Source organism: Salmo salar, chromosome 16, assembly GCF_965601325.2.
Source record: "Salmo salar chromosome 16, fSalSal1, whole genome shotgun sequence".
Classification (NCBI taxonomy): domain Eukaryota; kingdom Metazoa; phylum Chordata; class Actinopteri; order Salmoniformes; family Salmonidae; genus Salmo; species Salmo salar.
The window spans coordinates 3,645,983-3,718,071 of NC_138306.1; the positions used below are offsets into that span (position 1 = coordinate 3,645,983).

General features: G+C 42.5%; 1 protein-coding gene across 3 annotated transcripts; it reads left to right on the forward strand.

The window, feature by feature from the left end:
- The first annotated feature begins 3,251 nt into the window (after positions 1–3,251).
- LOC106573033 (zinc finger protein 862) lies at positions 3,252–38,446 on the forward strand. Of its 3 annotated transcripts, none has more exons than XM_014147649.3 (8): positions 3,252–3,451; positions 4,214–4,337; positions 16,228–16,322; positions 16,414–16,670; positions 16,991–17,058; positions 17,339–17,526; positions 34,686–35,249; positions 35,832–38,446. In XM_014147649.3, the coding sequence occupies exons 2-8, from the start codon at positions 4,273–4,275 to the stop codon at positions 37,991–37,993; spliced, it is 3,399 nt and encodes a 1,132-aa protein (XP_014003124.2). In that variant the 5' UTR covers positions 3,252–3,451; positions 4,214–4,272; the 3' UTR covers positions 37,994–38,446. The 3 variants fall into 3 exon arrangements, with proteins under 3 accessions (XP_014003124.2, XP_014003129.2, XP_082818582.1); XM_014147654.3 differs by having other exon boundaries at positions 35,835–38,446; XM_082962456.1 differs by lacking the exon at positions 4,214–4,337.
- Positions 38,447–72,089: the final 33,643 nt, after the last annotated feature.

Here is a 72,089-nt window from a genome sequence, read left to right on the forward strand (position 1 = left end):
AATACATGTTTTGTCATACCTGTGGTATACAGTCTGATATACACTGCTCAAAAAAATAAAGGGAACACTTAAACAACACAATGTAACTCCAAGTCAATCACACTTCTGTGAAATCAAACTGTCCACTTAGGAAGCAACACTGATTGACAATACATTTCACATGCTGTTGTGCAAATGGAATAGACAACAGGTGGAAAGTATAGGCAATTAGCAAAACACCCCCAATAAAGGAGTGGTTCTGCAGGTGGGGACCACAGACCACTTCTCAGTTCCTATGCTTCCTGGCTGATGTTTTGGTCACTTTTGAATGCTGGCGGTGCTTTCACTCTAGTGGTAGCATGAGACGGAGTCTACAACCCACACAAGTGGCTCAGGTAGTGCAGCTCATCCAGGATGGCACATCAATGCGAGCTGTGGCAAGACGGTTTGCTGTGTCTGTCAGCGTAGTGTCCAGAGCATGGAGGCGCTACCAGGAGACAGGCCAGTACATCAGGAGACGTGGAGGAGGCCGTAGGAGGGCAACAACCCAGCAGCAGGACCGCTACCTCTGCCTTTGTGCAAGGAGGAGCAGGAGAAGCACTGCCAGAGCCCTGCAAAATGACCTCCAGCAGGCCACAAATGTGCATGTGTCTGCTCAAACGGTCAGAAACAGACTCCATGAGGGTGGTATGAGGGCCCGACGTCCACAGGTGGGGGTTGTGCTTACAGCCCAACACCGTGCAGGACGTTTGGCATTTGCTTGAGAACACCAAGATTGGCAAATTCGCAACTGGCGCCCTGTGCTCTTCACAGATGAAAGCAGGTTCACACTGAGCACGTGACAGAGTCTGGAGACGCCGTGGAGAACGTTCTGCTGCCTGCAACATCCTCCAGCATGACCAGTTTGGCGGTGGGTCAGTCATGGTGTGGGGTGGCATTTCTTTGGGGGGCCTCCATGTGCTCACCAGAGGTAGCCTGACTGCCGTTAGGTACCGAGATGAGAACCTCAGACCCCTTGTGAGACCATATGCTGGTGCGGTTGGCCCTGGGTTCCTCCTAATGCAAGACAATGCTAGACCTCATGTGGCTGGAGTGTGTCAGCAGTTCCTGCAAGAGGAAGGCATTGATGCTATGGACTGGCCCGCCCGTTCCCCAGACCTGAATCCAATTGAGCACATCTGGGACATCATGTCTCGCTCCATCCACCAATACCACGTTGCACCACAGACTGTCCAGGAGTTGGCGGATGCTTTAGTCCAGGTCTGGGAGGAGATCCCTCAGGAGACCAACCGCCACCTCATCAGGAGCATGCCCAGGCGTTTTAGGGAGGTCATACAGGCACGTGGAGGCCACACATACTTCTGAGCCTCATTTTGACTTGTTTTAAGGACATTATATCAAAGTTGGATCAGCCTGTAGTGTGGTTTTCCACTTTAATTTTGAGTGTGACTCCAAATCCAGACCTCCATGGGTTGATAAATTGGATTTCCATTGATTATTTTTGTGTGATTTTGTTGTCAGCACATTCAACTATGTAAAGAAAAAAGTATTTAATAAGATTATTTCTTTCATTCAGATCTAGGATGTGTTGTTTAAGTGTTCCCTTTATTTTTTTGAGCAGTATACTACGGCTTTCAGACAATCAGCATTCAGGGCTCAAACCACCCAGTTCATAATTGGAATTATCTAATGGCAGAGGATTTTAATGCTGTGAACTATGAAGTCTCTGTGCAATTGGACCATTCTTTTGATTCAATTTCTGCCTTCACTAATGCACCATGCCTAATGTTATTGTTACTTTGGGACAGTGAGTGCAAAATTCAGTGCATTGTCCTGTTTAAAAATATATATAAATAATAATTAACACATTCATGTAAAGTCCTAAGCTCCAAAACCAATATACCAAAAGAATATAGCAAATGTGCATTTATATTTGGAAGCCCTTATGCATTTCATAAATATCAGCCTCAAAAACGGTTAATTTCTGCTTCAGTACAGTGTATAAGTTCACAGATGTGAAAGAAAAAGCAGTTGGCAACTAAGACTCACTCAGATGTGCGTTATTGGGCTTGTGGGTTTTACAGTGAAAGTAGTATATTTTATGCATAACAATGGCATTTCCAGTTCATTCCAGAGTGAATCTAGAGTAGCTCACTTATACATTCTCACCAGTGCATTATATATTCTGTCAATGGCTTTTTAATATAGTCTAGATTTTTTGTTCTTATGCTATACCAAGTCATGATTGTGGCCTTCTAGTATTGTTTATGCATTTCATCATCCATAATACTTATAATTCATCTGTTGTGACTTCCCTATTGTTGCAACACCTTGAGAGTCTTACCTCATCCACTGTAAATTCAATTGGAGGAGTTTCTTCTTTAAGAGTACAAAAAAGTATCATTAAAAAAACTACATTTGGTGAAAGATTATGCATTGTAGCGATACGAATAAAAGGTTCACCTGGTGTGCTGAATTGTGTAAATTGTTAATTACACAAAACTGAATATTTGTAAAATGTTTGTATTTTTCATCATTTTAAAAGGAGTGTTTATTTTTTGACTTCGCTTGTTACAGATCTCTCATTTGTTTGTACACCTGACATTGTGAGTGATCCGGTGTGTTTCTTACCTCTCTCCTGTACTGAGCCTCTTCTGTGATTAGTTATTTGTATGCATTGTTTAGAAAATACTGTAGGGAATATGGGAAGAAGTTGATATTAGGAGCATTTGATCAATTTGTATTTATTTATTTTATCATTTTGTTAATAAATTGTCAAAAGCAACCTGCCTTGTCATTGAAGTGTGTGTTTAAGTTTGGTGGGAGGGGGAGTTGTCAATATAATATTTTCTTCAGAATTGCATTTCAATTTTGTTCTATCATTTAACTATTTACTTTTAACTAAATAGTTTAAATATAACTCCGCTTAGATTATGCCACTGTCCATGAGAACTGATGAGGTCTGTTTTGATTGTGTACCGTTTTCAAATTATTTCAGCCATAAATTGATTTCAGCAATATTTTTTGGAGGACATAATTGAGGACAGTTTCTCAATCTACCCAGGCTAAATTTAAAACTTTCTTTACTTTTTCCGTGTAATAATTCCATAGGTTCGTTTCTGAGCATTCTGTCTCAAGGTTGTTTCTCTCGCGCCCACACAGCACATCTAGTAATGCGCGTTGCACGAAAGGTGACAATTTAACTCATATGTTTGTACTGCGTCTTTTATCTCTGAACTAAAGTAGCTTTCTTCCGTTTTCCATGTCATTTCCTGTAATAAAAAGATGGTGGTCAAAGCCGAGAGAATCGGCTGACTCATAGTAATTACTTCTAATAGGAAAAACTTTGCATTGCCGTGGACTAGTGAAATCAAAGAGTGGCGGTGCGTCAACGAAGGGGATCACGGAGTCTTGGGTCGGTAGATAAAGTGCTCAACGCAGACCCTCTGGAGCCCTGCAGATTCTATAGGTGGTGAGTCGTATTACTAGCCAATGTGGCCAATGAAAATGGCTTCCGAAAGCGTTAGGCAAATTGCCAATTGCCTGCAAACGAGAATCCAGGAAATATCTGGAAATAGCGCAGTGCACGACATATCTGGAATCTATCACATAGTATGACTATGCTGCTGTGTTTTTCCTTGTTGTTGTGTAGGAACAGCAAACTTCGCCGATAAATGTAAGTTTGTTTTTTGAGTATCATTATTTGTAGACCCGTCTCTACTGAATACTCGAGCGTCCTCCGAAAGCGGCAGCCTTGACGACCAATCAGCACTGTCGATTCGCTGCCGCAATATTTTGGAATTCGGGATTTGTGGCCATCGTCCTCAACAACAGTTTGGTTGAACAGGGGTTTCTCGTGGTCACTTCGAACGTTTGATGTCCAGAGATTGACCACATGTTACATTGTAACATCTCAGAATGCAAACCCTGCATGAGACATATGCTTGGTCTGTAACGCTTTTTGCCTTTTGTGAGTGCAGCTTGCCTTATGTAAATATGTTTGAAAATAACATCACATTTTTTTGACAGAATTAGCAGAGACGGGATGCTAATTAGAGTTACCCCCATTATAGTGAGTGCATTTAGAGTTCGGCTTTTGTGAAAATAGTCCAAATATTTTCATTTTGAGGATTTCAGATTATTTTCAAATGTGCCCTTTGTATCTGTGCAACTCGTCATAATAACCAGCCTACTTTGTGTTGTAGATCACCTTGTTTTTCCGTGTTATTTGCAGATTAATGATGTGGGACTGAACTTGCAAACAGTACGCTCACTCCCCTCCTTCCGTCCACAATGGCAGCATCATCTGCCTATCAAACCGAGCCTTCCTCAGAAGTCGGGCCCAACAGCAGCCCCAGGTAGACTGATGCTGGGCGATTCCAGTGTTGTGGACACTACATTTGCATGCAAAATCATAACTTTAATATCTCACAAAATGGACGAACAAAATATAAATGAAACTTTGGATGTATGTGTCCCCCTTGGAATTACAAGAAAGCGGACTTCTACATGTTAGCATGTTGGAGAAATAAAGTAAATAAGAATCATTATGGATGTTACATGAACAAGCTTTTTTGGATAGCTATTTGGAAGGAAAGGCTTGGCTGAACACCAAAACGATCATTTTGAAAACATGGTAATTTCCATGATTACTTTAGAGAGGAAAAATAACCTTTATAGTTGCTACAACCTCCGTTATGGATGTTACAGAGTCTGAAATAGACATTCAAATCATGATAAAAATCTATAATAACACATTTGTTATCATTTGTATTTTTTTAATAAGGTCAGCAGAAGGCATAACACTTCAAGATTGCATAATTACAGGTAGCCTGAATAGTATAAAAGGCCAGTCACCAGACCCTTACATTAAAAAAATTCCCTTCACTTTTATATACACTACCGTTCAAAAGTTTGGGGTCACTTAGAAATGTCCTTGTTTTTGAAAGAAAAGCAAATTTTTTTGTCCATTAAAATAACATCAAATTGGTCAGAAATACAGTGTAGACATTGTTAATGTTGTAAATGACTATTGTAGCTGGAAACGGCAGATTTGTTATGGAATATCTACATAGGCGTACAGAGGCCCATTATCAGCAACCATCACTCCTGTGTTCCAATGACACGTTGTGTTAGCTGATCCAAGTTTATAATTTTAAAAGGCTAATTGATCATTAAAAAAACCTTTTGCAATTATGTTAGCATAGCTTAAAACTGTTGTCCTGATTTAAAGAAGCAATAAAACTGGCCTTTAGACTAGTTGAGTATCTGGAGCATCAGCATTTGTGGGTTCGATTACAGGCTCGAAATGGTCAGAAACAAAGACTTTTCTTCTGAAACTCATCAGTCTATTCTTGTTCTGAGAAATGTAGGCTATTCCATGCGATAAATTGCCAATTAACTGAAGATCTTGTACAACGCTGTGTACTACTCCCTTCACAGAACAGCGCAACTGGCTCTAACCAGAATAGAAAGAGGAGTGGGAGGCCCCGGTGCACAGCTGAGCAAGAGGACAAGTACATTAGTGTCTAGTTTGAGAAACAGAAGCCTCACAAGTCCTCAACTGAACCAGAGTTGCAAAGAAAGGCCATATCTCAGACTAGCCAATGAAAAAATGTATATGGGCAAAAGCACACAGACACTGGACAGAGGAACTCTGCCTAGAAGGCCAGCATCCCGGAGGGGGTCAAACGTTTTGGGTAGCCTTCCACAAGCTTCCCACAATAATTTGGGTGAATTTTGGCCTATTCCTCCTGACAGAGCTGGTGTAACTGAGTCAGGTTTGTAGGCCTCCTCGCTCGCACACACATTTTCTGTAGGAATGAGGTCAGGGCTTTGTGATGGCCACTCTAATACCTTGACTTTGTTGTCCTTAAGCCATTTTGGAAGTATGCTTGGGGTCATTGTCCATTTGGAAGACCCATTTGCGACCAAGCTTTAACTTCCTGACTGACGTCTTGAGATGTCACTTGAATATATCCACATAATTTTCCTCCCTCATGATGCCATCTATTTTGTGAAGTGCACCTGTCCCTCCTGCAGCAAAGCAATCCTGCAACATGATGCTGCCACCCCCTTGCTTCATAGTTGGGATGGTGTTCTTCGGCTTGCAAGCGTCTCCCTTTTTCCTCCAAACATAACGATGGTCATAAAGGCCAAACAGTTCTATTTTTGTTTCATCAGACCAGAGGACATTTCTCTAAAAAGTACAATCTTTGTCCCCATGTGCAGTTGCAAACCGTAGTCTGGCTTTTTTATGGTGGTTTTGGAGCAGTGGCTTCTTCCTTGCTGAGCGGCTTTTCAGGTTATGTCGATATAGGACTCGTTTTACTGTGGATATAGATACTTTTGTACCCGTTTCCTCCAGGATCTTCACGAGGTCCTTTGCTGTTGTTCTGGGATTGATTTGCACTTTTTGCACCAAAGTACGTTATTCTGTAGGAGACAGAACGCGTCTTCTTCCTGAGCGGTACGAGGGCTGCGTGGTGCCATGGTGTTTATACTTGCGTACTATTGTTTGTACAAAATAATGTGGTACCTTTTAATGGCACAGTCAACTTAGTGTATGTAAACTTCTGAACTACTGGAATTGTAATATTATGAATTTTAAGTGAAGTCATTTGTCTGTAAACAATTGTTGGAAAAATCACTTGTGTCATGCACAAAGTAGATATCCTAACTGACTTGCCAAAACTATAGTTTGTTTACAAGAAATTTGTGGAGTGGTTGAAAAACGAGTTTTAATGACTCCAACCTCAGTGTATGTAAACTTCCGACTTCAACTGTAGATATTCCATAAAAAATCTGCTGTTTCCATCTACAATAGTCGTTTACAACATTAACAATGTCGACACTGTATTTCTGATCAAAATGTTATTTTAGTGGACCAAAAATATTTTTCTTTCAAAAACAAGGACATTTCTAGGTGACCCCAAACTTTTGAACGGTAGTGTATATCAAAATGAAACTTTACCAGTTGAATCTAAACAACAATATATTTGTTTGTATTACAACTTCTCTGAAATGTGCAAATGAGACAATATACCTTTGGGATACCATTCAGCAACAGGTGGGGCTGCATCCCCAACAACCCAGTGTGTGGATTATTCTTCTACGTTGGGGTACCAGGGAGTTGCAGCGCCGTAGACATCATTGCTTACGTCATATGGAGTACAGGAAGCATGTTTTGCCTGTATTGAGCAGAATATACAGTCTTCTTCACATTATGCAACAGAAGACCAGATCCCGGTCTTCCTCCTGTCAGGGGAGCCCTCTCCAACAGGTTGCAGTGGAGAACATGCGGTGGTCATATGGAGGACAGCCGCAATAAGTTGTTTCTTCGGAACCGTTGCCAGGTGTGTCTGTGACCATCGGGCGTGACTATACTGCCTCTCCAGCCTGTGCACCATTGTCAGGCAAGGCTGCGACTGAGACCGGGCAGGGACACGTCATGTCCTCGGCTCCTGCTGGTCCTCGGGAGTTGCCTGCTACAGAGACTGAGCCCAGACCAGATGTAATTTCCGATTCCCCCTCCGCATCTGTGGAGTATGGGAGAACCCTCTCCCTGGCTCGGGCGGCCTATGTGATTCCAGCATCGTCGCCCTTTCTGCCTCTGACTCTCTGCCAGTCCCTGCACTAGGGGACCCTCCAGCAGCACCGAACCGGTCTGCTGTTACTTCTGATCATCGGCCCTGCCCTGACCTAGGCCCAGCTCCAGTCCTGGTCGTGCTGCCACTGTTCTCAACCCCTGACGTGACTGTGGGGGACAAACCAGACCTCCGTTGGGGAACCGACGCCACCAGGCCTCTCCTCTGCTGAGGCACAGCCCGCCTCTGTGGGGGAACCACTGCCGCACCAGGATTTCTGAAAATTGACCGGCAAGATTTAAATTTTCCGGAGATTTTGCGAAATTTACCGGACATCCATATGCATTGGGTACATAACGCTTTAGGACGTCCACCCACCGTGCTCAAAATCACATTTAGATTATTGTAATTAATCTTAACAGAATATAACTTAGCCTGCAAAGTTGTAATAAAATAAAGTAGAATGTTCTTATACCAACATGACAGGTTTTATTGAAAGCGAAACGTTGCACGTTTCGTCGTCTTTCCTGTTATAAATCATAAATGAATTAAATGTAATATTCAGTGCCTTCAGAAAGTATTCAGACCCCTTGACTTATTCCTCATTTTGTTAGGTTACAGCCTTATTCTAAAATTGATTATAGTTTTTTCCTCTCACCAATCTACACACAATACCTCATAATGACAAAGCAAAAATAGGTTTTTCACATTTTTTACTAATTTATTAAAAATAAAAAACGGAAATATTAAATAAGTATTCAGACACTTTACTCAGTACTTTGTTGAAGCACCTTTGCAGCGATTACAGCATTGATTATTTTTGGGTGAAACGCTACAAGCTTGGCACACCGTTTTTTGGGGAGGTTTTCCCATTCTTCTCTGCAGATCATCTCAAGCTCTGTCAGGTTGGATGGGGAGCGTTGCTGCACAGCTTTTTCAGGTCTCTCCAGTGATGTTCCCGAAGCCACACCTGCGTTGTCTTGGCTGTGTGCTTAGGGTTGTTGTCCTGTTGGAAGGTGAACCTTCACCCCAGTCTGAGGTCCTGACAGCTCTGGAGCAGGTTTTCATCAAGAATCTCTCTGTACTTTGCTCCATTCATCTTTGCCTCGATGCTGACTAGTCTCCCAATCCCTGCCGCAGAAAAACATCCCCACAGCAAGGTTATGCCACCACCGTAGGGATGGTGCAAGGTTTCCTCCAGACGTGACGCTTGGCATTTAGGCCAAAGAGTTTAATCTTGGTTTCATCCGACCATTCTTTGTTTAATCTCAGACCATGTTTCTAATTTCTCTGGGGACTTGGCTCGCCTCTATCAGGGAGCCCCTATTGCCCGGCACCTGACTTGTTACAGTGGGCTGCCCCTACTTCTGTGCTATCCGCATGGACATCTTAAGCCCTCTGTCCCCTGGCTGCACCTGACCTGCAGCTGATGGAGTGGCTGCATGGGGTAACTACACATGGTGGCGGGGACCAGCACTACTGACATTCCAGCAGGGGAATTCTTTATTTTTGTAAATATGCTGCATACATATTTAAGGGTGGCTGTTACATAATTCCCCTGCCGAGGGTGCTGTGGGAATAATTTTCAGCATGTGTGGTGGTGTTTATATCTGGCTAACGCCATGTAGTCTAGCCTCCTCGCGTGAGAGATATCGATCACTCGTGGCTTCAGCCAATCAGACTCTCCCCATGAACCCCACACTCTGTCCATGCACTAATCACGCATTCTGTGATTGGTCAGATGCTCATAGCTAGCCCTGCACTGGTCAGATAGTTCTGTTGCATGCTCCCGCAAGGGTATAAATATTGCCCTGAGTCTGACTGTGTTATCGGGTAGAGGTATGTGCATGGGATGTGTTAACACAAAGTAAGTTGTAGTTGTTTAACTTGGCTCTGTATGCGTCTAAAAGTATTCATGATATAATTAAGCAATAAGGCCCAAGGTGGTGTGGTATATGGCCAATATACCACTGCTAAAGGCTGTTCTTAGGCACAATGCAACGCAAAGTGCTAGGACACTGCCCTTAACCGTGGTATATTGGCCATATATCACAAAACCCCGAGGTGCCTTATTGCTATTATAAACTGGTTACCAACGTAATTAGAGCAGTGAAAATAAATGTTTTGTCATACCCATGGTATACGGTCTGATATACCACGACTTTCAGCCAATCAGCATTCAGGGCTCGAACCACCCAGTTTATAACAGTTATTATACAACGAGTGGGTCTAATCCTGAATGCTGATTAGTTAACTGCATTCCAGATGGTGTCTTTTCTACAAGTTACCACCGGTTAAATCTATTATGTTAAAATGCCTATTTACTCTGTTCCATCTGACTGTGCAATCCACTTTCTCATCAGCCAAGCCAGGCAATTTATAAACTTGATCTCCACTATAAAAAGCATTTAGACATTATCTCACATTTTTTTTAGACTAACATTTATTTTTCAACAGCAGAGATTTGTATAAACATTGCGGTCTGTCTCTCCGACTTTGCAACATTGTTTCAATATTCAAATTTGATCTCCAGCTGTCCCATAAACGTGTCAGGGAATTGGGACGAGACAGACAGGCAGGCAGCATTTCTCAGCCAGTCGAAATCATAAATCAACTGGCATATTTTTTTATGGATGTATACAAAGAAATGTAAATTGAAAAAAAGGTAAAACAAAACGAAGTGCAGTTAGTTTTCAATCTTCTGTTGTGCCTTGCGGTCGGAGGCCGAGCACTTGCCATACCAGGCAGCGATGCAACCCATCAAGATGCTCTCTATGGTGCAGCTGTGGAACCTTTTGAGGATCTGAGGACCCATGCCAAATCTTTTCAGTCTACTGAGGGGGAATAGGTTTTGTCGTGCCCTCTTCACGACTGTCTTGGTGTGCTTAGACCATGTTAGTCTGTTGGTGATGTGGACGCCAAGGAACTAGAAGTTCTCAACCTGCTCCACTGCAGCCCCGTCGATGAGAATGGGGGCGTGCTCGGTCCTTCTTTTTCTGTAGTCTACAATCATTTCCTTTGTCTTGATCACGTTGAGGGAGAGGTTGTTGTCCTTGCACCACAGGGTCAGGACTCTGACCACCTCCCTATAGGCTGTCTCATAATTGTCGGTGATCAGGCCGACCTGTTGTGTCATCGGCAAACTTAAAACCTGTTGAGGACAGATGTTCCGCTAGCCAATATCCAATGGAACAGTGTGGCGCGAAATACAAAAACCTCAAAAATGCAATAATTTCAATTTTTCAAACATACGACTATTTTACACCATTTTAAAGATCAGACTCTCGTTAATCTAACCACATTGTCCGATTTCAAAAAAGCTTTACAGCGAAAGCAAAACATTAGATTATGTTAGGAGAGTACATAGACCAAAATAATCACACAGCCATTTTCCAAGCAAGCATATATGTCACAAAAACCCAAAACACAGCTAAATGAAGCACTAACCTTTGATGATCTTCATCAGATGACACTCCTAGGACATTATGTTATACAATACATGTATGTTTTGTTCAATCAAGTTCATATTTATATCCAAAAACAGCTTTTTACATTGGCGTGTGATGTTCAGAACATGCATTCCCACCAAAAACTTCCGGTGAATTTACAAAATTACTCATCATAAACGTTGACAAAATACATAACAATTATTTTAAGAATTATAGATACAGAACTCCTTTATGCAATCGCGATGTCAGATTTTAAAATAGCTTTTCGGCGAAAGCACATTTTTCAATATTCTGAGTACATAGCTCAGCCATCACGGCTAGTTATTTTGACACCTGCCAAGTTCGGGGCACACTAAACTCAGAATTAGTATTAGAAATATTGTATTACCTTTGCTGATCTTCGTCAGAATGCCCTCCCAGGACTGCTACTTCCACAAGAAATGTTGTTTTTGTTCCAAATAATCCATAGTTATGTCCAAATACCTCCGTTTTGTTTGTGCGTTCAGGTCACTATCCACAAAGGGTAACACTCGAGTGCATTTTGAGACAAAAAAAATCTAAATGTTCCATTACTGTACTTAGAAGCATGTCAAACGCTGTTTAAAATCAATTTTTATGGGGGATTTTTCTCGTAAAATAGCGATAATATTCCAACCGGACAATAGTGTATTCATTCAAAGACGAAAAGAAAAAACAGAGTGCTCGTGTGATTGCGCATATCCAATCTCTTTGTCCCCAGGCAGACCACTGAGAAACTGAGCTACTATACTCTGCCCAGAGACAGGAGATGCCTCAATTCGCTTTCTGGAGGCTTTAGACAGCCAATGGAAGCCTTAGAAAGTGCAATGTAACCCCACAGATGCTGTAGTTTCGATAGAGAATCAAAAGAAGAACTACAAATTCTCAGACAGGCCACTTCCTGCTTGGAATTTTCTCAGGTTTTTGCCTGCCATATGAGTTCTGTTATGAGGTGAATGCACCAATTTGTAAATCACTCTGGATAAGAGCGTCTGCTAAATGACGTAAATGTAATGTAAATGTTATACTCACAGACACCATTCAAACAGTTTTAGAAACTTCAGAGTGTTTCCTATCCAAATCTACTAATAATATGCATATTCTAGTTTCTGGGCCAGAGTAGTAACCTGTTTAAATTGGGTACGTTTTTCATCCGGCCGTGAAAATACTGCCCCCTATCCTAAACAGGTTAATGATGGTGTTGAAGTCATGCCTGGCCGTGCAGTCATGAGTGAACATGGAGTAAAGGAGGGTACTGAGCACACGCCCTTGAGAGGCCCACGTGTTGAGGATCAGCGTGGCAGATGTGATGTTACCTACCCTTACCACCTGGTGGTGGCCCGTCAGGTAGTTCAGGATCCAGTTGCAGAGGGAGGTGTTTAGTCCCAGGGTCGTTAGCTTAGTGATGAGCTTTGAGGGTACTATGGTGTTGAACGCTGTGCTGTAGTCAATGAACAGCATTCTCACATAGGTGTTCCTTTTGTCCAAGTGTGAAAGGGCAGTGTGGAGTGGGTCTAGGGTTTCTGGGATAATGGTGTTGATGTGAGCCATGACCAGCCTTTCAAAGCATTTCATTTCTACAGACGTTAGTGCTACGGGTCGGTAGTCATTTAGGCAAGCTACATAAGTCTTCTTGGGCACAGGGACTATGGTGGTCTCCTTGAAACATGTAGGTATTACAGATTCAGACAGTGAAGACACTTGCCAGTTGGTCAGCGCATGCTCGGAGTACACATCCTGTTAATCCGTCTGGCCCTGCGGCTTTGTGAATGTTGACCTGTTTAAAGGTCTTACTCACATCGGCTGCGGAGAGCGTGATCACACAGTCATCCGGAACAGCTGATGCTCTAATGCATGTTTCAGTGTTAGTTCCCTCGCAGCAAGCATAGAAGTTATTTAGCTCGTCTGGTAGGCTCGTGTCACTGGGCAGCTCTCGGGTGTGCTTCCCTTTGTAATCTGTAATAGTTTGCAAGCCCTGTCACATCCGACAAGCGTCGGAGCCGGTGTAGTACGATTCGATCTTAGTCCTGTATTGACCCTTTGCCTGTTTGATGGTTTGTCGGGGGGCATAGTGGGATTTCTTTTAAGCTTCCGGGTTAGAGTCCCGCTCCTTGAAAGCGGCAGCTCTACCCTTTAGCTCAGTGCGGATGTTGCCTGTAAAACATGGTTTCTGGTTGGGGTATGTACGTACAGTCACTGTGGGGACGACGTTATTGATGCACTTATTGATGAAGCCAGTGACTGATGTGGTGTACTCCTCAATGCCATCGGAAGAATCCCCGAACATTTTCCAGTCTGTGCTAGAAAAACAGTCCCGTAGTTTAGCATCTGCTTCATCTGACCACTTTTTTTATAAACTGAGTCACTTCCTGCTTTAATTTTTGCTTGTAAGCAGGAATCCGGAGGATAGAATTTTATGGTCAGATTTGCCACATGGAGAGAGAGGGAGAGCTTTGTATGCGTCTCTGTGTGTGGAGTAATGGTGGTCTAGAGAATTTTTTTCCTCCTCTGATTGCACATTTAACATGCTGATAGAAATTAGGTAAAACTGATTTAAGTTTCCCTGCATTAAAGTCCCCGGCCACTAGGAGCGCCTGTTTGCTTATGGCTCATTGTATACGGCTCATTGCTGGCACTAAAACCGCACTCATTGGTCTGTGGTGGTATGTAGACAGCTACGAAAAATACAGATGAAAACTATCTAGGTAGATAGTGTGGTCTACAGCTTATCATGACATACTCTACCTCAGGCGAGCAAAACCTCGAGACTTCCTTAGATATCGTGCACCAGCTATTGTTTACAAATATACATAGGCTGCCACCCCGTGTCTTACCAGAGGCTGCGGTGCTATCCTGCCGACAGTGTATAACCCACCAGCTGTGTGTTATTAATGTCATTGTCCAGCCACGACTCGGTGAAACATAAGATATTAAAGTTTTTAATGTCCCGTTGGTAGGATATACGCACTATCAGTTCGTCCCATTTATTTTCCAGTGATTGAATGTTGGCTAACAGTACGGAAGACAGATTAGCCACTCGTCACCTGATCCTCACAAGGCACCTCGATCTCTTTCCGCGAAATCTGTTTCTTTCTCTAGCAAATGACAGGGATAAGGGCCTTTTCGGGTGTTTGGAGTATATCCTTCTGTCTGACTCATTAAAGAACAATTCTTCGTCCAATCACATCCACAACCATTATGGATGTTACAAATATCATCATGCTAAAAAAAGGACACTGACAATGAAAAGAGAGAAACCAATTATTTACCACATGGTCTGTATTGCTTCAATAACATCATCTCACAACTAATACTGGGGGACAGATGTGAGTGAAAATTCAAGGTCTGTGAGCCCATTCTAAAAGCCATGAAATATGATTGACTGCAAAGCCTTTTTGGTCAACATTCATGCAATTTCCTATTTAAACTTTTCAAATAAAGCCTGAACTCCAACATATACAGTTACAAGAAAAGTATGTGAACCCTTTGGAATAGCCTGGATTTCTACATAAATTCCTCTATGTCACAACAATAGACAGACACAGTGTGCTTAAACAAATAACACACCAATTATTGTATTTTTCTTGTCATTATTTAATGCATAATTTAAACATTCACGGTGTAGGTTGGAAAAAGTATGTGAACCGCTAGGCTAATGACTTTTCCAAAAGCTAATTGGAGTCAGGACTCAGCTAACCTGGAGTCCAATCAATGAGATGAGATTGGAGATGTTGGTTAGAGCTGCCCTGCAATATAAAAAACACTTACAAAATCTGAGTTTGCTATTTACATGAAGCATTGCTTGATGTGAACCATGTCTCAAACTAAAGAGATCTCAGAAGACCTAAGTTTAAGAATTGTTGATTTGCATGAAGCTGGAAAGGGTTACAAAAGGATCTCAAAAAGCCTTGATGTTCATCAGTCCACAGTAAGACAAATAGTCTATAAATTGAGAAAGTTCAGCACTGTTGCTACTCTCCCTAGGCGTGGCCATCCTGCAAAGATGACTGCAAGAACACAGCACAGAATGTCATTGAGGTTAAGAAGAATCCTAGAGTGTCAGCTAAAGACTTACAGAAATCTCTGGAACATGCTAACATCTCTGTTGACGAGTCTACGATATGTAAAACACTTAACAAGAATGGTGTTCATGGGAGTACGCCACGGAAGAAGTCACTGCTGTCCAAAAAAAACATTGCTCCACGTGTGAAGTTCGCAAAAGAGCACCTGGATGTTCCACAGCACTACTGGCAAAATATTCTGTGGACTGATTAAACTAAAGCTGAGTTGTTTGGAAGGAACACACAACACTGTGTGGAGAAAAAAAGGCGCAGCATACCTACATCAGAACCTCATCCCAACTGTAAAATATGGTGCATCATGGTTTGGGCTGCTTTGCTGCCTCAGGGCCTGAACAGTTTGATATCATTGACGGAAAAATTAATTCCCATGTTTATCAAGACATTTTGCAGGAGAATGTTAGGCTACCTGTCCGCCAATTGAAGCTCAACAGAAGTTGGGTGATGCAGCAGGACAACGACCCAAAACACAGAAGTAAATCAACAACAGAATGGCTTCAACAGAAGAAAATACGCCTTCTGGAGTGGACCAGTCAGAGTCCCGACCTCAACCCAATTTAAAATGCTGTGGCATGACCTCGAGAGCGGTTCACACCAGACATCCCAAGAATATTGCTGAACTGAAACAGTTTTGTAAAGAGGAATGGTCCTCCTGACCGTTGTGCAGGTCTGATCCGTAACTACAGAAAACGTTTGGTTGAGGTTGTTGCTGCCAAAGGATGGTCAACCAGTTATTAAATCCAAGGGTTCACATATTTTTTCCACCCTGCACTGTGAATGTTTACACAGTGTGTTCAATAAAGACATGAAAACGTATAATTGTTTGTGTGTTATTAGTTTAAGCATACTGTGTTTGTCTATTGTGGTGATTTATAGGAAGATCAGGTCAAATTTTATGACCAATTTATACAGAAATCCAGGTAATTTCAAAGGGTTCACATACTTTTTCTTGCCACTGTAGGCTATTATTAAGGATAATTATGAACTATTTGGGCATGCGCATGTTGACTTCTATGCAGTGTTGCATTGTTCTTTGCATGCTGTATTGAAGATAAGCATTACAAGCCCATGTAGGGTATCAATTGATCATGTATTGTATGTGATTTCTTACCACAGCCTAATCAAAGACGAGTGTGAGTCAGAGGACCCAAGCAATAAACTCAAGGTTGATCACGGTGCCAGTGAGAGTCACCAAAAAGTAGACTTCTGGTGTAAGTATCATCATCTTTCTAACAATTCTCATGCTGAACATTGGTGTGTACTACCATCAAAAACTGACCAATGTCCAAAAAAATTCTACAGTCTGTGAGGAGTGCAAGGAGTATTTCTTGGAGGAATGCCCCACCCATGGTCCTCCAGTCTTTGTGCCAGACACATCAGTGGCACTGGGGGTGCCCAACCGGGCAGCCCTCACGGTGCCCTCTGGAATAGAGATCGTCCAGGAGGAGGAGGTGGATGTGTGCTGCATAGATGCGGGCATCCCCAAGGGGGCGCTCTTTGGCCCATATCAGGGGGAGCTGGTGTCAAAAGACTATTCCGCAGGGTTTTTCTCATGGATAGTGAGTTGAGCATTATCAAGGACTTTTCCTGAACTGTTTATAAATACGTATTTCATTATTTGTCAACATTTATACGCATTTATAATGGCTTATTAATTTAATTCGTGTTTATTTATTAATTATAAATGTTTAACCAATGGTCCTAACCCAACTGTTTGTATGTTATACATTTGTAGCCATATCAGCGTGAAAAAGGCTTAAAAGGGTCAGGGATCTTTCTCCAGGGAACGTATCTCATCCTTGAGCTGTCCTCCATTTTCTAAACACCACACCATTCTGCTATTGCTGGTATTTTTCATCCTTATTCTCAATTCTCTTAGATCGTCGATGAAAACAACACATACAAATCCATTGATGGCAGTGATGAAACTAAAGCTAACTGGATGAGGTACAATTTAGTAATAATGTTGATCATCAATAAGCCTCTCAGTTTTGAGATTAGAATTGAACAGAAACCGATGAACTTCATCAGCCGTGAATCTTTGACATTAGTGTTGAGCATTCAAAGAATGTGAGAGGACATCCTAAATGAAGTGTGTGAAGATCAGGTATAATTTAACCTGTTTACTGTATGTCCATTGCTTTAAACATGTTTATGCTACAACCTATGTTGTATTAAGACCTAATGCGACTGACAGATATTTATGGTTTTTGTTCATATATTACAGGTATATACGGAATTCGTCGGATGAGAATGAGAGGAACCTGACTGCGTTCCAGCATGGAGAGCACATATACTTCCGTGTGTGCCGACAGTTGTCGACAGGAGAGAAGCTCCGTGTTTGGTACAGCGATGACTACATGAGGCGGCTGCACAGTGTCTCGCAGGACAGCATTGACCGTGACCTGGACACAGGTGAGACACCCCCCTGAAATGGATTTCAATTTGCCTCATGTGGCTGCTCAATATGACTGACTTCATTAAATAAATATCCATCACTAGTAAAACTAGTGTTATTTGTGTTCCATTTACTTATTTTGGAGCGATTATGACGGCCAGTGTTGATCGAAGGAGATTTCAATGTTGTGCACAAACTTGTTTACATCGCTGTTAGTGACCATTTCTCCTTTGCCAAGATAATCTATCCAACAGGTGTGCAGCTGATTAAACAGCAGGGTCATTAATTGCACAGTAGCACCTTGTGGTGGGGACAATAAAAGGCCACTAAAATGTGCAGTTTTGTGTCACAACACAATCTCACAGATGTCTCAAGTTTTGAGGGAGTGTACAAATGGCATGCTGACTGCAAGAATGTCCACCAGAGTTGTTGCCAGAGAATATTTGGTTAATTTCTCTACCATAAGCCGACACCAATGTAATTTTCAAGAATTTGGCAGTATGTCCAACTGGACTCACAACCACAGACAACGTGTAACCACACCAGCCCATCACCTCCACAACCGGCTTCTTCACGCCACCCGGACAGCTGATGAAAATATGGGTTTGCACAACTGAAGAATTTCTGCACAAACTGTCAAGACACCATCTCAGGGAAAGTCATCTGCATGTTTGTCATCCTCACCAGGGTCTTGAACGTCGTGACCGACTTCAGAGGGCAAATGCTCACCTTCAATTGCCACTGGCACGCTAGAGAAGTGTGGTCTTCACGGATGAATCCCAGTTTCAACTCTACCGGGCAGATGGCAGACAGCTTGTAGGGTGTTGTATCGGTGAGCTGTTTGCTGATGTCAATGTTGTGAACAGAGTGCCCATGGTGGCGGTGGGGTTATGGTATGGGCAGGCATAAGCTATGGACAATGAACACAATTGCATTTTATCGATGGCAATTTGAATGCACAGAGATACCGTGATGAGATCCTGAGCCCATTGTCGTGCCATTCACCGGGACACCAACACCTCATGTTTCAGCATGATAATGTCTCAAGGATCTATACACAATTACCAGAAGCTGAAAATGTCCCAGTTCTTGCATGGCTTGCATACTCACCAGACATGTCACCCATTGAGAATGTTTGGGATGCTCTGGATCGGTGTACGACAGCGTGTTCCAGTCCTCGCAAATATCCAGCAACTTTGCACAGCCATTGAAGAGGAGTGGGACAACATTCCACAGCCAACAATCAACAGCCTGATAAACTATGCGAAGGATATGTCATACCAGATACTGACTGGTTTTCTGATCCACGCCCCTACCTTCTTTTGTGTGTTTGTATCTTTGACCAACAGATGTATATCTGTATTCCCAGTCATGTGAAATCCATAGATTAGGGCCTAAGACATATCAATTAACTGATTTCCTTATATGAACTGTAACTCAGTAAAATCTTTGAAATTGTTGCATGTTGAGTTTATATTTTTGTTCAGTGTCGATATCCTACTCCCATAATTCAAACAATGAAAATACCAAGACATGTTTTCTTTACTTTCATCTCTTATAAAAACTCACAAATTCCCCTCACCTCAATGTTTTGAGATATGAATTGAGTAGGTGGATGACCTCCTGCAAAGTAGTCATACATTTGAATCAAACAATTATTAGGCTACACAGCACTCTCTAGATTGGGAAGAACAGACTAAGTACTGTGAAAACCAACCTATGAAACACAACCGCCCCGGTCTCCCCGAATCACTGTTTGGTTATTGGCTGTTCAATCCCGCATGTTGTTAGAAGACCAGCGAAAGTAAAAATGTGAAGATTTGGAAACAAGTCAGTCTCCTTGATTATTAGGCTATCATAAATGGATTTAAAGTGTGCATTTTGTGCAATAAACTAATGACGTACATGCTTTTGTTATGGCATTTTAGTTTGACTGACAAAAGTATACTTGGTCTGGTCTTTGGTGTCCCAATGCAAATAGCGTAGCCGGAAATGCACCCCAAACCAATGTTCCCTCTAAACTGTGCGCAGCTCACCTCTCTCAGAATAAATATCAGCCCTCGCAGAGAAGCACGAGATTGAACTTCACTCAACTTTCTAGAGTTTTCCCATTTTAGTTAACTCTATCAATGTTTCACTCTACTGTGGGAATTGCTATCAAATCATTGCATTATAAGCCACTTTCAATGTATCATACCGAAACAAAACTAACTATGTAAGACTCTGTATGTTAAACTAACTGTGCAAGAGATTTTCTTGTAAGCAGAGCGCATTGGAGTAGGATTCGATTGCATTGACAGGCACAACTCAGGCCTGTACTCTACACAGACTGGTGCGCCATAACCAATCAGAGCTGCAGTAGGCCTTTATGCAAATAGCCATTGCCATATATGGATCTGCCATTCACTTTGAACTGGACTGTGTTTACAGCATGAGCGGCTGTGAGTAGATGTGCTTGTTTTGCGTTCAAAGCTAGAGCTGCATGTTGCCACCTGTGCACATGTGTTTCTTTGCTAGTTAGTGAGTTATTAGCCCAGTTATAGCTCATTTCTAGTCAACAATGGGGGAGTGATTGCTTCCTACAAGAGCACAAAACGTTTGCATTTCTGGCCATCTTTGAAAAGCGAGTCACGTAAAAGCACTTTTTATGTCTTAAAGGGGCTGTGTTGTATTTTGAGACAGGCTTGAATAAGCTAATTAGCCAATAGGCAGAGGGTAGCATAATTTATCTGAATGAATTTTATTTCGTAAAGTGGTTTCTTGCATCAAACAGAACATTTTCAGTCACCTTGTCTTAAGGACAAGTGGATAAACAGGTTGTCAAGCCCTGCATTTTTGTTCAAAAGTCTCATGGAATGTAGGCCTACATTGAACACCACACATTTGCTGCTGCTGTAGGCTGAATGATAGAACAGCTATTTCCATGTTAACATTTTATGGGATGTCTTTTTCTTCATTGTTTTTTTATGGTAGGCCACTCTGTTAGGCCTACATTATGATCAAATGTAGGCCTAAAACTGTAACTTAAAGCGTGTACAGCCTCAGTGTTCACAGTAAACGCAAGCCAGAAGTTGCACATAATTTTGACAACGTTCACGTTTGTGCTTAGCAGGCCTGAAATTTGCTCAGTGGCGAATTTTGTATGTACTCGCGACCAGCGAGTACATACAGTGAGGGGAAAAAAGTATTTGATCCCCTGCTGATTTTGTACATTTGCCCACTGACAAAGAAATGATCAGTCTATAATTTTAATGGTAGGTTTATTTGAACAGTGAGAGACAGAATAACAACAACAAAAATCCAGAAAAACGAATGTAAAAAAATGTATAAATAGATTTGCATTTTAATGAGGGAAATAAGTATTTGACCCCCTCTCAATCAGAAAGATTTCTGGCTCCCAGGTGTCTTTTATACAGGTAACGAGCTGAGATTAGGAGCACACTCTTAAAGGGAGTGCTCCTAATCTCAGTTTGTTACCTGTATAAAAGACACCTGTCCACAGAAGCAATCAATCAATCAGATTCCAAACTCTCCACCATGGCCAAGACCAAAGAGCTCTCCAAGGATGTCAGGGACAAGATTGTAGACCTACACAAGGCTGGAATGGGCTACAAGACCAGCACCAAGCAGCTTGGGTGAGAAGGTGACAACAGTTGGTGCGAATATTCGCAAATGGAAGAAACACAAAATAACTGTCAATCTCCCTTGGCCTGGGGCTTCATGCAAGATCTCACCCCGTGGAGTTGCAATGATCATGAGAACGGTGAGGAATCAGCCCAGAACTACACGGGAGGATCTTGTCAATGATCTCAAGGCAGCTGGGACCATAGTCACCAAGAAAACAATTGGTAACACAATACGCCGTGAAGGACTGAAATCCTGCAGCGCCCACAAGGTCCCCCTGCTCAAGAAAGCACATATACATGCCCGTCTGAAGTTTGCCAATGAACATCTGAATGATTCAGAGGACAACTGGGTGAAAGTGTTGTGGTCAGATGAGACCAAAATGGAGCTCTTTGGCATCAACTTAACTCGCTGTGTTTGGAGGAGGAGGAATGCTGTCTATGACCCCAAGAACACCGTCAAAAATGGAGGTGGAAACATTATGCTTTGGGGGTGTTTCTCTGCTAAGGGGACAGGACAACTTCACCGCATCAAAGGGACGATGGACGGGGCCATGTACCGTCAAATCTTGGGTGAGAACCTCCTTCCCTCAGCCAGGGCATTGAAAATGGGTCGTGGATGGGTATTCCAGCATGACAATGACCCAAAACACACGGCCAAGTCAACAAAGGAGTGGCTCAAGAAGAAGCACATTAAGGTCCTGGAGTGGCCTAGCCAGTCTCCAGACCTTAATCCCATAGAAAATCTGTGGAGGGAGCTGAAAGTTCGAGTTGCCAAATGTCGCCTCGAAACCTTAATGACTTGGAGAAGATCTGCAAAGAGGAGTGGGACAAAATCCCTCCTGAGATGTGTGCAAACCTGGTGGCCAACTACAAGAAACGTCTGACCTCTGTGATTGCCAACAAGGGTTTTGCCACAAAGTACTAAGTCATGTTTTGCAGAGGGGTCAAATACTTATTTCCCTCATTAAAATGCTAATCAATTTATAACATTTTTGACATGTGTTTTTCTGGATTTTTTTGTTGTTATTCTGTCTCTCACTGTTCAAATAAACCTACCATTAAAATTATAGACTGATCATTGCTTTGTCAGTGGGCAAATGTAAAAAATCAGCAGGGGACGAAATACTTTTTTCCCTCACTGTATAACATCCTCCATTCGGGCTGCAAAGGCATCGGTTTCCTCCATAACTAGCTTTAATGGCTTGCCCCTGAAAATTGGGAAAATGTACTGTCTTAATAAAACACAATTTTGATGCTTATTTATAAAACCCTCTTAGGCCTCACTCCCTCCTATCTGAGGTATCTATTGCAGCCCTCATCCTCCACATAAAACATCTGTTCTGACAGTCACATTCTGTTAAAGGTCCTCAAAGCACACACATCCCTGGTTCGCTCCTCTTTTCAGTTTCGCTGCAGCTAGCGACTGGAACAAGCTGCAACAAACACGCAAACTGGACAGTTTTAACTCAATCTCTTCATTCAAAGACTTAATCATGGACACTCTTACTGACAGTTGTGGCTGCTTTGTGTGGTGTATTATTGTCTCTACCTTCTTGCCCTTTGTGCTGTTGTCTGCCCAATAATGTTTGTACCATGTTTTGTGCTGCTACCATGTTGTGTTGCTACCGTGCTGTGTTGTCATGTGTTCCTGCCTTGCTATGTTGTTGTTTTAGGTCTCTATTTATCGTGTTGTGTTGTCTCGTCGTGATGTATGTTTTGTCCTATATTTAATTTTTTATGTTTAATCCCAGCCCCTGTCCCTGCAGGAGGCCTTTTGCCTTTTGGTAGGCTGTCATTGTAAATAAAAATGTGTTCTTAACTGACTTGCCTAGTTAAATAAAGGTTAAATAAAAATAATAAAATAATTTAAAAAATGCACAGCGTTCACCCAATCCGGTTCTTACACGAGTCTGTTGTTTACCCCTGCTGTACACAATGTCCAGAAGTAGCTAGACACCATAACATGGTGGTGGGGAATTGTTTTACTAAGACAGTAGGCATATTTTCACCGATTTCTTATATATTTTTTTTATATATCTTTTCCACCGCCCCCCCCCCCCCATTAATTTGAGTTAAGGAGGAAACTGGCATTTTTGCAGCCTGATAGGAGGATGTTAATGTACGGACAAGTCGCTGGGGGACACGAGTGTATTACCAGCTGGGCTGATTGCGTCAACACCTAAAGGTAATACACGACGTCAGGAAGAACTTCACCCTCTAGGGGTCTTGTGTGCCATCTGGACCACCATTCGGTCTGGTCGAAATTGCTAGTTGGGCCATGGGGTGGGGGCTTTCCGATGATTTGGTTCTGTGGGTGTTGGAACAGAACCTGATGGTTGTTGACTGTATATAATTTGAGCTTTAGACTCTTAAGTCCATAACAACATGAACAATTACTACTGGTTTCAGTCTGTTCTTCAAACAGCCTGTATTTAAAAGAATGGATTAGGGCAGGTTCACAAATGAGCAAACACTATCTACTGTCTCAATCAAATCTTATTAGTCACATGCGCCGAATACAACAGCTGTAGACCTTACAGTGAAATGCTTACTTACGAGACCCTACCAGACAATGCAGTTAAAAAAATATGGATAAGAATAAGAAATAGAAGTAACAAGTAATTAAAGAGCAGCAGTAAAATAACAATAGTGAGACTTTATACAGGGGGGTACCGGTTAGTTGAGCTAATATGTACATGTAGGTAGAGTTATTAAAGTGACTATGCATAGATAACAGAGAGTAGCAGCGGTGTAAAAGAGGAGGTGGGGGGTGGACAATGCAAATAGTCTGGGTAGCCATTTGATTAGTTGTTCAGGAGTCTTATGGCTTGGGGTTAGAAGCTGTTTAGAAGCCTCTTGGACCTAGACTTGGCGCTCCGGTAACGCTTGCCGTGCAGTAGCAGAGAGAGCAGCCTATGACTAGGGTGGCTGAAGTCTGACCATTTTTAGGATGAGAATGGGGGTGTGCTCGGTCCTCTTTTTCCTGTAGTCCACAATCATCTCCTTTGTCTTGATCACATTGAGGGAGAGGTTGTTGTGCTGGCACCACACGGCCATGGATGAAATCATCTGCTGTTTGACAAAATAAAAGGTCTAATCCAGCCATGAGGTTTATTGTAGCGTCATATTTATGTTTATTTGAACATTTGAATAAATATTTGCGAAAAAGGCTACTGTAACTGATGTGCATGCAAAATTATATCAGATAACGAGGGCCAGTCCTGGTCCACATGTCATGACAAGTAATTCAAATCAGATTTAAAAAAATTGTCATATACTTGCAGGCTTCTCACAAGGTTCAATGGCGAGAAAAGGGAACAATCAAATAAGTGACATAGTAATACTAGAAATAATTTAAACAAAAATAAAACACAGTACAAAAGAGGCATGCAGATTAAAATAAGAGTAAGGTAAAATAAATTAATAAATAGTATCATGAACATTGTTTACCCCTGTACACAGTGAGTGGAAAAACCGAATACAATGCATAGAATTATAGAGACAAATTATGAACAGTACAGGAGTTAACTAAATAGGCTATACACTGTATTTACATTAGTAGTGCAGATTGAGAGCTGGCTATTGCATTGGTCTGGTAGACTAAAGTGATTCCAGTCACTGTTCAGAATAGTAATGTTTTATTTGTCGTACAGGATACACAAGGTATGCACTGTCCAACACTGTCTTGACAATGCAACAAGAAATAATTAAATATAAGAATACGTACATAAAGTAAATGGCTCAGTAGAATATAATAATGTTTGTTGCATAAGTATAATACAGGAAAGCACAATTTGTAGTACAATATTTATTTACACATGCATCAATAAATGGTAGGGTGCAGTAGGCAGCCCGGGATTCAGTTGTTGAACAGTTATGACTTGGCGGTAGAAGCTAGCTTTGAGTTTGGTAGTCCGACTTGATGCGCCAGTGCAGTCTGCCAGATATTGACCCTCACTGCTGCTCCCTCTTCCATGCTCACTGCCTTCTCCCGCCTTCAGGATTGGAGGCCCCTTTTAGTTAACGAGTGAACTGAATATGGACCTCCTCAATCATGGCATCCTGGGTTACAGGCTTTCTTCAATGACTCCTATACACAAAGAAAAAACATTGAGTTACATTTTAATTGCACGTGGTCTAACACACATGCATTTACTGAAAAAGCAGAGAAAACCAGTGCAATAATAACCTGTAAGCACATCAAATAGTCTGGAATAATAGCGCAAACTTCAGAAAAGGTCCTTGAAACAGGCTTTTCTGCCCCAGTCCTGTTTGTGGTAATGGCAAGATCATTGGACAGAATGCAAGGTAGCATCCATCTCTCTGTGCACTTAATGCCCTTGACCCCGTTTATAGACAGAAACGTAACCTACAAAATCAAGAGAAGTTTTAGAAATGACACACCATTTTAACATATTTCCCTCCCCATGTTAGGTGAGCAATAGTTGGGCTAGTCTGTGAACAAGAGGCTCCCATAATGGGCTCAGTTTTTTTTGTCTGCAAATGAGGTATTGCAGAGTTGGGCTTATGGATCAATTATTTATTCAACGTTTCTGTGGAAAAAAGAACAACAATGAATATGTAGCTTACTAGAACTAAACAACATGCAAATGTCTGGTCTGAGACAGAGAGAAGACATGCTCAGAGTTACCACCCTGCGAATTCAATAAACTTGACGTTCCCACGTTTACGGCTATGCAAGTGTTGAAAGAAAATAAAACAATCAATTAGACAAACGATTTGGTTCACAAACAAAAGTAAGTATTTGGATTTAGGATTTTTACATCTACTCTGGAAATCACATCAACTGCTGTGGTTCCGTCTTTGCCTTTAGTTAACAGAGTTTCAGAGAGAATTTAACTGGCTCTGCTAGAACTGCAAAGAGAATGGTAATAACTACAGTACTGTATTTATTTACCCAAATTAACAAGCTTGCAACCCTAGAATTGTTTTTTAAATTGAAAATGGCAGGTTTGGGCACTGATCAGCACCTAAATCAGAACGCAGTGGCTGTACAGTAACATGCTATAAATGATGGCAGAGCGCAGGCTCTGCGCTTCACAGCTCTGTGTGGGTTTTGACTGACAGACATTCTAAACTTGAGCACCGTACGTGACAAAAAGTTACCCAATTAGCTGGAGGGATGGGGGCAACTTCTTGTTGCTTACGGCCACTGCTTACAGCCACTTCCAATTTAGGCACTTGTCAGTACCCAAACCTGCCACGTGGGAACACCAAGTTGCCCCCATCCCTCTAGATAATTGGGTAGCTTCAGCACATTTGTGGTTGTCTGAGTGACGGAAATTATTTAAATGAAGAGGACTATCTAATTTGAAAGATGAGACATTGAGGATTATAATAAATACCGGTTTGATGTCATACAAGCAAGCCAAACATCCCAGAATCCAAATGTGCACTAAACATTTCCATTTCATAAAACTCATGTCAAAGTATTCAGACCCCTTGACTTTACACATTTTGTTAGTTTACAGCCTTATTCTAAAATTGATTAAATAGTTTTTTCCCCCCCTCAATCTACACACAATACCCCATCATAACGAAGGAAAAACAGCTTTTTAGAAATTTTACCAAATGTATTAAAAATAAAAAACTGAAATAAAATGTACGTAAGTATTCAGACCCTTAACTTTGAAGCACTCTTGGCAGTGATTACAGCCTTGACTTCAAGCTACAAGCTTGGCACACCTGTATTTGGGGAGTTTCTCCCATTCTTCTCTGCAGATCCTCTTAAGCTCTGTCAGGTTGGATGGGGAGAATTGCTGCACAGCTATTTTCAGGTCTCTCCAGAGATGTTCAGTCAGGCTCAAGTCCGGGTTCTGGCTGGGCCAAGGACATTCAGAGACTTGTCCCGAAGCCACTCCTGCGTTGTCTTGGCTATGTGCTTAGGGTCATTGTCCTGTTAGAAGGTGAACCTTCGCCCCAGTCTGAGGTCCTGAGCGCTCTGTAGCAGGTTTTTATCAAGGATCTCTCTGTACTTTGCCTCGATCCTAACTAGTCTTCCAGTCCCTGCCGCTGAAAAACATCCCCACAGCACGATGCTGCCACCACCATGCTTCACCGCAGGGATGGTGCCAGGATTCTTCCAGACGTGACGCTTGGCATTCAGGCCAAAGAGTTCAGTCTTGGTTTCATCACACCAGTTTCTCATGGTCTTCGAGTCATTGGGTGCCTTTTTGCCAACTCCAAGTGAGCTGTCATGTGTCTTTTACTGTGGGGCTTCCGTCTGGCTACTCTACCATAAAGGCCTTATTGGTAGAGCGCTGCAGAGATGGTTGTCCTTCTGGAAGGTTCTCCCATCTCCACAGAGCAACTCTAGAACTCTGTCAGAGTGACCATCAGGTTGTTGGTCACCTCCCTAACCAATGCCCTTCTCCCACCCCATTGCTCAGTTTGGCCCGGGAGGCCAGCTCTAGGAAGAGTCTCTTGGTAGTTCCAAACTTTTTCCATTTAAGAATGGCGGTCACTGTGTTCTTGGGGACCTTCAATTCTGCAGCCCTTTTTTGGTACCCTTCCCTAGATCTGTGCCTCGACACAATCCTGTCTCGGAGCTCTACGGAGAATTCCTTCGACCTCATGGCTTGGTTTTTGCTCTGACATGCACTGTCAACTGTGGGACATGATTTGGAAAGGCACACACCTGTCCATATAATGTCCAATCAATTGAATTTACCACAGATGGACTCCAAGTTGTAGAAACATCTCAAGGATGGTCAATGGAAATAGGATGCACATGAGCTCAATTTCGTGTCTCATAGACAAGGGTCTGAATATTTATGTAAATAAGGTATCTTTGAATTTCTAAACCTGTTTTCACTTTGTCATTATGTGGTATTGTGTGTAGATTGCTGAGGATCATATAATTTTTTTGGGAATAAGGCTGTAACAAAGTGTGGAAAAAGTCAAGGGGTCTGAATACTTTCCGAAGGCACAGTACAGTGTCATTGTTTATGATCACTATGTTTGGTGTACAGTTACAAGATGACGTGGCGACACCCTGAGTTGTCCTGAACGGAATGAGCCTATGTTTGTCTATTGTGAAGAAAATTGGCTGCAGAACATGCACCTGAATTGCGGTGTATTTTCTTGTGAAAAGGAGTTGGAACCTACATTTTTTTCCAATTGTTTCGTTCTAAACAGAACCATACATGTTTTGTTCCATTCCAATGTTCCAACCAGCAAAATAAAGTTCTGAACCGGTTTGAACCCGAAAAAAGTACTAGTTTATATCGTTCCATTCTATTCCTTTTTAAACCTCAAACCATTTTTCTTCTTCTTACTTCACCAATCAGTGTGGATAGAGCACCTTGCTCTAGGAGCGGGTAAGCGATTTAGTCTGTACAGGAAAGTTGTTAAGAGCAAATTGTATTTTACCGTAACAGCATGGTTTAATCATAATGAAAGACGAACACACACTGTGCTGCCAGTCATAGTATAGGGCGCACGAGATGCAACTGACATTTTGCAGGTGAGGAGAGCGCGAGAGAGGATGGAGGAAGCAAGCCTTGAAGCGCTGGACATTTTATGACAGGCATTATCTGAATTAGGCCCACAGAATTATACCTACGGAGGAGTGGCTTCTATGGAGGCACTTTAAATGTCTTTGAACTTCCGAGCTGGTTTAACGTTGTGTAACGGCTTTGACTTGAGGTTGTTTGTAGGGTTGCCAGGTAGGTTGTGCCTACCAGAGAAAATATTGATTTCTCCTTTTTGTTTGGAAGGGAATGAGTCCCGTCTGGTCCTTCAAGTCTACACCAATACAAAAGACTCATGTAACAGTCAGTATGGAAATACTCTTTTCATAAACCCTTAAAACATTACAAATGACTTCAAAACCACTGTTCTTTAGCGTTGGTTGTATTACCAAAATAAATGATCACACACATATAACAAACAATGAGCTCTGGTTCCTCAAGAAAAGTCCTGTACCTCAGGCCTAAAAAGTGTCCAGCCCAGTAAATGAGTACAGTGAACTCAAGTGACCTTAGTCACGCCATGTTTGTCCGTTCGTAAAGTGATGGGTAAACACGGTCTCATTAATACAATCAGATAGCAATCAACTCTTTTACAACACAACTATGATGTGTCACATCTCTGTAGTCTTCACTAGAACTGAACACATAAGTCATCATGGTTATACATCACACCAAAACCAATGAAATACCGTATGCAAAAAGTTGTGGTCAGTCAGACAATCCAATCTGCACACAGATCTCCAGTGGTGAAAGACCACGAAGAAACAGCTGCGACCAACGTAGATCAGTAGTCTAACAATAAACACAGGTAGATCCAATACTGGTTGATCCTGCGACACGGCTACAGTGCACACTTTTTACTACAAACAAAACAAACAGGGTCTCAACGAGCTTCCAAGCTGAGGGTAGAACACTTCCTCTCTTGCCCCACTGTCACAACCCACTTTTGCGCAGCTGATGCTAGCTATTTAATTGGGAATTAAAGGGGAAGCGCCCTATTGGAAGGCACATCTTGGTCTGGGAAACTGAGAAAAGTCTCCTCATCACTTTCCTCTACAAAAATATTCAGGACTTTGCGGCGGTTACACTCCTCAGCTGAGGGGCAACAGGCCTTAAGGCGTGAGACTCCTGGGTTTGGGAATATCCAGGACCTTGCGGCACTCAATCTCCTCTAATTCCTCAGCTGAGGGGTAACAGGCCTTAAGGCATGAGACATGTACAACGCACATATCTTCACCTGTGTCCTCTTTCACTACTCTGTAGTTCAGAGGGCCCATCTGCTCCATAATCCTATATGGTCCTTGCCATTTAGGAGCGAGCTTGGCCGAGAAGAATTGTTCAGCTTTTGAGAATGGATGAGAGCGAAGCCACACCGGATCACTAACCCGGAACTGCATGTCTCGTCTCTTCTTATCATAATTTCTCTTCTGCTTGAGACGGGCCTTGATCATGTTCTTTGAGACAAGAGCTCTCAAGTTGTGGAGATGGACTACTTGGTCATAGCATGCATGTCTGGAGTAACCTGCTGGGGCTGTAGCACCATATTCAAGGGTCCTCGGAGGGGACAACACAGGTTTAGCTCTGCAGGGGTGACTCCAGTGGACTCTTGCACAGCAGAATTCAGGGCAAACCGAAACTCAAAGGTGCTTGCCTCAGTCTTTGTGCTGGGTCCCTAAATAGGAAGCAACCATTGTCTTCAAGGTTCGATTAATCCTCTCGTTGAGGTTGGTCTGTGGGTGACAGGCCATGGTCAACTTCTCTGGTTCCGTCTTTGGCAGGTCTCCTCAAGGAGATCAGAGACGAATTGGGAACCTCGGTCAGACAGGATGCAATCAGGCACTCCCCAGCGAGTCAGGATCTCTTTTGTGAGGATGTTAGAGACGGTCCTCACTGTGGCCAGACGAAGGGCAAAGAGCTCCACGCACTTGGAATAGTAATCAACAAAAACAAGCATGTACATATTCTGATTGGAGCTTCTCGGAAATGGACCCATCAAATCCACTCCTAACATTTCTAAAGGTTGGGTAACCACAGTTTGCTGCAACTTGCCAGCAGGCTTTCTGCCTTCTGGTTTGTACATTTGACAAACCTTACAGTTTCGGATGTGTGCCTTCACATCCATGCTCAGATGTGACCAGTAAAGTAACGCTTGCAACCGCTTGTAGGTTTTGAACCTGCCCAGATGACCAGCTAATAGGTCTTCATGAAAATGTTGCAGCAGTTGAAGGGGTAGAGGTTTAGGTATGTACATTTGGTAGAATGTTCTGTGAGGTAGCTGTACAACTCGGTAGACTTTGTCTTCAATGATGGTCAGCTTTGTGGTAGGACTGACCATCTTTTCTCCATCTTCCAGGATAGTCTGGTACAAAGCCTGTACTTCTGGATCATCCTGTTGGGCCTTCCATATGGCCTCATCAGAGACGGGAAAGCACATGTTAGATGAGGGCCACTGTTACCACCAGCAGGAGCTCTGGATAAGGCATCTGGAACAATGTTGTACTTTCCTTTCCTGTATTCTACTGCAAAGAAGAACTCTTGCAACCGTAGAGCCTATCTGATGAGTCTGGTGCTTGGTTTATTGGTCTTGAACACCCACACAAGGGAGGAATGGTCAGTGACTACAGTTAAGTATCTTCCTTCCAGGTAGTACCTCCACTTTTCCAAAGTCCAGACAACCGCAAGGCACTCTTGCTCGGTTGTGGAGTAGTTCCGTTCTGCTCCATTCAATGTCCGACTGGCGAACGCTAGCACTTCTTCAGTGCCAAGTCCAGTCGGTTGGACTAGGACAGCACCAAGTCCAACATCACTTGCATCAGTATAAACAACAAAATGGCAGTCAAAGTTGGGATGACCCAAAATGGGAGTTGTGACAAGGTGTTGTTTCAGGGTTTCAAAGGAGGTCTGGCACTCTGCCGTCCATCGGGATTTTGCTCCTTTTCGCTTCAATGCATTGTGGTTCTGCCTGGGAGAAGTTTGACACAAACCGATGGTGCCATCCCAAGGAACCATTGAAGGGCCTTGAGGGTGGTTGGCACAGGGAAGTCTTGTACAGCCTTGGTCTTTTCAGGATCCACATGGATGCCGTCAGAAGACATAATATGGCCAAGGAACTTCAGGGAGGTTTAGCAGAAGTTACTCTTCTTTATGCTTCTCTTAGCTTGTCCAACACTGCTTGAAGAGCTTGAAAGTGTTGTTCTCTGGACTGGGAGTAGATAATTATGTTGTCCAGTTAGACAAAATAGATCTTCCTTTTGAGTTCACCTAACGCAATCTCCATCAGTCTTTGGAAAGTGGCAGGCGCATTTTTTAATCCAAAAGGCATCACTTTAAAGGAAAAAACAGGCCCTCAGCACAGACAAAAGCCTGGTCCATCTCAACCTGCCAATTGCCACTATTGAGGTCAAGGGTTGTGAACACAACAGCGCCAGACAATGACTCGAGGATCTCTTGTATGGTGGGAAGAGGTTAGACATCAGTCTGGGAGACATTGTTGGTCTTCCTATAGTCCACACAAAATCTCAGACCACCAGTCTTTTTTGGGATGAGGACAACAGGAGCAGCCCAGGGAGAGGAGGAATGTTCAATTATATCTTGTGTCAACATATCATTAATGAGTCCCTTTGGATGATTAGCTTCGCTGGGGACAATCAATATGGCTTCTGCTTGATCTGCATTTCCTGTGTAAATGTTAGCTAGCTAACAAGCTTGTGTGTGCAAAACAGCACTAGAATTAAAAACACATCTTAACTTTTTGTAGTTAATCATTCCAATGTGAAACGTGATAACTATTGCATGCTTAACTAGCACTGAAAAATGTAATACATTTTTCTCCAATTAAACATCTCTCCCTAATTTCTGAACCACACTTGTAACGTTGTCAGTAGGCTTCAGTAACGTATGCTTCAGAGGGGAGGGGCAGATAGCCTACACGTGCACCCACTGGCAAAGATTTCCAGCTGGCAGGCAGACACTGGAATACGTTTCTGAGTGACAGTGAGGGCTTTGCATAGGCACTGTGTTGAGATTTTTGTGGGACTGGGGAAAAAATGCCCGGAACGTAAAATAACATTATTAACCGGTTCCCATGCTTTTAAAATGACAGTTCTCTCCCGGAACAGTATAGATCACTTTCGGTTCGGGTTCTGTTCCTTAAATAATTGTTATTTTCTGGTTTTCTGTTCAGTTAGGGAACCGGTTCCAACCTTTGCTTGTGAACGCCTAACACTGTAAGATCACATTTTATAACTTAGCTAATCATGTTGGCAATACAACAAGCATTCAAATGACAAGCTTTCAAACGCAACATGCAACAATTTCAAAGATTTTACTGAGTTACAGTTCATATATGGAATTAAATTCATTAGGGGCTAATCTACAGATTTCACATGACTGGGAATACAGACATGCAACTGTAGGTCACAGATACCTTGGGGAAAAAAGGTAGGGGTGTGGACCAGAAAACCAGTCAGTGTCTTGTGACCACCATTTGCCTCATGCAGCGCGACACATCTCCTTCACATAGAGTTGATCAGGCTGTTGTTTGTGGCCTGTGGAATGTTGTCCCACTCCACTTCAATGGCTGTGCGAAGTTTCTGGATATTGGTGGTAACTGGAACACGCTGTCGTACACGTCGATCCAGAGCATCCCAAACATGCTCAATGGGTGACATGTCTGGGGAGTATGCAAACAATGGAAGAAGTAGGTAATTTTCAGATTCCAGGAATATCATGCTAAAACTTGAGGTGATGGCGGTGGATGAATGGCAAGACAATGGGCCTCAGGATCTCATCACTCTATCTTTGTGCATTCAAATTGCCATCGATAAAATGCAATTGTGTTTGTTGTCCGTAGCTTATGCCTGCCCATAGCATATCCCCACCGCCACCATGGGGCACTCTGTTCACAACATTGACATCAGCAAACTGCTCACCCACACGACGCCATAGCAAGAGCACTGGTGGACATTTCTGCAGTCAGTATGCCAATTGCAAGCTCCCTCAACTTGAGACATCAGTGTCATTGTGTTGTATGACAAAACTACACATTTTAGAGTGGCCTTGTATTGTCCCCAGCACAAGGTGCACCTGTGTAATGATCATGCTGTTGAATCAGCTACCTGTCAATTGGATGTATTATCTTGGCAAAGGAGAAATGCTCACTAAAAGGGATGTAAACAAATTTGTGCAAACCTTTTTAGAGAAATAAGCTTGTTGTGCGTATAAAACATTTTTGGGATCTTTTATTTCAGCTCATGAAACATGGGAGCAACACTTTACATGTTGTGTTTATATTTTTGTTCAGTGTAGTTGAAGACTTATTTGAGTCATGAAAGTGCATTGAAATTACTTAGGAACTGTGCACACTTTAGAGAGGTGTGTGGCCACTTGGAGACACCAGTTAGTCCTCTCACTTAAACCCTTGTAATGGTTTTGTCTTATGTTGCACCTACCCCACATTTTCTTGAATATTCTTATCATGTTACTGAATGTATCCAGAATATTTTCAGATTTTGTTAAACAAATACAGCGAAAAGTACAGTAAATGTACAATGCACATAAAATCAACAGTGTAATATTTGGATTCAGTATTGTGTCAGGTGAACTGTTGTGTCCTCAACTTTGGTCTTATAATTTCCCCATAATCTCCAAGCTGTTCCCTTTCGATTGTTACCATGCTTATACATCTTCTGTAACAAACATTTCAATTTAGCCGTATCCATATAGACCAATTCTCACGAGTGTAAAAGGTTAATGACAGTGGTCAACACTTATGTTCAAATGAGTTAGGCGGTTTTTATTTATTTAACTTTTATTTAACTAGGCAAGTCAGTTAAGAACAACTTCTTATTTACAATGACGGCCTACACCGGCCAAACCAGGACGACGCTGGGCCAATTGTGCGCCGCCCTATGGGATTCCCAATCACGGCCAGTTGTGATACAACCTTTTGCTGTATGTTATATCACATCCATTGTCGTATTACTAGTATATAGCTTTACTTTACACAGGCGTACATTTACACTTCCACACAGCTAACTCTACACTGTTGTATTGCAGGCCTGTTTAAATCCAAGGCCCAGGAGGAGACCAAAGGACCCATGCTCAGGTCAGCTCTGCATGGGAGGCGGAGCTTCAGCAAGCACACTAGTGAGGAGGGGGACGGTCAACCACAAACCAAGAAAAAGAAGATCGACCTGATCTTCAAAGATGTCCTGGAAGCTTCTCTGGAGGCCTCCAAGAGCCAGGAAACTCCTCTGAATAGCACCTTCTCCCTGAGGCGGGCCAGAGCTCAGCATGTCAGCCACCACTACAGCCACCCCACACTCACCTCCCAGAGTGGGGAGTCTTATTTGGCCCAGGAGGAATGCAAAGTGCCAGGTCTGAGTCTCCACCCATCAGAGCACTTAGATGGGGGTTTTGATGTTCGTTGTCTGAAGATGGAGGATTCAGAAGACGACCCTGGTCAGACTCATGAGGGGCCTTCCACCTCGTTTTGCCCCAACTGTGTGAAGCTTAAGAGGAGGATTCGGGAGCTGGAGGCAGAGGTGTTTCGTCTGAGGGGAGGGGAGCAGGTGGAGGTACCCCTCCACCCTGAGCTCGCACCTATAGATGAGCTCCAAGGTAGGTCATCTAGAGAAACGGAGCATTGTGGCAAGGGTTATTCGGTGAGATTGTTCCTCTGCTTTGTTGCACATTTCAGATGTTACATTTTCTGTTCTTTCTATATTCACCTTCAATTAAAATGTGGATGCCCCATATCACAATCCACATCATTATCAGTAGAAAAGCATTTTTCATTATTTTGGTTAGGCTAACTGAAACAAGAAGTTGAGCTAAACACCGTTTGTGAGTTAACATTAAATTATGTGAAACAAACTGTGTGAAATAATTGTCACAGTGATTTCCTGCTTTAGATTTTGCATTAGTGAATTTTTGTGTGTGTGTGTGTATATTCTAGGGGATTCAAAATAGATACACATGCTTGCACATGTATTTTATAGATGTAAAACAAATTATTTAAATGATTTATTTCTGCCTGGATTTTGGAAATCTCCGATATTCTGTGGATTTGGTAGGATACTAGTCTGATCAAATTCCAGTAATAGGAAGAAAATCTTCAATTGTTTCTCAGGTGTTGCATACAGTATTGCATTGCTGAGGTTGTTTTTTTATTATATTTATGTTATATCCATTTATTTTCAGCAGTTGAGGCTATAACCCCTATTCCCGTGCTGCTGGATGAGGATGATCCGGATGTGGAGTCTGCAGATGAGTCCATCACTGCTGACCTCATGGTGGCTGCTGACGACTCCTCCAAGCTGTTTGCTGTAACTGGACGGCGCATACGCCGCTTCAAGCAGGAATGGCTCAAGAAGTTCTGGTTCCTACGCTACTCGCCAACGCTCAATGAGATGTGGTGTCATGTCTGTCGCCAGTACACCGTCCAGTCCTCACGCACCTCCGCCTTCATCATCGGCTCCAAGCAGTTCAAGATCCACACCATCAAGCTGCACAGCCAAAGCAACCTACATAAGAAGTGCCTTCAGCTATACAAGCTCCGCATGCACCCAGAGAAGACCGAGGAGATGTGTCATAACATGCTGCTGCTGTTCAATGCTGCTTACCATCTGGCCCTGGAAGGCCGGCCCTTCTCAGACCTGCAAGCTCTGGCCGAGTTGCTTAAGAAATGCGAGCTCAAGGTAGTCGACCAGTATATGAACGAAAGCGATTGCCAGACGCTCATCCACCATATTGCCAGGGCACTTAAGGAAGACCTGGCAGAGAGGATACGCCTGTCACCCTTCCTCAGTGTCATCATGGACGGGCAGAGCGAAGGCTTGCTGTCAGACACCGTTGCCGTCTATGTGCAGTTCACCACCAGCGAGGGACCCCCTGCCACAGAGTTCCTCTCCCTGCAGAGGCTGAGCGTTGGCAGTGTGGATGGCTACCTCCAGGCCATTGATCGGGCCTTTGCTGTGCTTGGTCTGAGGCTTCAGGACATGCTGGTGGCTGGTCTGGGGGTCGATGGCTCCAACATCTCCTCCAGTTTGAGAGCAAATATGTACATTGATTTACGGAAGATGCTCCCCTGGATCCTCTGCTTGCCGGTCATGATCCATCGTCCTCACCTGGAGGTGCTGGATGCCATCAGTGGGAAGGAGCTGTCCTGTCTGGAGGACCTGGAGAACAACCTGAAGCAGCTGCTGAGCTTCTACCGGTACTCGCCTCACATGATGGCCGAGCTCAGGACTACCGCCCCCACACTGTCTGAGGAGACACAGTTCCTGGGAGACATACGAGCCGTCCGCTGGATTATAGGGGAGCCAAATGTCCTGAACGCCCTTCTCAAAGATTACCTGGAGGTGGTGGCGCACCTCAAGGATATTAGCAGCCAAACGCAGAGGGCAGATGCAGCAGCCATTGCCTTGACCCTACTTCAGTTCCTCATGGATTACCAGTCTGTCAAGCTAATATACTTTCTCTTGGATGTCATCGCTGTCCTTTCACGCCTTGCTTTCATCTTCCAGGGGGACTACCTGCTGGTATCTCAGGTAGATGCCAAGATCGAAGAGGCCATCCATGATATCGGTCAGCTGGTGGACTGCCCTGGGGAGTACCTGCAGGAGTTTGAGGATAATTTCCGCGAAAGTTTTAATGGCGTAGACCTGAAGAACTTACGGGTCGCAGAGTCCAAGTTCCAATCCATCCGCGAAAAGATCTGCCAGAAGAGCCAGGGCATCTTGTCCCAGCGACTCGACATGCACAGCCGCACAGTGGTCAAGGCGTGCCGGGTGCTTGACCTCACCACCTGGCCACGCAACAGGGATGACCTGCAAGCCTTTGGGGAGGAAGAGATCCTGCTTATCTTTGACCACCTTGAAGCGATTCCCTCTGCTGTCCGGGAGGCATTGCAGGACAGAATTGACGCTCGGGGCAGCCTGCTGGTGGAGTGGAGGGACCTCAAAGCTGACTATTGCGGCATGAACGGCTTCAAGGAGGTGGTCAGTCAAATCTCTAGGTACAAGCAGCGCTTCCCTCTGCTTAACCGCATCCTCCAAGTCGTCAGGGTCCTGCCCACTTCCACCGTCTGCTGTGACAAGGGCCGGGGGTCCCTGCAGAAAGTGCGTAAGAACAACTGCTCAAGGCTGACGCTGGACCAGATGAATGACCTACTGACCCTTGCGGTTAATGGGCCACCCATGGCCAACTTCGATGGCAAGCGACCATTGGACAGCTGGTTTGAGGAGAAGTCTGGAAACAGTTATTCACTCTCAGCTGAAATGCTGAGTAGAATGTTGGCTAATGAACAAAAGTCTGTTTTGCACAGCATGGATGTGAACACAGAGTTCTACCCTGATATTTGACTGATAAGGGCCAGGGCTTTACTCCACTTTATTCCAAAAGCTAGGGATGTAGCGATTCACCGATATGCATTGGTCCCCGATTTAAATGTTTAAGATACAATGGCATCGGTTTTCGGACCCCAAACCGATCCAAATGTAGGTCAGAAAATCGATTCATAGGTTACGAATTGCCAAGTTCACATTTTGTTTTGCACATATTCTTTCTACCTAATCTTTTGTCACAACTGATGCGTCCTCTCCTTCAGGGTCGAACAGCATGTAACTGTTGACAGTCATTGATCTACAAGTGATTTTGCATGCTGAAACAACCCAAGGCAATATCAGTAGCCTAGTCAAACTGTGCACTGTGCCGAGTGACAACCTATGTAATTTGCTAGGTTATTGTTATCTATGCGCTTTTGAAAATGTTGTTTTCCCCGAAATAAAAGTAAGCTACTGGAGACACAACTCTCATCTGGCTATAGGCTACCTGTTGAATGGAGATTACAATAAATGTTATTTTGTTTGGTCGGGTTAACCCTCAGCAATCATTTTGGTAGTTTGGCTTTAAACTATCAGTGTATATGGTCATTTTTAGATATACAAGGTCAAGATTAAAATGTCATAACTAGGACAGCAATCACTTTTGCGAGGCGCACTGCATGGCCGAAACGAGAGGACAAAAGATTACTTCTTAACTTCCAAACGTTCAATTTTGAGATGGGGGGGGGGGGGTTGAAATCCAAAGTTGTGCTATTTATTCATTAATCTGCTAAAATTACACGTTAATTAGTGGGTGATGGTTATTTCAGAACCAAAGTGGGGGGACAAAAAACATAGGCTTCATTGCCCCCTCACTCCAATCTATAGTGGTAGTGGGGAGGTAGATGCCTAGTCTCCCTTATGGCTCAGCTCAAGTGCCTACATAGTGCATACACCGTAGACATACAGTACCAGTCAAAGGTTTGGACACGCCTACTCATTCAAGAGTTTTTTCTTTATTTTTACTATTTTCTACATTGTCGAATAATAGTGTAAGACATCAAAACTATGAAATTACACCTATGGATTCGAGTAGTAACCAAAAAAGTGTTAAACAAATCAAAATATATTTTAGATTCTTCAAAGTAGCCACCCTTTGCCTTGATGACAGATTTGCACACTCTTGGCATTCTCTCAACCAGCTTCACCTGGAATGGTTTTCCAAAAGTCTTTAATCTCTCTGGGCTACGTGGGACGCTTGCCAGTGAAATATCAGGGTGGCAAATTCAAAAACAACAAAATGTCATAATTCAACTTTCTCAAACATACAACTATTTTACACCATTTTAAAGATACACTTCTCCTTGATGTAACCACATTGTCCGATTTTAAAAAGGCTTTACAGCGAAAGCAAAACATTCGATTATGTTAGGAGAGTACATAGACAAAAATAATCACACAGCCATTTTCCAAGCAAGGACATGTGTCAATAAAACCCAAAACACAGCTAAATGAAGCACTAACCTTTGACGATATTCATCAGATAACACTCCTAGGACATTATGTTACACAATACATGTATGTTTTGTTCGATAAAGTTCATATTTATATCCAGAAACAGCATTTTACATTGGCGCATGATGTTCAGAAAATGTATTCCCACCAAAACGTCCAGTGAATTTGCACATCAATTTACAAAAATACTCATCATAAACATTGACAAAATATATAACAATTATTTAAAGAATTTTAGATTGACTACCCCTGGATGCAACCGCTGTGTCAGATTTTAAAATTGCTTTACGGAGAAAGCACATTTTTCAATATTCTGAGTACATAGCTCAGCCATCATGGTGAGCTATACAGACACCCGCCAAGTTCGGGGCAACCTAAACTCAGAATTAGTATTAGAAATATTCTCTTACCTTTGCTGATCTTTGTCAGAATGCACTCCCAGGACTGCTACTTCCACATGAAATGTTTTTGTTCCAAATAATCCATATTTATGTCCAAATACCTCCGTTTTGTTCGTGCATACAGATCACTTATCCAAAGGCATAACGCGCGAGCGTGGAACCAGAGACGAAAAGTCAAAATGTTCAATTACCGTACTTAGAAACATGTCAAACGCTGTTTAAAATCAATCTTTATGGTATTTTTAACGTAAAAATGCAGATAATATTCCAACCGGACAATAGCGTATTCATTGAAGGAGAAAAAGAAGGAACAGCGTGCTCGTGTGACCGCGCATATCCAATCCCTTTGTTGCCAGGCAGACCACTCAGTAACTGAGCTCCTATACTCTGCCCAGTGACAGGAGAATGATCAAACCACTTTCTGAAGGCTTTAGACAGCCAATGGAAGCCTTAGGAAGTGCAACGTAACCCCACGGATACTGTAGTTTCGAAAGGGACTAGAAAGAAGAGCTACAATTTTCAGATCCTCCACTTCCGGGTTGACTTTTTCTCTGGTTTTAGCCTGCCATATGGGTTCTGTTATACTCACAGACACCATTCAAACCATTTTAGAAACTTCAGAGTGGTTTCTATCCAAATCTACTAATAATATGCATATTCTAGTTTCTGGGCCAGAGTAGTAACCTGTTTAAATTGGGTACGTTTCTCATCCGGCCGTGAAAATACTGCCCCCTAGCCCAGACAGGTTAAGGAGTTCCCACATATGCTGAGCGCTGTTGGCTGCTTTTCCTTCGTTCTGCGGTCCAACTCATCCCAAACCCTCTCAATTGGGTTGAGGTCGGGTGATTGTGGAGGCCAGGTTATCTGATTCAGCACTCCATCACTATCCTTCTTGGTCAAATAGCCCTTATACAGCCTGGATGTGTGTTGGGTCATTGTCCTGTTGAAAAACAAATGTTTGTCCCACTAAGTGCAAACCAGATGGGATGGCGTATCGCTGCAGAATGCTGTGGTAGCCATGCTGGTTAACCTCTATGGGCTAGGTGGGACGCTTGCGTCCCACCTACTCAACAGCCAGTGTAATCCCGTGGCGCGATATTCAAATACCTCAAAAATGCAAAAACTTCAATTTTTCAAACATATGACTATTTTACACCATTTTAAAGACAAGTCTCTCGTTAATCTAACCACACTGTCCGATTTCAAAAAGGCTTTACAACGAAAGCAAAACATTAGATTATGTCAGCAGAGTACCCAGCCAGAAATAATCAGACACCCATTTTTCAAGCTAGCATATAATGTCACATAAACCCAAACCACAGCTAAATGCAGCACTAACCTTTGATGATCTTCATCAGATGACAACCCTAGGACATTCTGTTATACAATACATGCATGTTTTGTTCAATCAAGTTCATATTTATATCAAACCAGCTTTTTACATTAGCATGTGACTAGCATGTGACTAGCATTCCCACCGAACACTGCCGGTGAATTTACTAAATTACTCACGATAAACGTTCACAAAAAACATAACAATTATTTAAAGAAATGTAAAGAATTATAGATACAGAACTCCTCTATGCACTTGATATGTCCGATTTTAAAATAGCTTTTCGGTGAAAGCACATTTTGCAATATTCTCAGTAGATAGCCCGGCATCACAGGGCTAGCTATTTAGACACCCAGCAAGTTTAGCACTCACCAAAGTCAGATTTACTATAAGAAAAATGTTATTACCTTTGCTGTTCTTCATCAGAATGCACTCCCAGGACTTCTACTTCAATAACAAATGTTGGTTTCGTCCCAAATAATCCATTGTTATATCCAAATAGCGGCGTTTTGTTCGTGCGTTCAAGACACTATCCGAAAGGGTAAATAAGGGTGACGAGCATGGCGTGACAAAAAAATTCTAAATATTCCATTACCGTACTTCGAAGCATGTCAACCGCTGTTTAAAATCAATTTTTATGCCATTTTTCTCGTAAAAAAGCGATAATATTCCGAAATCTGGAATCTGCGTTTAGGTAAAAAGAGGAAAGAAAATAAAGCACGGGGTCGACTCGTGCACGCGCCTAAGCCCATTGTCCTCTGATCGGCCACTTGCCAAACGCGATAATGTGTTTCAGCCAGAGGCTGCCTCGATATCATTCAGCTTTTTCCCGGGCTCTGAGAGCCTATGGGAGCCGTAGGAAGTGTCACGTTACAGCAAAGATCCTCAGTCTTCAATAAAAAGAGCCAAGATGAACAACAACTTGTCAGACAGGCCACTTCCTGTACAGAATCTTCTCAGGTTTTTGCCTGCCATATGAGTTCTGTTATACTCACAGACACCATTCAAACAGTTTTAGAAACTTTAGGGTGTTTTCTATCCAAAGCCAATAATTATATGCATATTCTAGTTACTGGGCAGGAGTAGTAACCAGATTAAATCGGGTACGTTTTTTATCCGGCCGTGTCAATACTGCCCCCTAGCCCTAACAGGTTAAGTGTACCTTGAATTCTAAATAAATCACCGACAGTGTCACCAGCAAAGCACCATCACACCACCTCCTCCATGCTTCACAGTGGGAACAACACATGCGGAGATCATCAGTTCACCTACTCTGCGTCTCACAAAGACATGGCGGTTGGAACCAAAAATCTCAAATTTGGACTCATTAGACTGTAAGAATATTTTGAAAATAAATACACAACGCATAGTTTGAGAGTATGAGAGGACTAAAAACTAGAGTACTAATGGTCAATAGTGAATTATAAATAGGAGTTGGGTTTCAGTTCAACATCTGTTCAGAATCTGTGGAATGTCACTCCTGAACTCAGAGCGAAGTGTGCTATGTGGGCCACGTTTTCATTGGTCTGTACAATGAGTCTGGAGTGGGATGATTGGTCAACCCCAGGCTAGGGTGGGGGGTTATTAGTGGCATCCTGTTCGTTGTTCTGGGGGGGAAAGCTGAGGACAGTGGGAGACTGAACATTTGCGTCCCAGCATAAAATCTTGATTTGTCCTCTGAATAAACCTATTTTTCTCCCCTGATTTGCTTTGGAGTTTGTGTTACTGAAGAATAACATAAATTGCTAACAAGACCGAAGGACAGATTCCCACCGGTCTAATGTCCATTGCTCGTGTTTTTTGGCCCAAGCAAGTCTCTTCTTATTGGTGTCCTTTAGTAGTGGTTTCTTTGCAGCAATTTGACTATGAAGGCCTGATTCAAGCAGTCTCCTCTGAACAGTTGATGTTGAGATGTGTCTGTTACTTAAACTCTGTGAAACATTTGGGCTGCAATCTGAGGTGCAGTTAACTCTAATGAATTTATCCTTTGCAGCAGAGGTAACTCTGGGTCTTCCTTTCCTGGGATGGTCCTCAAGAGAGCCAGTTTCATCATAAAGTCGGCTGTTCCGGAATGACTGACCTTCATGTCTTAAAGTAATGATGGACTGTAGTTTCTCTTTGCTTATTTGAGCTGTTCTTGCCATAATGTGGACTTGGTATTTTACCAAATAGGGCTATCTTCTGTATACCACCCCTACCTTGTCACAACACAACTGATTGGCTAAAACGCATTAAGGAAAGAAATTCCACAAATGAACTTTTAACAAGGTACACCTGTTAATTTAAATGCATTCCAGGTGACTATCTCATGAAGCTGGTTGAGAGAATGCCAAGAGTGCATAGCTGTCATCAAGGCAAAGGGTGGCTACTTTGAAGAATCTGACATAAAACACTTTATTGGTTACAACAGTTGAAGTCGGAAGTTTACATACACTTAGGTTGGAGTCATTAAAACTCGTTTTTCAACCACTCCACACATTTCTTGTTAACCAACTATAGTTTTGGCAAGTCGGTTAGCACATCTACTTTGTGCATGACACAAGTAATCTTTCCAACAATTGTTTACAGACAGATTATTTCACTTATAATTCACTGTATCACAATTCCAGTGGGTCAGAAGTTTACATACACTAAGTTGACTGCCTTTAAACAGCTTGGAAAATTCCAGAAAATGTCATGGCTTTAGAAGCTTCTGATAGGTTAATTGACATCATTTGAGTCAATTGGAGGTGTACCTGTGGATGTATTTCAAGGCCTACCTTCAAACTCAGTGCCTCTTTACTTGACATCATGGGAAAATCAAAAGAAATCAGCCAAGACCTCAGAAAACAAATTGTAGACCTCCACAAGTCTGCTTCATCCTTGGGAGCAATTTCCAAACGCCTGAAGGTACTACGTTCATCTGTACAAACAATAGCACACAAGTATAAACATCAACGGACAACACAGCCGTCATATCGCTCAGGGAGGAGACGCATTCTGTCTCCTAGAGATTAATGTACTTTGGAGCAAAAAGTGCAAATCAATCCCAGAACAACAGCAAAGGACCTTGTGAAGATGCTGGAGGAAACAGGTACAAAAGTATATCTACAGTAAAACGAGTCCTATATCGACATAACCTGAAAGGCCGCTCAGCAATGAAGAAGCCACTGCTCCAAAACCACTATGAAAAAGCCAGACTACGGTTTGCAACTGCACATGGGGACAAAGATTGTACTTTTTGGAGAAATGTCCTCTGGTCTGATGAAACAAAAATATAACTTTTTGGCCATAATGACCATAGTTATGTTTGGAGGAAAAAGGGGGAGGCTTGCAAGTCGAGGAACACAATCCCAACCGTGAAGCACAGGGGTGGCAGCATCATATTGTGGGGGTGCTTTGCTGCAGGAGGGACTTGTGCACTTCACAAAATAGATGGCATGATGAGAAAGGAAAATGATGTGGATATATTGAAGCAACATCTCAACACATCAGTCAGGAAGTTGAAGCTTGGTCGCAAATTAGTCTTCCAAATGGACAATGACCCCAAGCATACTTCCAAAGTTGTGGCAAAATGGCTTAAGGACAACAAAGTCAAGGTATTGGAGTGGCCATCACAAAGCCCTGACCTCAATCCTATAGAAAATGTGTGGGCAGAACTGAAAAAGCGTGTGCGAGCGAGGAGGCCTACATTGCTGACTCAGTTACACCAGCTCTGTCAGGAGAAATGGGCCAAAATTCACCCGACTTATTGTGGAAATCTTGTGGAAGGCTACCTGAAACCTTTAACCCAATTTAATCAATTTAAAGGCAATGCTACCAAATACTAATTGAGTGTATGTAAACTTCTGACCCACTGGGAATGTGATGAAAGGAATAAAAGCTGAAATAAATCATTTTCTCAACTATTATTCTGACATTTCACATTCTTAAAATAAACTGGTGATCCTAACTGAACTAAGACAGGGAATTTTTACTAGGATTAAATGTCAGGAATTGTGAAAACTGAGTTTAAATGTATTTGCTAAGGTGTATGTAAACTTCCGACTTCAACTGTACATGATTCCATATGTGTTAATTCATAGTTTTGATGTCTTAACTACTTGACTTTTGACTGTTACTGTATATCCTGTTTTGGTGATTGATGTTTTTATTGTGGCTTTGATGGTATTAAAATATTCCATCAGGAGGAATATATTATTTTAGTTATATTGCCTTAACAAATGTAGGCCTATATTATTTTGTATAATATTAGTTTTGCAAGGTGAATGAACATGATTAAAGTTAGCTTATATAGCCATAAATTCGCCAACATTCGTTATTCAAAATATTGTTACTTTGCAGATATTTCTTGCATTTATTATTGTATTTCTCATTGCTTCCCATTACCGTCGGCTGTCGGTTAACCAGCCGGTTACAGACTCATTTTCAGCCGGCACATTTTTCCACTTCATATCAAACTAGGCATACTTTTCATTTAAAAGTTTTAGTTCACTAGTCCATCGTGCCCTCTCCTGCCGGAATGAACAATTTGCATGTTCTAGCGATCTATTGATAGGATAGGCGCCTATCAGAGACAAAGCGAGCGATGACAGGAAAAACGCAGTCTGCTGTCTGTCCCGCCTCCCGGTATTTTATTTTCTGTGTTTCACAAAGCCAGCTACGCGCAATCGTGGCGCACAGTAGGCTATTTACTGTGCAGTGATTATCAACTGAACAGCAAGTGGTGACGAGTTTATGCAAGGTGTCAAACTGACGGAATAAATTCAATCTTCTATATCCATTTGGCATTCATAAATCATTCAACGTGGTTATATGTCCAAGGTATGGCATCGAGACAAGTAAACCGAAAGATTTCTTAGGATGTCGGTGCTTGCCAGACAATGACGCTTAAATGGGAGGAACGTCTTGGCGATTATCAGCAGATAAATTATGAAAACATTAGATTAAGATCGTGAATCATCACTGCAGGAACATTAGCTAGTGGAGAGCATTCTGGTCCAAATACAATATTCAGGGCCCTCAAGGAATCCAGGCATTACAATGTAATTCAACCATATACATTTTGTTATTGACCTTTAGTAGGGCATCAACTAAATATTGAAAATGTATATATTTTCCCAAGTTTATCATAAGACATGAACAGAAAGCATCAGTGATTCCTGTTTCCTGCAACTTTCTGGAGGCAATGAGAATGCCTGTGTTTGTGTGCGAGCTGCAAGTGTCTACCACTTTGTGTAGCAGTTAGTGATGATGTTAATGAAAACAGTCTTCTGGTAGATGGAAAGGCTTTCCCAAAAACTGCAAAGTAGCCTATGCTTACCTGCCAGAATGATCTGATTATTTTCATCTATCCTATAGGTATTTGTTTCGCAAACTCTACCATCACAGGTGCGCTACAACACACCGCTAAAACACAGCCTCTTGCAAGGTGCTCACTTGAATAAAGGGTAACTACACTCGAAAATCTAAATTTCTCAGATTTTTCACATACCTCAAAAGTGGACTTCTGATGTGGTTTGAAGCATTTTTGTACATTTAGAACATCTATGTTGTTTTTCTATGAAAAGGGTGATATTGAGCGCAACAACCTGAAAACACTGGGAAAAAGAGAAACCTGGGAGAAAAAGAAACGTTTTTTTCAAGATGTTACATAATTTGAAGAAAACATAATTATGGCAAGTCATATCTTGCAGAAAAACTAAAGACTTTAATCTCAATAGAAGACAGGTTAAATATTTAAAAAGGTTTAATGTTCTCTTACGTAGAAAATACTCCTGATTGTATAGGACTAGACTATATCCAAAGCAACTAATAACACACCGAATTCATACATTTTCAGTCATTTAAATTGTAAATTCATGTCTTTCTACACAATAACACAATATATTTTTCCAATCTGGGAAGTAAACATGATAAAGTATTCAATAATTTTGCTGTGTATTTCGGCTATACTCTGTACTTGTGGAAAACATTGCATTTCTCTTTGCATTTACTTCTCTTGACAAATCTTATGTAGGACAGCTTTGAGAGACATATATTACTGCAATGTAGTCACAATGTGTGCATTATGTATAAGTATATGATTTATGGCCACATTCAACACAATTTAGAGGTAAACATTATTTTGCCCATTTTATTATATAATTTACTAAATGACAATACCTAATTAAGTAGTGGAAAGAAAGTTTCCCTGAAATGCATTTTGCATAATATTTGTGGCTGCTACAGTTGTTGTCGTACATGCCATAATTTCGATTTCAGAAGGGTCTGGGTAACTGGAATGTGTTGAGATAATATATTGACATCTTTCCTTGCTTTGCTTTTTTTAAAGAATTTGAGATAATATCTTTAATCAGTTATACAAAACACAGATCATTTCAGATGGAGTGAATATGCATTGAAAATCCCACAAACCACTAACTTTGCACCCGTGTTGTATGACCTGAACTGTAAGTAACTGTTAACTAAGGTTGATGGGATCCATTCTCTCATGTTGTTTAATGACTAAGACCTTTTCACTTTCTTGTTGGAAATGTACTGTGTATTGTAAATGTATTATACTTTATATTGATTATTTAAAGTTAAGTGGCCATGCATTAATATGTAACATATATTTTTTCTTGTATATTGAAAGTGAATTATTGGGACTTAATTTTTGTTGTTATATTGAGCATTTTGGTTTCAACATGATTTGTTTAAATTGTTAACAATTGAATTAAAGGCATACCACTTTATGGTGACTGTCTGAGACAGACAGTTTGAAGCCTCTGATTTCACTTTTAAATGAATGAATGTCATTTGTTTGCATGTTTGGTGTACAGTACCAGTCAAAAGTTTGGACACACCTACTCATTCCAGGGTTTTTCTTTATTTTTACTATTTTCTACATTGTAGAATAATAGTGAAGACACCAAAACTAGGAAATAAGACATAGGGAATCGTAGTAACCAAAAAAGTGTTATATAAATATATTTGAGATTCTTCAAAGTAGCCATCATTTGCCTTGATGACAGCTTTGCACACTCTTGGCATTCTCTCAACCAGGTGTGCCTTGTTAAAAGTTCATTTGTGGAATATCAAATCAAATTTATTTATAAAGCCCTTCTTACATCAGCTGATATCTCAAAGTGCTGTACAGAAACCCAGCCTAAAACCCCAAACAGCAAGCAATGCAGGTGTATAAGCACAGTGGCTATGAAAAACTCCCTAGAAAGGCCAGAACCTAGGAAGAAACCTAGAGAGGAACCAGGCTATGAGGTGTGGTCAGTCCTCTTCTGGCTGTGCCGGGTGGAGATTTTAACAGAACATGGCCAAGATGTTCAAATGTTCATAGATGACCAGCAGGGCCAAATAATAATAATCACAGTGGTTGTCGAGGGTGCAACAGGTCAACACCTCAGGAGTAAATGTCAGTTGGCTTTTCATAGCCGGTCATTCAGAGTATCTCTACCGCTCCAGCTGTCTCTAGAGAGTTGAAAACAGTAGGTCTGGGACAGGTAGCACATCCGGTGAACAGGTCAGGGTTCCATAGCCGCAGGCAGAACAGTTGAAACTGGAGCAGCAGCACGGCCAGGTGGACTGCGGACAGCAAGGAGTCATCAGGCCAGGTAGTTCTGAGGCATGGTTCTAGGGCTCAGATCCTCCGACACATAAACTACTGCAGCATAAATACTGGAGGCTGAGACAGGAGAGGTCAGGAGACACTGTGGCCCCGTCCGACGATACCACCAGACGGCCAAACAAGGAGGATTTAACCCCACCCACTTTGCCAAAGCACAGCCCCCACACCACTAGAGGGATATCTTCAACCCTCCAACTTACCATCCTGAGACAAGGCCGAGTATAGCCCACAAAGATCTCCGCCACGGCACAACCCAAGGGGTGGTGCCAACCCAGACAGGAAGACCACATCAGTGACTCAATCCACTCAAGTGACGCACCCCTCCTAGGGGCGACATGGAAGAGCACCAGTAAGCCAGTGACTCAGCCCCTATAATAGGGTTAGAGGCAGAGAATCCCAGTGGAGAGAGGGGAACCGGCCAGGCAGAGACAGCAAGGGCAGGTCGTTGCTCCAGTGCCTTTCCGTTCACCATCACACTCCTGGGCCTGACTACACTCAATCATAGGACCTACTGAAGAGATGAGTCTTCAATAAAGACTTAAAAGTTGAGACCAAGTCTGCGTCTCACATAGGTAGGCAGACCATTCCATAAAAATGGAGCTCTATAGGAGAAAGCCCTGCCACTAGCTGTTTGCTTAGAAATTCTAGGGACAGTTAGGAGGCCTGCGTCTTGTGACCGTAGCGTACGTGTAGGTATGTATGGCAGGACCAAATCGGAAAGATAGGTAGGAGCAAGCCCATGTAATGCTTTGTAGGTTAGCAGTAAAACCTTGAAATCAACCTTTGCCTTAACAGGAAGCCAGTATAGAGAGGCTAGCACTGGAGTAATATGATCAAATTTCTTTGGGTTCTAGTCAAGATTCTAGCAGCCGTGTTTAGCACTAACTGAAGTTTATTTAGTGCTTTATCCGGGTAGCCGGAAAGTAGAGTATTGCAGTAGTCTAACCTAGAAGTGACAAAAGAATGGATACATTTTTCTGCATATTTTTTGGACATGCCAAGTTCTGGAGTCAACTAAACTCAGAATTAGTATTATAAATCTTCCCTTACCTTTGCTGATCTTCGTCGGAATGCACTCCCAGGACTCCCACAAGAAATGTTCTTTTTGTTCGAAATACTCCATATTTATGTCCAAATAGCTCCGTTTTGTTTGCACGTTCAGATCACTAATCCAAAGGCATAACGCGAGAGCGCAAAACCAGAGACAAAAAGTCAAATAGTTCCATTACCATTCGTAGAAACATGTCAAACGATGTTTACAATCAATCCTTAGGGTCTTTTTAACATAAAACTTCGATAATATTCCAACCGGACAATAGCGTATTCATTACAGAGGAAAAAGAGGGAGCAGCGCGCCAGTGTGCCCGCGCAGTAAACAACTCACTGGTCCCAGGCAGTCCACTTATTGACTGAGCTCCTATTCTCTGCCCAGTAACAGTAGACGCTTGAAACAAGTTTCTAAAGGCTGTTGACATCCAATGGAAGCCTTAGGAAGTGCAAAATGACCCCACAGACACTGTAGTTTGAATAGGGATTAGATAGAAAAACTACAAGTCTCTTCCTGGTTGGATTTTTTCTCAGATTTTTGCCTGCCATATGAGTTCTGTTATACTCACAGACATCATTCAAACAGTTTTAGAAACTTCAGAGTGTTTTCTATTCAAATCTACTAATAATATGCATATCCTACCTTCTGGACCCGAGAAGCAGGCAGTTTAATTTGGGCACGCCTTTCATCCGGACGTCAAAATACTGCCCCCTATCCTAGAGAAGTTAAGACATGAAGGTCAGTTTCAAGAACTTGGAAAGTTTCTTCAAGTGCAGTCTCAAATACCATCAAGTGCTATGATGAAACTGGCTCTCATGAGGGCCGCCACAGGAAAGAAAGACCCAGAGTTACCTCTGCGGCAGAGGATAAGTTCATTGGAGTTACCAACCTGTCACGTCCTGACCAGTGAAAAGGGTCATTTGCCATAGTAGAATGGTCAGGGCGTGGCGGGGGGTTGTTTTGTGTGTTTTGGGGTTATGTGTTTCTAGGGGAATTTGTTCTAGTTTTCTATTTCTATGTTTCGTTTTCCATGTTTGGCCGAGTATGGTTGCCAATCAGAGGCAGGTGTCTTTCATTGTCTCTGATTGGAAGCCATACTTAGGCAGCCTGTTTTCCTTTGGGTTTTGTGGGTGGTTATTTTCCGTTTAGTTATTGTACCTGACGGAACTGTTGGTCGTTTGTTATTTTGTAAAGTGTTTCTCATTAAAGTATCAAGAATGAGCACTATTCACGCTGTGCCTTGGTCTGTTCAATATGGCGCCTGTGACACAGCCTCAGAAATTGCAGCCCAAATTAATGTTTCACAGAGTTCAATTAACAGACATTTCAACATCAACTGTTCAGAGGAGACTGCGTGAATCAGGCCTTCATGGTTGAATTGCTGCAAAGAAACCACTACTAAAGGACACCAATAAGAATAAACTTGCTTGGGCCAAGAAACACGAGCAATGGACATTAGACTGGTGGAAATCTGGTGTGGAAGTGTTTTGCTGGTGACACTGTCTGTGATTTATTTAGAATTCAAGGCACACTTAACCAGCATGACTACCACAGCATTCTGCAGCAATACACCATCTCTGCAAAAGCAGTGCTCAGCACTTGAACTCCTTCAAGACTGTTGGAAAAACATTCCAGGTGAAGCTGGCTGAGAGAATGCCAAGCGTGTGCAAAGCTGTCATCAAGTTAAAGGGTGGCTACTTTGAAGAATCTAAAATATATTTTGATTTGTATAACACTTTTTTGCTTACTACATGATTACATATGTGTTATTTCATAGTTTTGATGTCTTCATTATTATTCTACAATGTAGAAAATATAAAAATAAAGAAAAATCCTTTAATGAGTAGGTGTGTCCAAACTTTTGACTGGTACTGTATATGCATGAGATTGTAATCTTCAAATTACAACATACCAATTTAAATTACAACATGCATTCTTCACCATATGTGGTATGTGTTTTGGGTGGATATATACTTTTGACTACTACCTTCATGAGGTATGTTATGAAATGAAAATGTTTGTCAAAAAAACAAAAATAATAGCAATCACACATCACACCGACTCTTAACGATAGGCATCTGAGTAATTCATAGGGTAGGGGGTTGAGAGAGCGAGAGAAAGAACACTTTCAAACAATCACTTCAGAACTGCAATCACAATACCAAAAATGTATTTTGTGTGTTACATTGGCAGATCATCTTTTAACCTTTGAATATGAATTATAAACTAAGCTTAAGTCTGGGTATGTAGAGTTTTGATTATTCTGCAAGTGATTGTTGTATTTTTCACCTTATATGTTTCTATTTCCATGTATTTTATGTTAATGGTTGTGAGTAGACCACAGCAAATGTATATGTTAATTCATGAGTGAAAATCAAGAAAAATAAGGAGTGATCCTATTGCATCTAGATTCAAACCATCATCTATTTCTGTGATTATCCAAACTGAGCTTGTTGTACCAATATTGAAATTACAAATCAACATTTACCCTACCATTTGATATCGTAATATACACAATGTAGTTCTTTATTCTTTTTTGTTGTTGATGCATTTAACACTGGAAACATATAAACCTGTATGTGAAAATTAGTATAAAATGTCTACATATCCAGCCATATACAGTATATTCAAATAAGATGTATACATGAAATCATGTAGTAACCGAAAAAAGTGTTAAATCAAATTATATTTTATATTTTATATTCTTCAAAGTACCCACCCTTTTCCTTGATGACAGCTTTGCACACTCTTGGCACACTCTTGGCACACTCTTGGCACACTCTTTGCACACTATTTGCACACTCTCGTGCTTCTACACCTGCATTGCTTGCTGTTTGGGGTTTTAGGCTGGGTTTCTGTACACTTTGAGATATCTGCAGATGTAAGAAGGGCTATATAAATACATTTGATTTTGGCATTCTCTTAACCAGCTTCACCTGGAATGCTTTTCCAACAGTTTAGAAGGAGTTCCCACAAATAATAGTTATGTATTTTGGCAACGTTTATCATGAGTAATTTAGTAAATTTTTCGGTGGGTATGCTAGTTCTGCTAATGTAAAAAGCTGGTTTTTGATATAAATATGAACTTGATTGAACAAAACATGCATGTATTGTATAACATAATGTCCTAGGAGTGTCATCTAATGAAGATCATCAAAGGTTAGTGCTGCATTTAGCTGTGGTTTTGGTTTTTGTGACATATATGCTTGCCTTGAAAATGGCTGTGTGATTATTTTTGGCAGTGTACTCTCCTGACATAATCTAATGTTTTGCTTTCGCTGTAAAGCCTTTTTGAAATCGGACAACGTGGTTTGATTAACGAGAGTCTTATCTTTCAAATGGTGTAAAATAGTCATATGTTTGAGAAATTGAAGTTATAGCATTTTTGAGGTATTTGTATTTCGCACCATGCAATTCCACTGGCTGTTGACTAGAGTGGGACGCAAACGTCCCACTGGCCCAGAGAGGTTAAACCCCGAACCACATAAAACAAATACCCCCTGCCACGTCGTGACCAAACTATAATAACCAATAACCCCTATTACTGGTCAGGACGTGACAGTACCAACCCCCCAAAGGTGCAGACCCCGGATGCACCTCACACAAAAATAAACATAAAATAAACCACCCAAACTAAAGGGAGGGAAGGGAGGGTGGCTGCCGTCACCGATGGTTCCCGTGCTACACCCCCCCTCCCCAATCCTCCTGTCATGCTTGTCGTTAGAAATGGCGGACCAAAACGCAGCAGGTATGTGTATACTCATCTTCTTTATTTAACGGAAAAGAAGGAAAAAACCAAACAAACACGTATACAAAAAATAAGCAAAACGATGAACGACAAAATGACAGCCTTGAAGGCAACACAGCAATCCAAAGACAATCTCCCACAATTAGACAAACAAACACACCCAACTAATATAGGACTTCCAATCAAAGGCAACACCACACAGCTGCCTTCAATTGGAAGTCCACCACAATTAACCAAACATAGACATACAACTAACTAGATAACACATAGAAATACATAAACACAGACCATAAACCAAAAACCCGGAAATACTAAATCAAACACCCTATTTTCCAAAACACCACCCCGAACCACATAAAACAAATACCCTCTGCCACGTCCTGACCAAACTACAATACCAATTAACCTTATACTGGCCAGGACGTGACACCTCCTCCTGTGGAGGTGGCTCAGGCTCTGGCCTTAGTCCACCACCTAACCTGTCCACCCCCGCTGAATACCTCTGGCTGAGGCACGTCGCTGTAGACCTTGGGCTGAAGCACTTCGCTGTAGACCTCAGGCCGAAGGACGATTCTGGGAGCTCTGGACTGTAGGGCGACTCTGGGAGCTCTGGACTGTAGGGCGACTCACTCGGTTCCGGACTGTAGGCCGTCTCACTCGGTTCCGGACTGTGGGCCGTCTCACTCGGTTCCGGACTGTGGGCCGTCTCACTCGGTTCCGGACTGTGGGCCGTCTCACTCGGTTCCGGACTGTGGGCCGTCTCACTCGGTTCCGGACTGTGGGCCGTCTCTCTTGGTTCCGGACTGTGGGCCGTCTCACTCGGTTCCGGACTGTGGGCCGTCTCTCTTGGTTCCGGACTGTGGGCCGTTTCTCTTGGTTCTGGACTGTGGGCCATCTCTAGACAGGGGAACTGTCGCCGGACACTCTGGACAGGGCACTGTCGTCGGACACTCTGGACGGGGCACTGTTTCCGGACACTCTGGACGGGGCACTGTTTCTGGACACTCTGGACGGGGCACTGTCGTCGGAAGCTCTGGACGGGGTACTGTCGTCAGAAGCTCTGGACGGGGACTGCGCACTGAAAGCCTGATGCGTGGGGCTGGTAGTGGAGGTACCAGACTGGAGACACGCACCCCAAGGCTAGTGCGAGGAGCAGGAACAGGACGAGTTGGACTGGGCTGACGCACTGGAGGCCTGGTGCGTGGGGCTGGTACTGGAGATGCCAGACTGGATACACGCACCCCAAGGCTAGTGCGAGGAGCAGGAACAGGACGAGTTGGACTGGGCTGACGCACTGGAAGCCTGGTGCGTGGGACTGGCTTTGGATACGCCAGACTAAATACACGCACCTCAGGGCTAGTGTGAGGAGCAGGAACAGGACGAGTTGGACTAGGCTGACGCACTGGAGGCCTGGTGCGTGGTGCTGGCTTAGGATGTGCCAGACTAGAAGCATGCACCTCAGGGCTAGTGTGAGGAGCAGGAACAGGACGAGTTGGACTGGGCTGACGCACTGGAAGCCTGGTGCGTGGTGCTGGCTTTGGATGTGCCAGACTGGAATCACGCACCTCAGGGCTAGTGCGAGGAGCAGGAACAGGATGAGTAGGACTGGGCTGACGCACTGGAAGCCTGGTGCGTGGTGCTGGCTTTGGATGTGCCAGACTGGAAACACGCACCTCAGGACCAGTGCGAGGAGCAGGAGTAGGATGAGCTGGACTGGGCTGACGCACTGGAGGCCTGGTGCGTGGGCCTGGTACTGTCTTCACCAGACGGCTAGCACGCACCTCAGGACAAGTATGGAGAGCTGACTCAGGTGACATCAATTTTAGGACATGCTCCGTAGGGCGTATGTCGTGCCTAAAACACCAACACAGCAGCTCTCTCATAGTTTTCCTCCAATTTTCCCATCAACTCCTTTACAGTCTCTGCTTCGCTCACCTCCAATTTCACCCCGACTGGCTCTGGTTCCATTCTCGGCTCCGCCAATCTGTCCGTGTGCCCCCCCCCCCCATTTTTTTTATTGGGGCTGCCTCTCAGGCTTAAATGCCAACCGTGTGTATAGAGCCTCATACCGGCGCCGCTCCGCCTTGGCTGCCTCTATCTCCTCCGGTGGGCAATGATATTCCCCAGCCTGGTGCCATGGTCCAGCCCTGTCCAGGATCTCCTCCCATGTCCAAGTTTCCTTGTAGTCCACATAATTCTTCTGTTGCTCTTTACCCCGCTGCTTGGTCCATTTGTGGTGGGAAGTTCTGTAACGGTCGTAGTACGTAGTGGACCAAGCCGCAGCGGGTCGAGTGCTCATAGTGACTTTTATTGAACACAAAATTAAACAAAACAAGAAAACGATCGAACGAACAGGATTGCAGGCTACACACACAGCTATGCAAACAACAACAACTTCCCACAAAGGGACAGGTGAAAACAGGGCTACTTAAGTATGACTCTCAATCAGCAACAACGATGCACAGCTGTTCCTGATTGAGAGCCATACCAGGCCAACAAAGAAATACACAACATAGAAAAACATAGAAATATAAAACTTGAACATTACCCAAAAACCCCGGAACACATAAATCAAACACCACTCTCTTACATAAATACATATCCCATTAAACCCCTGTCGTGGATGAATCAGAATTAGTTGGGTAACATAGATAATTAAGATGTTTTATTAGTATAATATGCTTATTATATGCTTATGCTTATGCTTATATTATATTATATTATATGCTTATGCTTATGTGTTCTCATCAGAGAACACACAGAGGAGAGAAGCCTTACTTCTTCTCTTAATGTGGCAATGTGGATACAGACTTGAGAGAAGCCTTACAGATTGGTGTCTTTTTAAATGGCCCAATGTATGCATAAAGGAGGGAAGTCTCATCAGTTTTCTCAGACCAGCTAAGATTAGTCACTCCACTTAATTCTCATCTTATAAAATAATTGGCAACTTTGAATTGGATCAAATGAAGAAAGCGTAGAACACTTGTAATCCTATTGTTTCTCACTGTGAGAACCGTGCAGAAAAAAGGGAGCATTCTAGAATGTTAGTCTCTCTTCTCTTTACTGATCAGTGTGCACCTTGTTGATATTGAGATCTTGGATTTGCAATTATGGTTGAATATCCTCTGTGAGGCGTCTCGCAATGGAGTCTGATGGTTGACTGGATGGTACTGCTTCACTCTGCAGTTTTCTGTGGGAATGAGCTTGTATACACAACATATACTGAGTGTACAAAACATTAAGGACACCTGCTCTTTCCATAACATAGACTGTTTCTGTACAGCACTTTGTGACATCGGCTGATGTAAAAAGGGCTTTATAAATACATTTGATGATGATGATTTGAGGTACTTGTCATTAGAAAGTGTCCATTGGACTCTGGTGTCTTTTCAGTTGCTCGTCTACCTTAGCTGGGGCTCAGACACTTGGGGCCCAGAGAGGGGAGAGGTCAGATTTGTTGTCATGGGAATGTGTCTTTACTTATTCTTAAACCATGTGAAGGGATGGCGTGATTAATGGGGAACCAATGACTTGTCTCCACAATCTCTGTGAGCAAGTCACTCCCTCCTTTTCTTTATTGTGGGGAGGATTATGGCAGTAAATGGACCCTTGTATGTCCTCTCTTAGATCTCGCACTTACTTATCCTGTGTTAATATATGGCCTAGAGGCTCACTCCCCAGTGAGCCTGTCCAGAAGTAGGGTCAAGAGGGGGTTTGCTTGAGATGGGAGTATCTAGAGTTGACAATTGATATATGCCATTGGATGAAATGGTGTTTTTGTTCTATACCGTACCAGGGAGGGACGGTTCTAAGGAGACCAGATACTGGGCTATTCAATGAACCAGCTTGACATAGCAGTTACTGTCTGTAGTATTTTATGGATATCTGTCATACAAAACTTAACCTTTGTGAACTGTTACTAAGTATCTGTGGTTTGTCAATGTACGTTGAAGGGGGTGTATCGTTGCTATAAAAGATCTCTTTAGCCATTGTGTAATTACCTCATTCAATGGTTCATTCGAGAGAGTGCATTATTGGGGGTCAAGTACTTTTGCAAAAGTATCTTAAGTATTAAAGATGTAGTTTAACTCGGACTGGTGTGTTTGTAACTCTTCTCATTTGGTAATGCAGAAATTAGCCACCACACCCCGAACCACATAAAACAAATACCCCCTGCCACGTCCTGACCAAACTACAATAACCAATAACCCCTATTACTGGTCAGGACGTGACAGGTTACATTTACATTTTTACATTTTAGTCATTTAGCAGACGCTCTTATCCAGAGCGACTTACAGTAGTGAATGCATACATTTCATTTTTTTCATTTCATACATTTTTTTCGTACTTGGCCCCCCGTGGGAATCGAACCCACAACCCTGGCGTTGCAAACACCATGCTCTACCAACTGAGCTACGGGGAAGGCAGGTCAGAATGTATATTTCAAAGCGACCTTCATTAATGTCGTGCAAATACTGCCCCCTAGCCCTAACAGGTTAATATCAAAGACGTGTTATTATTCTGTCGGTATTGATAGTCTAAAAGTTTAACCACGTGGTATGGTTAACCTGTTAGGGCTAGGGGGCAGTATTGACACGGCTGGATAAAAAACGTACCCGATTTAATCTGGTTACTACTCCTGCCCAGTAACTAGAATATGCATATAATTATTGGCTTTGGATAGAAAACGCTCCAAAGTTTCTCTGCTGTTACGTGACACTTCCTACGGCTGCCATAGGCTCTCAGAAGGCGGCAAAAAGCTGAATCGTGGCTTTGCAGGCTCTGGCTGAAAAAAAGTAGCGCGTTTGGGTAGTGGCTGGTTACAGTACTGTGAGACTCAGGCTCGTGCCCGCGTCGACCGAAAGCTTTGTTTTCTTTCCTCTGTTTACCTAAACGGAGATTCCTGGTCGGAATATTATCGCTTTTTTACGAGAAAAATGGCATAAAAATTGATTTTAAACAGCGGTTGACATGCTTCGAAGTACGGTAATGGAATATTTAGAATTTTTTTGTCACGAATTGCGCCATGCTCGTAACCCTGATTTACCATTTCGGATAGTGTCTGGAACGCACGAACAAAACGCCGCTATTTGGATATAACGATGGATTATTTTGGACCAAACCAACATTTGTTATTGAAGTAGCAGTCCTGGGAGTGCATTCTGACGAAGACAACAAAGGTAATCAAACTTTTGTAATAGTAAATCTGACTTTGGTCAGGGCTAAACTTGGTCGGTGTCTAAATGGCTAGCCGTGATGGCTGGGCTATCTACTGAGAATATTGCAAAATGTGCTTTCACCGAAAAGCTATTTTAAAATCGGACACCTCGATTGCACAAAGGAGTTCTGTATCTATAATTCTTAAAATAATTGTTATGTTTTTTGTGAACGTTTATCGTGAGTAATTTAGTAAATTGTTAGTAAATTCCCCGGAAGTATGCTAGTTCTGAACGTCACATGCTAATGTAAAAAGCTGGTTTTTGATATAAATATGAACTTGATTGAACAAAACATGCATGTATTGTATAACATAATGTCCTAGGTGTGTCATTTGATGAAGATCATCAAAGGTTAGTGCTGCATTTAGCTGTCTTCTGGGTTTATGTGACATTATATGCTAGCTTGAAAAATGGGTGTCTGATTATTTCTGGCTGGGTACTCTGCTGACATAATCTAATGTTTTGCTTTCGTTGTAAAGCCTTTTTGAAATCGGACAGTGTGGTTAGATTAACGAGAGTCTTGTCTTTAAAATGCTGTAAAATAGTCATATGTTTGAGAAATTGAAGTAATAGCATTTCTAAGGTATTTGAAAATCGCGCCACGGGATTCAACTGGCTGTTGCGTAGGTGGGATGAATTCGTCCCGCCTAGCCCAGAGAGGTTAAAGTTCAGTAGAGGAATGCATGGTCAAACCTTGGCTCTCTCTCTTCTCGAGGTAAGCTGGTCTGAAGAAAGAAATTCTGGGTGGGGCTTATATACTGAACGTAGAAAATGCTGTCACATGACGCCTTGTCCTGTCTGTGTCCCTGGGGGCGTGCCGATGACTTAGTTAAGCTTTGAACAGACATACAATTCTCTCACATTAACATAAGTACATAGCAACTCAACATATTCCAAATAGCTTTATCCTTATTCATAAATGTTATACAACCATTAGATGTAAGTCTCATCGCTGAAGCTAGTATATTAACCTTACTATGGTAATATGGCCATATTGTCTCTAATGAGTTTCACAAAATTGTACCAAACGGACCAGTTCGTAGCTGGATTCTTCACCGATCTTTTATACCTTCTCCAGAACCTAAATGTCGTTCGGTTCTCCAATCCTGTGAGGTGGAAGAATCATTTGTTCTCTATACGAAACCCACTCTGTCTCAAAACTGTGGCCTGTGAGGCAGGACATTCCCTTTGGAATTTACGACCGCCTTCACACAGCCTTGTGTCAGAAGTATAGAGGTCGGGGGATGGTGCATAGAAAACCCAGAGGGCAACGTCATGACAGAGATACCGACTTCAGTGGAAGTAGATGAATGAGATGCCCAATTCCAAATCGAACACTAGCACCCTATTCCTCTTGCACTTCTTAAAAATCAAGATAAAGGATTGGATAAAAGTAAGCAATACGTAAGGCTATATGTAGTTGTTGCTGAAAGCTATCTTTACCTTTTCAGATTTAGTGCCTAGGGTTAGGGGTCTGGGGGATCATTTGGAAATAAGTCAGACACGTGTATAGCCACATTCAGCATGTAAAGTTTGGGAGGATCCTTAACTGTCTGTAGTCACAAGTTGACACGGCAGTTGAATTTCTCAAGTTTGATTGAATTTCTTTAACCCTATTTTTGACATGATCGGTTCAATTACTGTGCTATGTAGACACTCGCGGACATAACCATAGTGCAAATGGACATGAGATTTTAACCTTCCAAAATAAATGTAAAGAAATTAAGTTAGAACCATACTAGAAAGATTGATTAAAGTGTGAAAATAATGTAAAATGTTTAAACTACGTTGGTAACTGTTGAAAGGGCAACCACCTCTGAGGATGTTCTGTTACATGTTTAGGCGATAGCACACATACCTCCGGGATTTGGGAGTTGATTTAGCACCTTGCGATCGTAGATGATTTGTTGATCTTGGTGAGCTGTAGTTTACAGTAGGTCAAGTAGGCTTTCTCAGCCCCCCTTGAGTCACTGAAAATAGTGGTTCATTGGAAAAGTGATTTTATTTACACCTAGAAAAAGTCCTTCATTTCAATGGAAGCTGTCTTTATCTGACAGTTATTGTCGATTTGTGTGATTAGTTTGTGGCTAGATGGCCTCAAATTTGAAGGGGGGGGGGGGGTGGGAAACTGTTGTTCAAGGAAATATTCATACATCAACCCCCAGTCAAATTTTCTCAATGTACATTCATTAGCTAGTTAATTAGGTACACTCATCTAGTACTGGATCGGACCCCATTGCCTCCAGAACAGCCTGCATTCTTCAGAGCATAGATTCTACAAGGTGTGGTGTTCACACGCTGCTCAATTGGTATCAAGGGACCTAACGTGTGCCAGGAAAACATTCCCCACACCATTATACCACTGCCACCAGCCTGTACCGTTGACACCATGCAGGTTGAGGCCATGGACTCACGCTGTTAACGCCAAAACCTGACTCTGTATGATTCATTGTACCAGGCAATATTTTTCCACTCCTCAATTGTCCAGTGTTGGTGATTGCGTGCCCACTGTAGGTGCTTCTTTTTGTTTTTAGCTGATAAGAGTGGAAACCGGTGTGATCGTCAGCTGCAATAGCCCATCTGTGACAAGGAACAATGAGTTGTGCATTCTGAGAGGCTGTTCTGCACACCAGTATTGGACTGCGCTGTTATTTGCCTGTTTATGGCCCGCCTATTAGCGTGCACGATTCTTGCCATTCTCCTTCGACCTCTCTCAACGAGTTGTTTTCACCCACAGGACTGCCGTTGACTGGATTTTTTTTTTGTCGCACTATTCTCGGTAAACCCAAGACACTGTTGTGCGTGAAAAGCCCAGGAGGCCGGCCGTTTCTGAGATACTGGAACCTAATAAACTGGCAACTGAATGTACATTGTAGTTTTCACTTTGCATGCAGTTGATGCATAAAAAACTGCTTCTATTGAAATGAGCAACTACCTGTTTCCTATGTGGAACAGAGTGGTGACATGTTACTTTACCAGAACAATAGGTAATAGGTCTTTAATTCAGTAGTCTAGGTAGTAATGAGGTTGGGTTTGTCATCCTGGTTGAGTGAAACCTCCTGGACCTTGGTCAAACCATTGATCATGAGTTATTTGCTCAAAGCAGAGCCATGTATAGGCTATATACATGTCTCAGACTAATTGATATGCACAGAAAGTGATTTTAAGATCATGTTTTGACAGCTGAAAGCAAGTCCTTAACCCTATGCAGTAGACAATTGCTCATCTCACACGTCTTTACATATATTTTTCTAATTTTCTAATTTCAATAGCTCCTTGGTCATGTGACCTACTGAACTCAAACTACTTTCAGAATGTCCACGGACTGGCGGAGACGGGCGTCGTGATGTATCCAGTGCGGTAACGCGACTGATCCCGGAGAAGCTGGCGGGAGCCCCGGGGAAAGTTCCCTTTTCTTTGTGAAGGGCAGGGTGCCCTGTAATGGGTTTGTTCCGAGAGAGGGGCCCAAGCCCTGGAAAGCGGTGCGGCATCCGGTGAGCTCTCCCTGGCCCTTGAAAATCTGGGGGAGAGGGTGTAAATCTCAGGCCGGGCTGTACCCATATCCGCAGCAGGTCTTCAAGGTGAACAGCCTCTGGCGTGTTATAACAATGTAGGTAAGGGAAGTTGTCAAAAAAGATCTGTAACTTCGGGATAAGGATTGGCTCTAAGGGCTTGGTCGGTCGGGCTTGGGTGCGATGCGGGGCTAGGCTTGAACCGTGGCTAGGGGAGCAGTCGCTCCGTCGCCCTCCTCTCACCATCATTGGAAGTTTGTTGTGCGGCCCATCTTGCGGTCTCTCGTGTGTAGTCTCGGAAGGGGCTGCGTGCGGGGGTTCGTCGGGATGGTGTCCATCGGCGGGCCGAAGGCGGACCTGTGGGGGGTTGGGTCCGGCGGTTGGGTCGCGGATCTCCCCAGCTACGGCGCTCGCCGGCCCCACACATTGTAGGTGGGGAGGTCTCCTCTACTAGACTTGAGGTGGAGACTAAACCCATTGGCCCCGCAGTGATCGGGCATGCCCTACAAAGTGGGGAGAGGTATCCAGCTTGTCTGGGGAGGGAGGCCTACATCTGATGTGGGTAGTACCATCCACGCCCATTGATTTGCTGCTGAACCATAAAATGAACGGAAGAAGCCTAGGTTCCTACTGGGCACAGATCACTGAATGTCAACTTGATGAAATTCAAAGGAGCGTACCTACCTGTCGAGGTCGCACTCAAATCACCCGTGGGTGACTGTGACCCTCTCATGTCAAAGTGAGGAAGATCGAGGAAGCGCAGGTAAAGGTGGTTCCTATGGTTCTGTCCTGGATGGCTGACTGGGAAAGGAAATGATTGAAAGGGGATGATTATTTTCTGTTGCTTTTTCTGACACCCGGTTAATGGTGCCGCTAGATACTGCGAGGGGTATTTTGTTCTCAAGCCTATAAATATTGCACTGGCACTTGATGTCGATTGGCTCTAAAACCAGTTAAAGTCCGCTGGAGGTTAGTAGCGGCAACTGATGTCCAGCTTGTAAGACAGAAAAGCCTCTGATGATACCACCGGGCGTGACTCAGGGGTTGGGGGAAGCGCTCAGGCTGTGGAGGTTGGGTTGGTGACTTAGTCTCTGAGCGGATAAAAAATGGGCGGGTCACCAGGTGCACAGAGCTTGTTTCAGGATACCAGGTGCGCAGAGCCTGTTCTTGACAGTGGGACTATACACGTCTTAGTAATTCCAGGGAGCATGCTATACTCTAAGGCCAAGGGAGAGGGTGTTGACCGGGTAGGGAGAGTAGGTGTGGAGCCCTGGAGGTCTGTAGTTCCAGGGAGTAAGCTATAGACTCTCAGGCCCAGGGAGAGGGCAGGCAGGCGAGCAGGGAGCGTGTGCCTAGAGGCAAGAAGTCAGAGGTCAACAGGTCAATGGAGTACCTGCCTTGAGGTCAGGAAGTCCCCAGGGAGAAGGCCCAAGTGAATAGGTGTGTGAGTGACACTATCCTTCAGGGGGGCAGAGCAGGAAAATTACTGTAAAATTGTGTGAGATGAAATGGACAAACAAACAGGTGTGCCAATGAGTAGGCCCACTGAGTGTACATTCTGAATCTTGTTTGACGTCAGTAGGTCACATGACCTAGGAGCTATTGACATTTTACATTTTGAAAAATTCATGTAAAATCGAGTGAGATGAAAATGGACCAACTAAAGTGTGTGCAATATATAAGGGTAGTCAGTGGACATTCTGAACCTTGTTTGAAGTCAGTAGGTCACATGATCAAGTGGACATTCTCCAGCTTTGAAATTAGAAAAACTGAAAAACCTTGAAAATTCAGTTAAATTGTGTGAGATGAAAATGGACAAACTAAAAAGGTGTGCAACATGTAGGCCCGCTGAGTGTACATTCTGAACCTTGTTTGAAGTCAGTAGGTCACATGACAAAAGAGCAATTGAAATTCAAAAATGTAAATAAATATTTTAAAATAGTGCGAGATGTAAATCGACAAAAAAAGTGTGTGCAATGTGTGTCTATGCCATCGGGTTAGCTAGAAGCAGTTTTGAAAGTTCTAGGAGTAATGGTTAAAGAGCAATTGAAATTTGAAAAATTAGATTTGTCACTATGTTGACGGTCCCCAACTGCTGTTGGTGGACGTAAGGAAAACTACAGGCAAATATCCGTCGAATATCCAACCTGAAACTGTCTTTACCTCGGTATCTAACGTTAGCTAGCTTGCTAGTCTAGCTGAGTAAATTTGCTAACCATTACAGTCCTGTACTGAACTCTGAAAGCCATCAGCTAAATCATATAGCTGCTATCTTTTGGGATACACTGTCAATCAATTTTTCTTATGCCATGGCAGTCACTGCTAGACTGAAAGATGCTTTCAGTGGAGTAAATATATTTGTTTGCTCGATCTCTGACTGATGTTAGCTAAGGCAAGCTAGCTAATGTTACTCTTATTTGGTAGCTCAATTTGGTATCCATCTATTCCACCCTTGTCTGGAAAACACTCTGTTACTAAAACTAGATTTGTCGATATGCAGTTGAAGTTGGAAGTTTAAATACATTTTAACCAAATACATTTAATCTCAGTTTTTAACAATTCCTGACATGTAATCCTAGTAAATATTCCCTGTCTTAGGTCAGTTAGGATCACCACTTTATTTTAAGAATGAAATGTCAGAATAATAGTAGAGAGAATGATTTATTTCAGCTTTTATTTCTTTCATCACATTCCCAGTGGGTCAGAAGTTTACATACACTCAATTAGTATTTGGTAGCATTGCCTTTAAAATTGTTTAACTTGGGTCAAACGTTTCAGGTAGCCTTCCACAAGCTTCTCGCAATAAGTTGGGTGAATTTTGGCCCATTCCTCCTGACAGAGCTTGTGTAACTGTGTCAGGTTTGTAGGCCTACTTGCTAGCACACACTTTTTCAGTTCTGCCCACAAATTTTCTATAGGATTGAGGTCAGGGCTTTGTGAAGGCCACTCCAATACCTTGACTTTGTTGTCCTTAAGCCATTTTGCCACAACTTTGGAAGTATGCTTGGGGTCATTGTCCATTTCGAAGACCCATTTGCGACCAAGCTTTAACTTCCTGACTGATGTCTTGAGATGTTGCTTCAATATATCTACATAATTTTCCTCCTGCATGATGCCATCTATTTTGTGAAGTGCACCTGTCCCTCCTGCAGCAAAGCACCTCCACAACATGATGCGACCACCCCCATTCTTCACGGTTGGGATGGTGTTCTTTGGCTTGCAAGCCTCCCCCTTTTTCCTCCAAACATAACAATGGTCATTATGGCCAAACAGTTCTATTTCTGTTTCATTAGACCAGAGGACATTTCTCCAAAAAGTACAATCTTTGTCCCCATGTGCAGTTGCAAACCGTAGTCTGGCTTTTTTATGGCGGTTTTTGAGCAGTGGCTTCTTCCTTGATGAGCGAGCGGCCTTTCATGTTATGTCAATATAGGACTTGTTTTACTGTGGATATAGATACTTTTGTATCTGTTTCCTCCAGCATCTTCACAAGGTCCTTTACTGTTGTTCTGGGATTGATTTGTATTTTTCGCACCAAAGTACGTTCATCTTTAGGAGACAGAACGCATCTCCTTCCTGAGCGGTATGATGGCTGCGTGGTCACATGGTGTTTATACTTGCGTACTATTGTTTGTACAGATGAACGTGGTACCTTCAGGCGTTTGGAGATTGCTCCCAAGGATGAACCAGACTTGTGGAGGTTGGCTGATTTTCTCATGATGTCAAGCAATGAGGCACTGAGTTTGAAGGTAGGCCTTGAAATACATCCACAGGTACACCTCCAATTGTCTTAAATTATGTCAATTAGCCTGTCAGAAGTTTATAAAGCCATGACGTATTTTTCGGGAATTTTCCAAGCTGTTTAACGCACAGTCAACTTGGTGTATGTAAAATTCTGACCCACTGGAATTGTGATACAGTGAATTATAAGTGAAATAATCTGTCTGTAAACAATTGTTGGAAAAATTACTTGTCATGCACAAAGTAGATGTCCTAATCGACTTGCAAAAACTATAGTTGTTAATCAGAAATTTGTGTAGTGGTTGAAAAACGAGTTTTAATGACTCCAACCTACATGTTTGTCAACTTCCGACTTCAACTGTAGCTCAGTCACACTCTGTTTGTGTGTTGGTAGCAATGATGAATGTGTATAAATCCTCTATGGTTGGTTAGTTAATTCTCAGCCAGTCTCAGGACACACCTCGTGGTTATGGAGCACAACATTGTGGGATAGAAATCCAAATAAAATGTTATTGGTCACATACACATATTTAGCAGATGTTATTGCGGGTGTAGAGAGCAAGCGTCACGACTTCCGCCGAAGTCGGCTCCCCTCCTTGTTTGGGCGGCATTCGGCGGTCGACGTCACCGGCCTTCTAGCCATCGCCGATCCATTTTTCATTGTTCCATTTGTTTTGTCTTGTTCTCCGCACACCTGGTTTGCATTCCCTAATCACACTGCATATATATATTCCTCTGTTCCCCCCATGTCTTTGTGTGGAATTGTTTTGTTACGTGTTTACTGTTACACGCCAGACTGGTTTTTCCCCGGGTATCATATTTTGACCCGTAGTATGTTTATTGTCATACATTTGCATTATTGTGAGTGTTTTCGCGCTTATTCCTATTTGCCATTGGCTGGAGATTTTTTGACGCCGTTGTGTCTGTCTTTTGTGCTTCTGCCATATAAAGTGTGCCTGATCACAACTCTCTGCTCTCCTGCACCTGACTTCTTACCAGTAGCGCACAACCTTGACAGCAAGTCCATATTATGGCTCAAATGAGCAACGAGAAACGACAATCCATCATTACTATAAGACATGAAGGTCAGTCAATCTGGAAAAATTTAAGAACTTGGAAAGGCTGAGCTATAGTCAATGAACAGCATTCTTTTCTCTGCAGATTCTTGAAACACAATACAAACCCATCTCTACAAAATTCCCATGCGAAGGGCTACTATTGACAAGAAAAATCTGTCAAAGTCAATGGGCTGGGGGAGGTTTACAGACGGTACTTTGAGATGAGGAAGGGGGTTTTGGTTGTGCTTAGACAGTAAATGTACATTTACATTTTTACATTTTTTGTCATTTAGCAGACAGCGTATTGTTTAGAAACAATGAGGGGACATTGGGAGCTGCTTTTGAGAGGAAAGATCAGTCAACAAAGCGAATGAGCTGGGGTGGCTGAAGGTGTAAAAAGTTCTTACACAGTATAAATTGTTGTGTATGGGAGATTGAGAAATGGAACCTCAAATGCTCTCATACACAACAATTAGAGCATTTGAGGTTCCATTTCTCAATCTCCCATACACAACAATTTATACTGTGTAAAAACTTTTTACACCTTCAGCCACCCCAGCTCATTCACTTTGTTGACTGATCTTTCCTCTCAAAAGCAGCTCCCAATGTCCCCTCATTGTTTCTAAACAATAAGCTTGCCGGTTGATCCCTTTAATCAGAAGATAATCGGTCAGATATTATGATATTTGGAAAGTTATATTAGGAAAATTATAACTTTGTAATCTGAATATTTTCCTTGGTGCCCCGACCTCCTAGTTAATTACAGTTACACGATTAATCAGTTAATTGCGTAATAATAATTACAGAAAGTTATTTGATAAACATGTCTTCAAGTTAATGATGCCCAAAGACACGACATCTCCTTCTTTGAGCGGCGTTCGGCGGTTGGCGTCACTGGTCTTCTGGCCATCGTCGATCCACTTTTCATTTTCCATTTGTTTTGTCTTGTTTTCCTACACACCTGGTTCTCATTTCCCTCATTATGTGTTGTGTATTTAACCCTCTGTTCCCCCCATGTCTTTGTGTGGAATTGTTTGTTGTAAGTGCTTGTGCACATGTTTACCGGTGCGCGATGACCGCCGAACGCCGCCCGAACAAGGAGAGGAACCGACTTCGGTGGAAGTCGTGACAATCTAGGTCCCCTTGAAAGCTCCAGACACTGCTTTGTGTGATGGGAGCAGGATGGGGGAGTAACAGATTACATGTAACAGATTAAAAAAAAAAAAAATGTACCTATAATCCATTATATTACCTGCAAAGATATTGTAATTAGATACTTTTGAAAAACTAGATTACTTCTATGATCACTTTAAAAATAGACACCTTTGTTTTCTCAATGACATTCAAAACAGCATTGAAAAAAGGTGCAAGTTTAAGTTTGTTCCGCCTGCGTGAGTCTGACCATAAATCAGAGACCACTTTGATGACACCAAATACGTTTGATGGATGGTGGGAAAAGAGCAGGAATAGGCTTTTGTAAGCTACAGTCCAAGTTGTCTTCCAAAGGTGCGACTACTGTCAGCATCCAAAGATTATCTAACTTGAATAAATGCTTGGCTGCAAGGACCACAGTGGTGGTATAGCCTATGGGCGATACGGATATCACTTATTATTGATATCTAGGCGCATTGATGTGAATCACACTGCTGCTCTGTCATTTCGCTATTTGCGCCTTATGGATTGTGGTTATTGTGGATGGCTCGTCACAAATGTATAATTTGTATTTTAACCCAATAAATGGTGAAATGAAAAAAAAGTTTAAACTGCCTATCAATCATTGTTTTTGCGACCAGGGGTGTATTCATTATGTAAACCATATAATAACTAAACAGCAAAACAAAAGTTATGACAAACTTAGGTACTTCCATTTAAGAAACCTTTTGCAACAGAATCGGCATAATGAATACATCCTTATATTAACCATGAGAACAATGGCTGCTCCTCTGAAGTGGAAACAAGTGGAATCATTCATGTGAGCTATAATTAACTATTGTTTTCATCTTTTGCAAGAAGTACAGACACCCAGCCCTCACACATGTCCATAGCATCACACGAGCAAAGGTATTTTTTGCCGTTAAGAAAATATATGTGGAAGGTAAAATTAAAATATACAATTATTAATACAACAGAAGAACTATAGGTTTAGGGTGCTTTAAAAAAAGTACTTGATTGTATCAAATTTCTCCCTTTGCAGTGCTCTCTAGGTTATTTTCTTGGTTTATAGGTGAGAGGTAAAGTGTATAAAAAAAGTCAGCCTTCTCCTCTTCGTTTTTTGGATTGACGGTCATGCAATTGCTTTCGCCTCTGGCAAGAATGCCTCCCAGTACTTTATCAGCTAAAAAGAGAGGAGGAGATGTACACAGACATTGTCAACCATGTTCCCAAATCAATTCAGATATTCTTGCCATTAGAAACAGCCTTCGTATACCAAATACCTCATGTACTATATAATGTGTATCTGTCCAGGTCTTTATTTACTTTAATTCCATCCATATAATCCTATTCATTATGATCTAAAAGGCTAAATGTCCCCTAGATCAGCACTCCTATTCTGAGACACTATAAATACAGGCCCAGGTTTACTCCATTGAGCAGAAACTGCTACCTGTTGCTGTGACTGTTGCAGAGACTCCAGGTATTTGATTATCTGCTTTTTGAAATCTCCGGCCTTGTCTTTCTGTTGGACAAAAAGATGCCACAGACAGAAAATTAATTTGTACATTTCAGCAGACGCTCTTATCCATGTTAACTTAAAATGACAACGACTAGGTTCCAGTTTAACAGCGTTTACTTCACCGTATTTCCACAGTACATGGTTGCCATTGCACTCAGGCCAGGTGAATCAACAGTAAGACTACAGCGCAGGCATACTAATAACAGAGTAATCGCACCGTAATAACAGAAATATAGGGATACTTAAAACATGAACTTAACAATCTCCCACTTTTCTATAAAGACAAAACATCAACAAAGTAAAATGTCCCAAGTAATATTTAAGTTACCCATTACAAATGGGTTGTGTGACAAGGTTCTTATTTTTATTACTCAAGCTGCCACTTTCATTTACTGAGTGCCTTTAGGAGCATAAACTGGATGCTCCATTTTTAGTCAGACAGTCAGCAAGCTGTTCCTTAGTGGCCGACCACAGGATCCGCTGCATATTCTGTGCTTGAATAAGTTCCTTGATGCTGCTAATCTCAAGACAAAATCTTTTCTCTGTGACAGACTTGGTTGACTTGACAGCATCAACAAAGGAGTAGTTGTTAGTGAGACAAACTACAGGTAGAATGTGCCGTTTTGTCTCACCAGTGGTAAGCTCTGAGAACAGAGTTGCCAGATGATGGCATTGTCAATTCCATCTGCAAGAGCAAGGTTTCCTCCAGCAAGTGTGCTTCGGACAACCCTTCTGATGCTTTTTGACTGCCAACAGATGTGAGAATCTTCCTTCTTCACCCAATAACAAGACTGGATGTCCACCTTGTGTGCCTCCATGTGTAAGGTTCCCTAGGGAAGCATCACTGAAGACAACTCGTTTTGGAGAGTCATCTTTTCCAACATGCTGAAACTTTAGAGTCACTTGTTGTGATTTCAAGATAAAGCAAAGCAGTGCGACAGAAACAACAACACAGAGTTACATGGAATAAACAAGCGTACAGTCAACACAATAGAAAAAAAAGTCTATATACAGTGTGTGCAAATGGCATGAGGAGGTATGGCAATAAATAGGCCATAGTAGCAAAATAATTACAATTTAGCAGATTAACACTGGAGTGATAGATGAGCAGATGATGGTGTGTAAGTAGTGATACTGGTGTGCAAAAGAGCAGCAAAGTAAATAAAAACAATATGGAGATGAGGTAGGTAGATTGGGTGGGCTATTTACAGACTATATACAGCTGCAGCGACCGGTTAGCTGCTCAGATAGCTGATGTTTAAAGTTAGTAAGGGTGATGTAAGTCTCCAGCTTCAGCGATTTTTGCAATTCGTTCCAGTCACTGGCAGCAGAGAACTGGAAGGAAAGGCGGTCAAAGCAGGTGTTGGCTTTGGGGATGACCAGTGAGATACACCTGCTGGAGCGCGTGCTACGGGTGGGTGTTGTTATCGTGACCAGTGAGTTGAGATAAGGCGGCGCTTTACCTAGCATAGACTTGTAGATGACCTGGAGCCAGTGGGTCTGGCGACGAATATGTAGCGAGGGCCAGCCGACTAGAGCATACGCCAACATAACAAACTCTATCATGCTCCTCACGGCCGACCAGGAAAACAGCTTTGAGGTGTGGAATCACAGTTGTATCAAAGGTCTGTGAGCCACCCCAGATGAAGTCATCAACATGACAGGCAAATACTCCAGTCACATTGCAGCCAATAGAAGACTACAGGATCCACTTGTGAGATTTTCCACCTGTACTCAGCATTGTTGCCTTGACTTTGTTGTACCAGTAGAGTGATGCACGCACGCACGCACGCACGCACGCAGTAGAGTGCACGCACGCACGCACCCACGCACACACGCACACACACACACACCTTTTTAGTTTCCACAGTGTTCATTTGCTCTTAGCTTCAGGCAGAGGTCGGATGTGAATGTCCCTTGACAGCTCTGTTCCCTGCAGATTTGATGTCTATGGAATGAAGTTTCTATTTTTTCTAGCAGATCACTGTCAGCAGCAATCTGAGTGACTGAGGCGCACATTGGTGAGTTTTGGGAGTTCTTTAGCAGCCAGCTCCTCAAAACCTCTAGCCACTAGACGTGCTTTTGGCACTATTCCAGTTAAGGATTCTTTAAGGGTACACACCCACCTTGAGACATTTTTGGCCAATGTATTGGACTTCCTCAAACAATACATTTTTCATCCAATTACTGAGCTCATCTAGTTTAGCTGAGTCAAATGACACGTCCTTTGTTTCAAGTACATCATGATTTTGAATGTCATTCTGTTTTTCTAAATTTTCCATT

Excerpts from the sequence above, each read along its gene's own strand:
- LOC106573033 (XM_014147649.3), top strand. The coding sequence starts at position 4,273 with ATGGCAGCATCATCTGCCTATCAAACCGAGCCTTCCTCAGAAGTCGGG. Across the intron at positions 16,671-16,990 it reads CAGGGTTTTTCTCATGGATA|ATCGTCGATGAAAACAACAC; the intron begins GTGAGTTGAGCA and ends CAATTCTCTTAG. Across the intron at positions 17,059-17,338 it reads ACTAAAGCTAACTGGATGAG|GTATATACGGAATTCGTCGG; the intron begins GTACAATTTAGT and ends CATATATTACAG.